Source organism: Nicotiana tabacum, chromosome 4 (assembly GCF_000715075.1).
Source record: "Nicotiana tabacum cultivar K326 chromosome 4, ASM71507v2, whole genome shotgun sequence".
In the NCBI taxonomy this organism is placed as follows: Eukaryota; Viridiplantae; Streptophyta; class Magnoliopsida; order Solanales; family Solanaceae; genus Nicotiana; species Nicotiana tabacum.
Window position 1 is genome coordinate 13,680,973 of NC_134083.1, and position 72,089 is coordinate 13,753,061.

General features: G+C 39.3%; 1 protein-coding gene across 2 annotated transcripts in view; it reads left to right on the top strand.

Annotated features, from left to right (window-relative positions):
- The first annotated feature begins 71,171 nt into the window (after window positions 1-71,171).
- The window catches only part of LOC107812067 (LEAF RUST 10 DISEASE-RESISTANCE LOCUS RECEPTOR-LIKE PROTEIN KINASE-like 2.1), an 11,089-nt gene continuing 10,171 nt past the window's right edge, over window positions 71,172-72,089 (top strand). For both annotated transcript variants that reach the window (XM_075251420.1, XM_075251421.1), the window contains exons 1-2: window positions 71,172-71,359; window positions 71,490-71,594. The gene's annotated coding sequence lies outside the window, so the exon portion shown is untranslated. The remainder of the gene's footprint in view (window positions 71,360-71,489; window positions 71,595-72,089) is intronic.

Here is a 72,089-nt window from a genome sequence, read left to right on the forward strand (position 1 = left end):
AAAATGAGCGACGAGCTGAGGAAGAAGGCGTCACAGCAGTTAGCAGTCGGGCGTCGGCATCAGCAGTCGCACAGAGGTGAGAGGACTAGAAGAGGAACCCTAATTTTTGATTTCTAAGGAAGGTAATAACTTAAGTCACTAAGTGAGTAAGTTTTAGGTTAGGCTTCAGATAGGTTTGGGTAAATTAGGTGGGCTTCAGATGGGTATTGGACTATTGGGCTTCAGATGGGTAATAAGTTTTAAACTCTCAAAAGAACCCATATGTTCAAACCTATTTTTCTCAACTAATACCCAAAATTTTGGTTTTTTGGTTTAACCGAAAATCGAAACACCAAAATCGTAAACCGCACCGAAAAACCAAAATTTAATAATTTAAAAACTGTGCACTGACCGAATAACCGATTAAACTGAAACCGAAAAAATTAAAATTCACGATTCGGCGGATTTTTTCGGTTCGGACGGTATTATGCCCAACCCTAAGTTAAAGTTCTTCCTTGGGATTGAGTTTGCAAGATCAAGTAAAGGTATTGTGATGTGTCAAAGGAAATATGCCCTAGAACTAATAGTTGAAGCTGGACTTGGAGGAGCTAAGCCAGTTAGTACACCTTTAGAACTTAACCACATGCTGACATCTGAGGAGTATGATAAGCACACACAAAGCAGCAACAAGGATGAAAATCTCAAGGATGCATGCCCTTATCAGAGGCTAGTAGGCAGCTGCTCTATCTCACCATGACCAGACCAGACCTGGCGTTTACAGTTCAAGTACTGAGTAAATACATGCACAGCCCAAAGGTTTCTCACACTACAAGAAAAATGCTAATTACATGGAAATGTTACATCGGGATTTTATTCGTAGATAATACCTGCGAATTTTTATGAGAAAAATTAAAATTCCTAAATTTAAAATATTTTACCTGTGAAAAATATTTTTCCAGAAAAATCATAGGTATATTTTCTGAGAAATTACCTGGGAAAATTAATCGGCAAGTACATATCTGTAGGAAAATTCGTAGGTAAACAAATGAAGAAAATGGAAAAAGTTTCCTATGATAATCCGTTGGAAAATCCCCAGGTTGAGCTACATGCAAATTTACTTGGGGATATTTTTTTGGAGATTTACCTGGGGATTTGCTTATTTGGGGAATTACATGGGGATGTTGTTGCTAAGGATTTAGCTAGAGATTTTTGCTGGGGAATTTACCTGGGGATTGTCTTAGCTAGGGAACTACTAAAGATGTTGTTGTTACGGATTCAGCTAAGGATAATTTTCTGGGGATTAACTTGGGGGTTTTCTTATTTGAAAAATTACATGGGCATTTTAGTAATATAATTTTTGCTACAAACTTTTTCTTGGTGATATAGTTGGGGATTTTCTTACCTTAAGATTTATCTCATATTTTGATTGGGGATTTTTGTTCTCGGGATTTAGATAGAAATTTTATTATTGTTGATTTAATTAGATATCTAACATCTGAGAGTTTACCTGAGGATTTTATGGATACATATTTAAGTTTGAATTTCTTTAAATACTTAAAAAAATATTATTTGAAATTTTAAAAAAATATAATTTGATAATTTTAAAATTATATTTTCTGAAAGCTACAAAAATTTGATATGTAAAACACATCCTTCAGTATTGATCTTATCTATTATATATTTGTCGATTATGTAGGTAAATATAGTTAAAATGACAACTTTATATAATACTAATAATATACATATTTCATATTGAACATTACAAGTCATTAAGCATAATATAGTCAGTCATTAATATTTTGAACAAATTCAATAACAAAATAATTATCATAAATTTAGTTATTTTAAGAATTAAAATTTTAATATGGTTGATATAAAAAGATATAACAAAACTAAAGATACGACTACATCTAGCATTTTCAGCTAATATCATCATAAAGTATACTGAATTGTGCATAATTGCACAATTTAAGTTTAATTTCTAAGCATAAAAATTTATGTTATATTTATAAACATTTATGTAACTTTTATTAATTTTGTATACTAAATTATGCATAAGTACATAATTTAAGTTTAATTTCTAAGCATTAAAAAATATATTACATTTAAAAAAAATAACTAACTTTTATTAACTTTTTATGTATGTATGTCAATTTTTCACGTGTATTTAAAATGATAAAAATTAATTATAGTATGTATAAAATGATATTAGTTTGTAAATGTCAGTATTGAAACTTAGCTAGTGTTTGACCATAGATTTCCAAATTTGTTTTGAAAAATCTGATTTGGGTGAAGTTTTGTTTGAAGATGAAAATGTCACGACCCAAAATCCTAACATGTCGTGATGGCGCATATCTCAATACTAGGCAAGCCGACAACCTCAATAAACCACAATATCTTTTAAGTTTGAAAACATAATATTTGAATTCCCACAGAAAATCTCACAAATACAGATATTAATACATTCCCAAAACCCGGTGTCACTGAGTACATGGGCATCTAAATGATAACAAAATCTGACTAATATCAATATTGTCTGAAAGTATAGAACAGTACAATAACTGAAAGAAAGAGAGTCAAGGTCAGCGGACGCCATGCAGCTACTTGATAGTCTCCGATTGATAGCACTCTGAAATCTAACAGCCGGTGTGTCCGAAAGCACCTGGATCTACACACGAGGTGCAAAGTGTAGTATGAGTACAACCAACTCAATAAGTAACAAGACTAACCTTTGGGCTGAAAGTAGTGACGAGCTCCACAGGTATAGTCCAGTATAGAAATAACGGTACAGAAATGTAGGCATGCTTTCAAGTTCGACCGTTAAACTGAGTACAAGTAAGATAGACCAATACTGCATGATATGAGGAATATGACATCTCAGTAGAAAATACCTCAGGTAAATACTGGTCACAAATCATTCGGTCACTCGATACTATTTACGGCCAATCCAGCCCAGGGATATTCCATCCTGTATATATACACACATTGATTGACAGTCAGTCACTCAGTACCGTATAAGGCTAAAAGTTAAAATGACCGGTTGGGTCATTACAGCGTATGTCTGAATCGGGTTTTGGATAACCCGGGAGCATTTTGACGCTTAATAGTAAAAATCAACTATTTGAAGGTTTAAAATTCTTTAAATTTGGTTTGGAGTAGGATTTTGAGTAATTGAAGTCCGTTTGGAATTTCGAGTATGGGAATAGTTCCGTATAGTGATTTAAGACTTGCACGTAAATTTGTGTGTCATTCCGAGTAGTTTAAGTTTATTTCGGTGCATTGGAAGTAAATTGAAGAACTTGAAATTTCTTAAGTTTGAATCAATTTGGTTTAGGGTATGATTCTTAGATTTGATATTGTTTTATGCGTTGCGAGAGTTCGAGCGAGTCTATTTTATGATTTCAAACCTGTTGGTATGTTCGGGCGGGCCCCCCAGGGATCCCGAGTGTTAACCGGACGAGGCTCGGACCAATTTTGGGAAATAGAGCAAGGACTGAAGCTCCCAGCTACTGTCATAATCACACCTGCGCTTGGACAGCCACATGTGCGAGCTCGCAGGTGCAAACGAGAGAAGCCTGCCCAGCCATCGTAGATGCGACACATTTGGCGCACTTGCGAACGCGCAGGTGTGATGGCCTTGTGTGCAGAAGCGAAAAAATGCGCAGGTGCGAAGGGATGGGCACACATGCGCTTGCGTAGAAGCGAGCACTTCTTCCGCAGGTGCGAAACCAGGAAAAGAAGGAAAATGCGCACCTGCGAGGAATTTTCACAGGTGCGAAAGCCGCATGTGCGGTACTCCTTCCGCAGGTGCGAAAAACCTGTCTGGGCAGAACCTTAAAACGGACAAAAACTCAGTCCATTTTTTTCTTTTTTCATCCATTGTTGGGCGATTTCAGAGCTCTTTGTGAGGAGTTTTCAACTATCAACTTGTAGGTAAGTTAATTCTACACCCTTTGAGTTAAATACATAGATTATGGGTAGATTATAACTAGTAAATCTTAGAAATCAAGGGTTTAGGTGAAAAACCTAGATTTTTATAAAAAATGAGATTTTGACCACGAATATAGTTATGGAATTGGGTAGAAATTATATATTTAAGTTCATGAGATTATGGGTAACATTTTCATCTGAAAATTTCCAGAATCCGAGCACGTGGGCCCGGGTGAATTTTAGAAATTTTACCATTTTGGATAAGGTAATTTATTTAATATGTAAATTTCGAATCATTTAGCATATATTAATTATTGTGTATAATATTGGATAGTTTTGGATCTTTCGGCGTCAAATCAAGAATTCAACACGACGTGGTAATCGGAAAGTGGACTTTGAGACGAGGTAAGTCTCTTGTCTAATCTTGTGATGGGGAAATTACCTCATAGGGATTAAATTGAATAATTGTTGCTAATTGCGGGGGCTACGTACGCACGAGGTGACTAGAGTTCGTGCGTAGCTACTATTAATGCTAAAGTCCTGGTAGTTTAGGACTCAAAGCATGAATTACTTATGTACATTGAACTATTTGTTTAATTAATATTAATGGATATATATGAATATATTGTGAGTTGTTAGATAAATATATTAAAGGATAAAAATCTCATATGCTTGATTTTCTGTTTAAATTAATTAATTGTTAAAAGAAATTATTCTTCCTCCCGAATTTATCTTACAATGAATATACTCTCCTTCCGGAGGTACATAAGAAAATGTCCTCCTTTCTTGTGGAGAGGGCCGAACGCCTCGACAGGATAGATGCATCTATGGATCGTGCCGCACGTCCCTCGACAGTGTATACGACACTCTGGATCGGGCAGTATGTCCTCGGCAGAAATCGTGCCTAATAATAATAATTACACGATACTTTAATAGTTATTTCAAGCTTGTGAAGCTAATTGATAAATTGGAGAATCCTTGAAATTTAATGAATTGTTATTCCTGCTTGATAAGGAATTAATTGATATTACTGTAAATGAGATTAATTGATAAATTGGAAATTATTTGAATTTAAGGAATTTTATTAATATATTGAAAATTGTTGCATTTGAAGGAATATGATTATTTTCGCTGGTTAAATAAATTATTGTAAATTATGTGAATCATGCTGATTTAGATATTCTAGTTGTATTTCAGTTATTATTATTGACCCATAGTGAGTGTCAAAGTCGACCATCTCGTCTCTACCACTTCGAGATTAGGCTTGATACTTACTGGGTACACGTTGTTTACGTACTCATACTACACTTGCTGCACTTTTTGTGCAGGACCTGAGGCAAGTACTAGTGGGGGACCTATCGTCTTACACCCACGTTATCCAGGGGCATAGTGGTGAGCTGCCTTTCTGAGCCGTTCTGCAGCTACTAGTATCTCTCATTGTATTTTTTTTATTATGTCTATTTTTATTTCAGACAGTATTTGAGGTTTTGTATAATCTACTAGATGCTCATACACTTGTGACACTAGGTCTTGGCACACACATTAGTAGAATTTGGTGTTTTATTATTTTCTCGATTTTAAATTTTGTCAATATATGCTTAATTTATTAAGTTGGCTTGCCTAGCTGTGGTGTTGGGCGCCATCACGACCTATAGGTGAAATTGGGCCGTGACAACATGGTATCAGAGCACTAGGTTCACGTAGGTCTCGCAAGTTATGAGCTGGCCTAATAGAGTCTTGCGGATCGGTACGGAGATATCTGTACTTATCTTCGAGAGGCTATAGAGTGTTAGGAAATTACATTTCTTCATATTCCATCGTGCAATTAATGTAGTTCTAAATATCCTTCTCTTATTCTCTCTCAGATGGTGAGAACGCACTCGAATAAGGTTCCAGGCCAGGGAAGAGCTACTCCCCCAGTTGCTAGAGGCCGAGGGAGGGCTCCAGCCCGTGGTAAAGAGAGAGGACGTCCCAGGACTATTCCAGTTATGCCGCCAGTGGGTCCAGTAGAGAACCCCATTGTTAAGGAACAGGATGAGGTGCCTGTGGCAGAGCCAGCTCCGGTAGATTTCACATTTGAACCGGGATTTCAGGATGTCATGGGTCGTATGCTGCGGTTCATGGACAATATGATTCAGGCTGGTTTATTTCCGGCAGACCCAGCACATCTTAGGCGGGCGGGGGAGCACAGACCCCTACCGCGCAGGCTCATGGACAGGCAGCTGCTGTATATCAGACCCATGGTGCACTACCCGTGGGTGGAGCCCAGCCAGTGGCAGTAGCTACACCTGAGCCCAGGCCAGCTGTAGTCGCCGATCCTCAGAAAGTATTGGACCGATGAACTAGACTACATCCTCCTGTCTTTGGGGGTGAGCGACATAAGGATCCACATGACTTTATTGATCGTTGCAGGGACAGACTGCACAACATGAGGATATTGGAATCTCATTGGGTTGACTTCGCTACTTTTCAACTATAGGGCAGGGCCCGTAGATGGTGGCAGTCTTATGTTCTTGGCAGACCAGCAAATTCTCCTCCCATGACTTGGGAAAAGTTCACCCCTATCTTCCTGGACAAATATATTCCACCCTCCCAGAGGAAAGAGTTGCAGTTTTAGTTTGAGCAGCTCCAGCGGGGTCAGATGTCAGTGACCGACTATGAGGTGAATTTTTCTGAATTATCTCGCCATGCACTTATGATACTCCCTACTGAGGCGGAGAGAGCGCGGAGGTTTATAGCCGATTTACATACTGGCATTCAGGCTAATATGGCTCGAGAGGTTGAGATGGGTACTTCTTATGAGCTAGTTATGGATATAGCCCGGAGGATTGAGGGTGCGCGTCAGCGGAGCCGAGAGCAGATTATGAGAGATAAGCGGTTCAGGTACTCTGGAGAGTTCAAAGGTGCTCCGTCTGGGGGCAGAGGTCAGTTCGTGAGGGGGCAGTCCAGTAGACCCCCATTTCCAGCACCATCACCTCCTCGGGGTACAGTAGTGCGACCTTATCTCAGTGCTATACCAGAGAGTTCTTACCGCCCACTAGCTATTCAGGGTCCTCCCAGTGGGTATTCAAGTCCCCAGGTCCAGACTCTTAGTCAGCAGCCCATCGCACCAAAGGGTTGTTACGAGTGCGGGGATCTCAGTCACATACGGAGGGTTTGCCCCAGACTTCGGGGTAGACCAGTACAGCAGGGTCAACAGCCTATGCTTACCGGACCAGTTGCTCGACCAGTAGTCCGACCACCAAGAGGTGGAGGACAGGTGGGTAGGGGTCGTCCTAGAGGTGGAAGTCAGCCAGGCGGAGGTTAGCCAATTGGCGCTCCAGCTCGGTTCTATGCTTTTTCGGCTAGACCAGATGCAGAGGCCTCAGATGCTGTGATTATAGGTATTATTTCTGTTTGCGGCAAGGATGCCTCAGTATTATTTGATCCAGGATCTACGTATTCATATGTGTCATCTCTATTTGCTCCATTCCTGGGTGTTTCTCGTGAGTCCTTGAGTACTCCTGTTTATGTGTCCACTCTTGTAGGTGATTCTGTTATTGTGAACCGGATCTACCATTCTTGTATTATTACATTCTGTGGTTATGAAACTAGAGCAGATCTCTTATTGCTCAAGATGACCGATTTTGAAATTATTTTGGGTATGGACTGGTTATCTCCATATCATGCTATTCTAGATTGTCATTCCAAAACTGTTACCTTGGCTATTGCATCTTTGCCTAGGCTGGAGTGGAAGGGTTCGTCGGTTAGTTCATTTAATCGAGTTATTTCTTTTATAAAGGCTCAACACATGGTTGAAAAGGGTTGTTTGGCTTATCTAGCCTATGTTCGGGATACTACTGCAGAGACTCCGGCTATTGATTCAGTGCCAGTAGTTCGGGAGTTCTCCGATGTATTTCCTTCAGATCTTCCAGGTATGCCACCTGATCGGGATATTGATTTCTGTATTGACTTGGCTCCAGATACTCAGCCTATATCTATTCTACTGTATCGCATGGCTCCGAAAGAATTGAAAGAGTTGAAAGAACAGCTTGAAGAGTTACTAGCTAAAGGGTTCGTCAGACCGAGTATATCGCCTTGGGGTGCACCAGTATTATTTGTGAAGAAGAAAGATAGCACAATGCGAATGTGTATTGACTATCGCCAATTGAATAAAGATACTATTAAGAACAAGTACCCGTTGCCGCGTATTGATGACCTATTTGACCAGTTGCAGGGTGTTAGGGTGTTCTCTAAGAGCGACTTGAGGTCGGGGTATCATCAGTTAAAGATTCGAGATTCAGATGTTCCGAAAACTGCTTTCCATACTAGATATGGTCATTATGAGTTTCTGGTAATGTCGTTCGGTTTAACTAATGCCCCGGAAGCATTTATGGATCTGATGAACAGGGTATTCAAGCCATATATTGATTCGTTTGTCATTGTCTTCATTGATGTCATTTTGATCTACTCGCGCAGTAAGGAGGAACATGAGTAGCATATGAGAGTAGTGCTTCAGACATTGCGGGAAAAAAAGCTATATGCTAAGTTCTCTAAATGTTAGTTTTGGCTAGAGTCTGTAGCATTTTTGGGACATATTGTATCGTGCGAAGGTATTAAAGTTGATCCCAAAAAGATTGAGGCAATTCAGAATTGGCATCGACCCACTTCGGCGACTGAGATCAGGAGTTTTCTGGGTTTAGCAGGTTATTATCGTCGGTTTGTGGAAGAGTTTTCATCTATTGCAGCACCTTTGACCAAATTAACCCAAAAGGGTGTTCAGTTCCGATGGTCCGATGATTGTGAGTCAAGCTTTCAGAAGCTCAAGACAGCTTTGACTACAGCACCAGTGTTAGTTTTACCTTCTCGTTCGGGGATGTATACAGTGTATTGCGACGCCTCACGCATTATTTTGGGTTGTGTATTAATGCAGGAATGGCGAGTTATTGCATATGCTTCACGTCAGTTGAATCCCCACGAGCAGAATTATCCGGTACATGATTTGGAGTTAGCTGCGATTGTTCACGCCCTTAAGATTTGGAGGCATTATCTTTATGGGGTGTCTTGTGAAGTTTATACTAATCATCACAGTTTGCAACATTTGTTCAAGTAGAGGGACCTAAATTTGAGGCAGCGCAGATGGCTGGAATTACTAAAAGATTATGATATTACTATCCTATATCATCCAGGTAAAGAAAATGTAGTTGCAGATGCCTTGAGTAGAAAGGCAGAGAGTATGGGTAGTTTGGCTTTTATTTCAGCAGAAGAGAGGCCATTAGCTTGGGATATCCAATCCTTGGCCAACAGACTTGTGCGGCTAGATATTTCAGAGCCCAGCCAAGTTCTTGCATGTGTCGTAGCTCAGTCTTCACTATTTGAGCATATCAAGGCTCGCCAGTATGATGACCCACACTTAATGGTTCTTCGAGAAATGGTACTACGAGGTGGTGCCAAGGAAGTTACTATTGGTGCGCATGGTGTTCTGCGACTCCAGGATCGTCTGTGTGTTCCTAATATGGATGAACTGAGGAAACAGATCCTGGAGGAGGCACACAGTTCTCGGTATTCTATTCATCCAGGTGCTACGAAGATGTATCATGACTTGAGGCAGCATTATTGGTGGCGACGAATGAAAAAGGACATAGTTTAGTATGTAGCTAGGTGTCTAAATTGCCAGCAAGTTAATATGAGCACCAGAGGCCAGGCGGCCTACTTCAGCAGATGACTATACCAGAGTGGAAATGGGAACGCATCACTATAAACTTTGTAGTTGGGTTGCTGTAGACCTTACGGAAGTTTGATGCAGTTTGGGTCATTGTAGACAAGTTGACCAAGTCGACACATTTTATTCCTTTTGTGACTACGTATACTTCAGGGAGGTTGGCCCAAATTTATATTCAGGAGATAGTTCGATTGCACGGTGTGCCAATTTCCATCATATCAGATAGAGGCCCTCAGTTTACTTCACATTTCTGGAGAGCAGTACAGAGTGAATTGGGGACCCGTGTAGAGCTCAGCACAACCTTTCATCCGCAGACTGACGGGCAGTCAGAGCGGACAGTTCAGATTTTGGAGGATATGCTCAGGGCATGTGTGATAGACTTTGGAGGTCAGTGGGATCGTTTCCTGCCTTTGGCCGAGTTTGCTTATAATAATTGTTAACGATCCATCATTGAGATGGCTCCATTTGAGACTTTATATGGCCGTCGATGCCGTTCACCTATCGGATGGTTTGAGCCCGGTGAGGCTAGGTTATATGGTACTGATTTGGTAAAGGATGCCTTGGAAAAGGTAAAGTTGATTCAGGAGTGACTTCGTACAGCATAGTCCAGACAAAAGAGTTACGCAGATCAGAAAGTGCGTGATTTATCATTTATGGTAGGTGAAAAAGTTCTCTTGAAGGTTTCGCCAATGAAGGGAATTATGAAATTCGGGAAGAAGGGCAAGTTGGGCCCAAGGTTTATAGGCCCAGTTGAGGTGTTGAGACGAGTTGGGGAGGTTGCTTATGAGCTTGCATTGCCTCCCAGTCTATCGGGAGTTCATCCGGTTTTTCATGTATCTATGCTCTGTATGTATCATGCTGACCTATCACATGTGTTGGACTTCGGCATAGTTCAGCTAGATAAGAGTTTGGGTTATGAAGAAAAGCCATTTGCCATTGTTGATAAACAAGTTTTCCAGTTGAGGTCCAAGAGGATTTCTGCAGTAAAGGTCCAGTGGAGGGGCCAACCAGTCGAGGAAGTGACTTGGGAAGCCGAGGAGGACATTTGGAGCAAATATCCACACTTATTTAGCACTCCATGTATTATTCTAAACCCGTTCGAGGAAGAACGTTTATTTAAGAGGTGGAGAATGTAATGACCCAACCGGTCATTTTAACTTTTAGAAACCCGTTCCCTAAAATAAAACTCCCCGGACATGCTTTTATTAATTTATGACTCACGGGGATGGTTGGTTCGGGATTTGGAAGTGTTTGGGTTGAAATCGAAACACTTGGTTCCTTAAGTTTGCTTTAAATGGCTAAGTTTGGCTTTGATCAACATTTTGAGAAAACGACCCCGGAATCGGGATTTGACGGTTCCAATAGGTTCGTATGATGATTTTTGGGCATATGTCCGAATCGAATTTTGGATAACCCGGGAGCGTTTTGACGCTGAATAGTAAAACTCAACTATTTGAAGGTTTAAAATTCTTTAAATTTGGTTTGGAGTAGGATTTTGAGTAATTGAAGTCTGTTTGGAATTCTGAGTTTGGGAATAGTTCCATATAGTGATTTAAGACTTGCACGCAAATTTTTGTGTCATTTCAAGTAGTTTAAGTATATTTCGGCGCATTGGAAGTAAGTTGAAGAACTTGAAATTTCTTAAGTTTGAATAATTTGGTTTAGGGTATGATTCTTAGATTTGATGTTGTTTTACGCGTTCCAAGAGTTCGAGCGATTCTATTTTATGATTTCAAACCTGTTGGTATGTTCGGCGGGCCCCCGGGGGTCGCGAGGGTTAACCGGACGAGGCTCGGACCAATTTTGGGAAATTGAGCAAGGACTGAAGCACCCAGCTACTGTCATAATCGCACCTGCGCTTGGACAGCCGTAGGTGCGAGCCACCAATCATAGGTGCGAATGAGAGAAGCCTGCCCAGCCATCGCAGATGCGAAGCATTTGGCGCACATGCGAACGCGCATGCGCGATGGCCTTGTGCGCTGAAGCGGAAAAATGCGCAGGTGCGAAGGGATGGGCGCACCTGCGCTTGCGCAGAAGCGAGCACTTCTTCCGCAGGTGCGGAACCAGGAAAAGAAGGAAAATGCGCACCTGCGAGGAATTTCTGCAGGTGCAAAAGCCGCATGTGCGGTACTCCTTCCGCAGGTGCGAAAAACCTGTCTGGGCAGAACCTTAAAACGGACGAAAACTCAGTCCATTTCTTTCTATTTTTCATTCATTGTTGGGCGATTTCAGAGCTCTTTGTGAGGAGTTTTCAACTATCAACTTGGAGGTAAGTTAATTCTACACCCGTTGAGTTAAATACATAGATTATGGGTAGATTATAACTAGTAAATCTTAGATATCAAAGGTTTAGGTGAAAACCCGAGATTTTTATAAAAATGAGATTTTGACCACGAAAATATTTATGGAATTGGGTAGAAATTATATATTTAAGTTCATGAGACTATGGGTAATGTTTTCATCCGAATATTTCCAGAATCCGAGCACGTGGGCCCGGGGTGAATTTTAGGAATTTTACTATTTTGGATAAGGTAATTTATTTAATAGATAAATTTCGAATCATTTAGCATATATTAATTATTGTGTATAACATTGGATAGTTTTGGATCTTTCGACGTCGAATCAAGAATTCAACGCGATGTGGTAATCGAAAAGTGGACTTTGAGATGAGGTAAGTCTCTTGTCTAATCTTGTGAGGGGAAAATTACCTCATAAGGATTAAATTGAATAATTATTGCTAATTGCGGGGGGCTACGTACGCACGAGGTGATGAGAGTCCGTGCGTAGCTACTATTAATGCTAAAGTCCGGGTAGTTTAGGACTCAAAGCATGAATTACTTGTGGACATTGTGCTCTTTATTTAATTAATATTAATGGATATATATGAATATATTGTGAGTTGTTAGATAAAGATATTAAAGGATGGAAATCTCATATGCTTGATTTTTTGTTTAAATTAATTAATTGTTAAAAGAAATTGTTCTTCCTCCCGAATTTATCTTATAATAAATATATTCTCCTTCCGAGGTACATAAAAAAAGTCCTCCTTTCTTGTGGAGAGGGCCGAACGCCTCGGCAGGATAGATACATCTATGGATCGTGCCGCACGTCCCTCGCCAATGTATACGACACTCTAGATCGGGCAGTACGTCCTCGGCAGAAATCGTGCTTAATAATAATAATTACACGATACTTTAATAGTTATTTCAAGCTTGCGAAGCTAATTGATAAATTGGAGAATTCTTGAAATTTAATGAATTATTATTCCTGCTTGATAAGGAATTAATTGTTATTACTGTAAATGAGATTAATTGATAAATTATTTGAATTTAAGGAATTTTATTAATATATTGAAAATTGTTGCATTTGAAGGAATATGATTATTTCCGCTGGTTAAATAAATTATTGTAAATTATGTGAATCATGCTGATTTAGATATTCTAGTTGTATTTCAGTTATTATTATTGACCCATAGTGAGTGTCAAAGTCGGCCATCTCGTCTCTACCACTTCGAGATTAGGCTTGATACTTACTGGGTACACGTTGTTTACGTACTCATACTACACTTGCTACACTTTTTGTGCAGGATCTGAGACAGGTACTAGTGGAGGACCTATCATCACATACCCACGTCATCCCGAGGCATAGTGGCGAGCTGCCTTTCTGAGCCGTTCTGCAGCTACTAGTGTCTCTCGTTGTATTTTTTTATTCTCTCTATTTTTATTTCAGACAATATTTGAGGTTTTGTATAATCTACTAGATGCTCATACACTTGTGACACCAGGTCTTGGCACACACATTGGTAGAATTTGGTTGCTCCGTCCCGATGGTCCGATGATTGTGAGGCCAGCTTTCAGAAGCTCAAGACAGCATTGACTACAACACCACTGTTAGTGTTGCCTTCTAGTTCGGGGATGTATACAATGTATTATGACACTTCACGCGTCGGCTTGGGTTGTGTATTGATGCAGGAAGGGCGAGTTATTGCATATGCTTCACGTTAGCTAAAGCCCCATGAAGAGAATTATTCGGTACATGATTTGGAGTTAGCTGCGATTGTTCACGCTCTTAAGATTTGGAGGCATTATCTTTATGGGGTGTCTTGTGAAGTTTACACTGATCATCGCAGTTTGCAATATTTGTTCAAGTAGAGGGATCTAAATTTGAGGCAGCGTAGATGGCTGGAGTTACTAAAAGATTATGATATTACTATCCTGTATCATCCGGACAAAGCAAATGTGGTTACAGATGCCTTGAGCAGAAAGACGGAGAGTATGGGTAGTTTGGCTTTCATTTCAGTAGAGGAAAGACCATTAGCCTCGGATATTCAGTCCTTGGCTAACAGACTTGTGAGGCTGGATATTTTAGAGCCTAGCCGAGTTCTTGCATGTGTTGTGGCCCAATCTTCACTATTTGAGCAGATCAAGGCTCTCTAGTATGATGACCTACACTTGATGGTTCTTCGTGAAATGGTACTACGAGGTGGTTCTAAGGAAGTTACTATTGGTGCGAATGGTGTTCTGTGACTCCAGGGTCGTCTATGTGTTCCTAATGTGGATGAACTGAGGAAAAAGATCCTAGAGGAGGCACACAGTTCTCGGTATTCTATTCATCGAGGTGCTACGAAGATGTATCGTGACCTGAGGCAGCATTATTGGTGGCGACGAATGATAAAGAACATTGTTGAGCATGTAGCTAAGTGTATAAATTGTCAGCAAGTTAAATATGAGCACCAGAGGCCAGGTGGCCTACTTCAGCAGATGACTATACCAGAGTGGAAATGGGAACGCGTCACTATGGACTTTGTAGTTGGGTTGCCGCGGACCTTGCGGAAGTTTGATGCAGTTTGGGTCATTGTCGACAGGTTGACCAAGTCAGCACATTTCATTCCGGTTGTGACTACGTATACTTCAGAGAGGTTGGCCCAGATTTATATTCAGGAGATAGTTCGGTTGCACGATGTACCAATTTCTATCATATCAGATAGAAGCCCTCAATTTACTTCACATTTCTGGAGAGCAGTAAAAAGTGAGTTGGGGACCCGTGTAGAACTCAGCACAGCCTATCATCCGCAGACCGACGGGCAGTCAGAGCGGACAATTCAAATTTTGGAGGATATGCTTAGGGCATGTGTGATTGACTTTGGAGGTCAGTGGGATCGTTTCTTGCCTTTGGCCAAGTTCGCTTATAATAACAGTTACCAATCCAGCATCGAGATGGCTCCATTTAAGGCTTTATATGGTGGGCGATGTCGTTCGCCCATCGGATGGTTTGAGCCAGGTGAGGCTAAATTATATGGTACTGATTTGGTAAAAGATGTCCTGGAAAAGGTAAAGTTGATTCAGGAGCGACTTCATATAGCACAGTCCAAACAGAAGAGTTACGCAGATTAGAAAGCACGAGATTTATCATTTATGATGGATGAAAGAGTTCTCTTGAAGGTTTCACCGATGAAGGGAATCATGAGATTTGGGAAGAAGGGAAAGTTGAGCCCAAGGTTTATAGGCCCATTTGAGGTGTTGAGACGAGTTGGGGAGGTTGCTTATGAGCTTGCATTGCCTCCCAGCCTATCGGGAGTTCATCCGGTTTTCCATGTATCTATGCTCCGGAAGTATCATGCCGACCTATCACATGTGTTAGACTTCAGCACAGTTCAACTAGATAATAACTTGGGTTATGAAGAGGAGCCAATTGCCATTGTTGATAAACAGGTTCGACAGTTGAGGTCCAAGAGGATTTCTGCAGTATAAGTCCAGTGGAGGGGCCAACCAGTCGAGGAAGTGACTTGGGAGGCCGAGGAAAACATGCAGAGCAAATATCCACACTTATTCAGCACTTCAGGTATAATTCTAAACCCATTCGAGGACGAACGTTTGTTTTAGAGGTGGAGAATGTGATGACCCAAAATATCATCTTTAAATTTAATAATTAATTTTGTGTTCTAAGACCACAAAAAGCACTATTTATCATTCCTTGACATGCGTGCGCATTCCGTAAAATTTTTCGAAAGGTTTTTATGTGAAAAATGGATTAAAATGTAAATTAGAGTTTTAAAACTCAATTGAGTTGACTTTGGTCAACATTTTGAGCAAACGGATTCGGATCAGTATTTTTACAGTTCCGGTAGGTTCGTATCATGATTTGGGACTTGGGCGTATGCCCGGAATCAAATTCCGAGGTCCCTAGCCCGAGATATGGAATTTTGATGAAAAATTAAAATTTTAAGTTCAAATAGTGACCGGATGTCAAATTATATGCAAACGACCCCGGAATGGAATTTTGATGATTCCAACAGCTCCGTATGGTGATTTTGGACTTAGGAGCATGATCGAAATTGTATTTAAAAGTCCGTAGTGAAATTAGGCTTGAAGTGGCTAAAATAAGAATTTAAGTTTAGAAGTTTGACCGGGGAGTTGACTTTTTGATACCGGAGTCAGAATCCAGTTCCGAAAGTTTTCATAGCTCCGTTATGTCATTTATGACTTGTGTGCAAAATTTGAGGTCAATCGGAGTTGATTTGATAGGTTTCGACATCTAATGTAGAAGTTGGAAATTTTATGTTTCATTAAGCTTGAATGGGAGCATGATTCGTGATTTTAGCGTCGTTTTATGTGATTTGAGGTTTCAAATAAGTTTGTATGATGTTTTAGGACTTGTTGGTATTCTTGGTTGAGGTCCCGAGGGCCTCGGGTGAGTTTCAGATGGTTAACGGATCAAAAGTTGGACTTAAAAAGCTGCTGCAATTTTTCCTCTTCTGTGGGACATTCCGGGCTGTGATCGAGCCCAGGTATCGAGCCCAGATATCGAGCCTAGGGTTGACGAGGCTCAGGCTCGAGCTTGTGTATCGAAGCCATGATCGAAGGTCCAGCTCGAGGGCCATGATCGAAGGTCCAGCTCGAGGGCCATGATCGAAGGTAATGCTCGAGGGCCATGATCGAAGGTAATGCTCGAGGGCCAGGATCGAGACCCAAGATCGAGGGTCACAATCGAATGCTCAGGCTCGATGCCATGATCAAGGCTATGATCGAAAGACCAGGCTCGATGCCATAATCGAGGCCATGACCGAGGTCCAGAATCGAGCCTGTGATCGAAGCCACGATCGAGGCCTAGGCTCGAGGGCCATGATCGAAGGCATGATCGAAGCCCAGTTCGAGACCCAGTTCCGAAGGCTGTCTTGGCAGTTTTATAAAAAGAGGGCATTTATCCCATTCGCCATTTTTAACAAATTGGAGCTTGAGCAGAGGCAATTTTGGATAGATTTTCAAGGAAAGACATTGGGGTAAGTGATTCTAACTCGGATTTGGTCTATATACACAAATATATCATTGTTTTCACCGTTTAATTAGTGCTTTGAGATTGAAATTTGAGAAATTTTTAGAAACGATTTTTTGAGATTTCAGTATCGATTCAGAGTTGGATTTGAGTGAAACTGGTATGGTTGGACTCGTAATTGAATGGGTTGTCGGATTTCGTAACTTTTGCCGGATTCCGAAATGTGGGCCCCACTGACAAAATTTTAATTATTTTCGGGATTTTTATTGAAAATGTAGTATTTCCTTATAGAATTGATTCCTATAAATTTTAGTGATTGTATCAAATTATTTTTGGTTAGATTCGAGCCAATCGAAGTTGGATAATCGAGGAAAAGGCCTACTAGTGGATTAAATTAGAACAAGACGAGGTAAGTCTCTTGTCTAATCTTGTGAGGGGGAAATTACCTCATAGGTGATTAAATTGAATAATTGTTGCTAATTGTGGGGGCTACGTATGCACGAGGTGACGAGAGTCCATGCATAGCTACTTGTAATGACCCGACTTGTCGTTTTAAGAATTTATGCTCCGTCAGGCGGCATAAGGCCTAAGCTTCTTATTATGTGTATTGACTTGCGTGCATGGTTGAATTCAGTTACCAGATGATTCAGAGTGATTTGGGACACTTAGTCTCTAAAACGGAAGCTTAAGTCTTAGGATTTTGACCGTAGTCAGAACTGTGTGAAAATAACTCCGGAATGGAGTTTCGTCGGTTCCGTTAGCTCTGTTGGGTGATTTTGGGCTTAAGAGCATGTCCGTACTGTGAATTTGAGGTCTGTAGCTGATTTAAGCTTGAAATGGCAAAAGTCGAATTTTTGGAGTTTTGGACCGGAAGTGGACTTTATGATATCGGGGTCGGAATGTAATTCCGAGAGATGGAACAACTCCGTTATGTTATTTGGGACTTATCTGCAAAATTTGACGTCATTCCGAGTTGGTTTGATAGGTTTCGGCACGAGTTTTTGAAGTTGGATGTTTTGGAAGTTCATGAGTTCGATTCATGGTGCGGTTTGTAGTTTCGACGTTGTTTGATGTGATTTGAGACCTAGAGCGAGTCCGTGTTAGGTTATTGAACTTGTTGGTATGTTTGGACGGGGTCTTGGGGGCCTCGGGTGAGTTTCGGATGGGCTACGGGTCATTTCCCTCCTATTTTGAACTGTTGTTCTGTCTTCTGGTGTTCTTCTTCGCGAACGAAAAGAGTATCTCGCGTTCGCGAAGTATTACTGCTGACCACCCCATATTTCTTCTTCACGTTCGCGAAGGTTTGCCTTTTTCCTCCATCGCGTTCGCGATTAGCCACTCGCGTTCGCGAAGCTCTTCATGGCAGCCTCATATTTCTTCTTCGTGTTCGCGTTCGCGTTCAACGTCTCGCGTTCGCGTAGGTTTCGTCCCTTGTTCTTTGCATTCGCACTCCTTCCCTCGCGTTCGCGAAGGGTTTTTCTGGACAACCTTATCTTCCTTCTTCGCGAACGCAAGCCTTTCTCCGCGTTCGCAATGCTTTCAGACCTGGGCAGATTATAAGTTTTCCAAATCGAGGGTTAGGCCATTCTTACCACATTTTGACTTGTAGAGCTCGGTTTTGAGCGATTCCTTGTGGGTTTTTCAAGCAAATTGATTAGGTAAGTGTTCTTCACCTAGAATCTATTTATTTCCATGATTCTATCTTTATGTTTATCATTTAAATTGTGTTTTGAGTTGAGGAAATGGGTGGTTTTTGAAGAAAATTTTCAAAATGAAAAATCACGATTTGAGGGACGAAATGGTATCGGAATTTGATAAAATTGATATGGTTGAACTCATATCGGAATGGGTGTTCGGATTTTATGAAAATTATGGTGAGCCCCGCATTGACTTTTGTTGACTTTATGGAATAAAATTTTAAGTCGACGTATTATTATCCAGAATTATTTTCGATGAATTTTAATGAAGTTATACAAGTAATTTGGATAGATTTGAACGGCCCAGAGGTCAATTCAAGCAAGAAGGTGATTTTGGAATATCGGCATAACTTCAAAAGGTAAGTATTTTGCCTAACCTCGAGTGGGGGAATTACCCCTTAGGCATTGAGTCTTATGTGTAAATTGTGTGGTTGGATTTGCTCCATTCCTAGGTATTTTTCATGAGTCCTTGAGTACTCTAGTTTATGTGTCCACTCATGTATGCGATTCTATTATTGTGAACCGGATCTACCGGTCTTATATTATTACATTATGTGGTTATGTAACTAGAGCAGATCTCTTATTGCTCGAGATGACCGATTTTGAAATTATTATGGGTATGGACTAGTTATCTCCATATCATGCTATTCTAGATTGTCATGCCAAAACTGTTACCTTGTCTATTCCATCTTTGCCTAGGCTGGAGTGGAAGGGTTCGTCGGTTAGTTCATTTAATCGGATTATTTCTTTTATAAAGGCTCAACACATGGTTAAGAAGGGTTGTTTAGCTTATCTAGCTTATGTTCGGGATACCACCGCAGAGACTCCGGCTATTGATTCAGTGCCTATAGTTCGGGAGTTCTCCGATGTATTTCCTTCAGATCTTCCAGGTATGCCACCTGATCGGGATATTGATTTCTGTATTGACTTGGCTCCAGATACTTAGCCTATATCTATTCCACCGTATCGCATGGCTCCGAAAGAATTGAAAGAGTTGAAAGAACAACTTGAGGAGTTACTAGCTAAAGGATTCGTCAGACCGAGTGTATCGCTTGGGGTGCACCGGTATTATTTGTGAAGAAGAAGGATGGCACAATGCGAATGTGTATTGATTATCGCCAATTGAACAAATTTACTATTAAGAACAAGTACCCGTTGCCGCGTATCGATGACTTATTTGACTAGTTGCAGGGTGCTAGGGTGTTCTCTAAGATTGACTTGAGATCAGGGTATCATCAGTTGAAGATTCGAGATTCGGATGTTCCGAAAACTGCTTTCCGTACTAGATATGGTCCTTATGAGTTTCTGGTAATGTCTTTCGGTTTAACTAATACCCCGGCAGCATTTATGGATTTGATGAACTGGGTATTCAGGACATATATTGATTCATTTGTCATTGTCTTCATTGATGACATTTTGATCTACTCGCGCAGTAAGGAGGAGCACGAGCAGCATATGAGAGTAGTGCTTCATACATTGCGAGAACAAAAGCTATATGCTAAGTTCTCCAAATATGAGTTTTGTCTAGAATCTGTAGCATTTTTGGGGCATATTGTATCGGGTGATAGTATTAAGGTTGATCCCAAAAAGATTGAGGCAGTTCAGAATTGGCATCGTCCCACTTCGGCGACTGAGATCAGGAGTTTTTTAGGTTTAGCAGGTTATTATCGTCGATTCGTGGAAGGTTTTTCATCTATTGTAGTGCCTTTGACCAAATTAAACCAGAAGGGTGCTCCGTTCCGATGGTCCAATGATTGTGAGGTGAGCTTTCAGAAGCTCAAGACAACAATGACTACAGCACCAGTGTTAGTGTTGCCTTCCGTCTCGGGGATGTATACGGTGTATTGTGATGCTTCACGTGTTGGTTTAGGTTGTGTATTAATGCAGGAAGGGCGAGTCATTGCTTATGCTTCATGTCAGCTGATGCACCACGAAAGGAATTATCCGGTACATGATTTGGAGTTAGCTGCGATTGTTCACGCTCTTAAGATTTGGAGGCATTATCTTTATGGAGTGTCCTGTGAAGTTTATACTGATCATCGCAGTTTACAGCATTTGTTCAAGCAGAGGGACCTAAATTTGAGGCAGCGTAGATGGATGGAATTACTGAAAGATTATGATATTACTATCCTATATCATCCGGGTAAAGCAAATATAGTTGCAGATGCCTTGAGTAGAAAGGCGGAGAGTATGGGTAGTTTGGCTTTCATTTCAGCAGAAGAGAGGCCATTAGCTTTAGATATCCAGTCCTTGGCCAACAGACTTGTGCGGCTGGATATTTCAGAGCCCGGCCGAGTTCTTGCATGTGTTGTAGCTCAATCTTCACTATTTGAATAGATCAAGGCTCGTTAGTATGATGATCCACACTTGATGGTTCTTCGAGAAATGGTACTACGAGGTGGTGCCAAGGAAGTTATTATTGGAGTGGATGGTGTTCTGCGACTCCATGATCGTCTATGTGTTCCTAATGTGGATGGACTGAGGAAAAAGATCCCAGAGGAGGCACACAGTTTTCGGTATTCTATTCATCCAGGTGATATGAAGATGTATCGTGATTTGAGGTAACATTACTGGTGGAGACGAATGAAAAAGAACATAGTTGAGTATGTAGCTAGGTGTCTAAATTGCCGGCAAGTTAAATACGAGCACCAGAGGCCAGGCGGCCTATTTCAGCAGATGACTATACCAGAATGGAAATGGGAACGCATCACTATGGACTTTGTAGTTGGGTTGCCGCGGACCTTGCAGAAGTTTGATGCAGTTTGAACTGAGGCATCCTTACCGCAAACAGAAATAATACCTGTAATCACAGCATCTGAGGCTTCTGCATCTGGTCTAGCCGGAAAAGCATAGAACCGAGCTGGAGCGCCAACTGGCTGGCCTCCGCCTAGCTAACCTCCACCTCTAGGAGGACCCCTACCCACCTGTCCTCCACCTCTTGGTGGTCGGACTACTAGTGGAGCAACTGGTCCGGTAAGCATAGGCTGCTGACCCTGCTGTACTGGTCTACCCCGAAGCCTGGGGAAAAACCTCCGCATGTGACTGGGATCCCCGCACTCGTAATAACTCTTCAGTGCGATGGGCTGCTGACTAAGTGTATGGCCTTGGGGAACTGAATACCCACTGGGAGGACCCTGAATAGCTGGTGGGCGGTAAGAACTCTCTGGTATAGCACTGAGATAAGGTCGCACTGGAGCACCTCGAGGAGGTGGTGGTGCTGGATATTGGGGCCAGCTGGACTGCCCTCTCACGAACTGACCTCTGCCCCCCCTCCCCCCCTCCCCCAGACGGAGCACCTCTGAACTCTCCAGAGTACCTGAACCGTTTATCTCTCATAATCTGCTTTCGGCTCCGCTGACGTACACCCTCAATCCTGCGGGCTATCTCCACAACTAGCTTAAAAGAAGTACCCATCTCAACTTCTCGAGCCATAGATGCATGAATACCAGTATGTAAACCAACTACAAACCTCCGCACTCTCTCCGCCTCAGTAGGGAGTATTATAAGTGCATGGAGAGATAATTCAGAGAACCTCGCCTCATAATCGGTCACTGACATCTGACCCTGTTGAAGCTGCTCAAACTGAAACCGCAACTCTTACCTCTGGGAGGGTGGAATATACCTGTCCAGGAAGATACGGGTGAACCTGTCCCAAGTCATAGGAGGAGAATCTGCTGGTCTGCCAAGAACATAAGACTGCCACCATCTACGGGCTCTGCCCTCTAGCTGAAAAGTAGCGAAGTCAACCCCATGAGATTTCAATATCCTCATGTTGTGCAGTCTGTCCCTGCAAGGATCAATGAAGTCATGTGTATCCTCATGTCACTCACCCCCAAAGACAGGAGGATGTAGTCTAGTCCATCAGTCCAATAGTTTCTGAGGATCGGCGGATACAGCTGGCCTGGGATCAGGTGTAGCTGCTGCCACTGACTGGGCTCCACCCACGGGTAGTGCACTCTGGGTCTGATATATAGCAGTTGTCTATCCATGAGCCTGCGCGGTAGGGGTCTGTGCTCCCCCGCCCGCCTGAGATGTTTCTGGGTCTGCCGGAAATAAATCGGCCTGAGTCATATTGTCCATGAACCGCAGCATACGACCCATGACATCCTGAAATCCCGGTGCAGATGTGAAATCCACCGGAGCTGGATCTGCCACAGGCACCTCATCATGTTCCTCAACAATGGGGTTCTCTACTGGACCCACTGGCGGCATAACTGGAATAGTCCTGGGACGTCATCGCCCTCTACCACAGGCTGGAGCCCTCCCTCGGCCTCTGCCTTGGCCTCTAGCAACTGGGGGAGTAGCTCTTCCCTGGTCTGGAACCTCATTCGAGCGCGTTCTCACCATCTGTGAGAGAATAAGAGAAGGATATTTATTACTACATTAATTTCACGATGGAATATGAAGAAAGGTAGTTTCTTAACACCCTATAGCCTTTCGAAGATAAGTACAGACGTCTCCGTACCGATCCGTAAGACTATATTAGACCTGCACATAACTTATGAGACCTACGTGAACCTAGTGCTCTAATACCATGTTGTCACGACCCAGTTTCACCCATAGGTCGTGATGACACCCAACACTATAGCTAGGCAAGCCAACTAATAAATTAAACATATATCGATAAAATTTAAATCCAAGAAAAATATAAATACCAAGACCTGGTGTCACAAGTGTATAAGCATCTAGTAGATTATACAAAACTTCTAATACTGTCTGAAATAAAAATAGACAGAATAAAAAATACAAGGAGAGACGCTAGTAGCTGCAGAACGGCTCAGAAAGGCAGCTCACCACTATACCCCTGGATAACGTGAGTGTAAGACGATAGGTCCCCCACTAGTACTTGCCTCAGGTCCTGCACAAAAAGTGCAGCAAGTGTAGTATGAGTATGTAAGCAACGTGTACCCAGTAAGTATCAAGCCTAATCTCGAAGTGGTAGAGACGAGATGGCCGACTTTGACACTCACTATGGGTCAATAATAATTATTGAAATACAACTAGAATATCTAAATCAGCATGATTCACAAAATTTACAATAATTTATTTAACCAGCAGAAATAATCAAATTCCTTCAAATGCAACAATTCTCAATATATAAATTAAATTCCTTCAATTCAAATAATTTCCAATTTATCAATTAATCTCATTTACAGGAATAACAATTAATTCCTTAACAAGCACGCATAATAATTCATTAAATTCCAAGGATTCTCCAATTTATCAATTAGCTTCGCAAGCTGAAATAAGCTATTAAGGTATTGTGTGATAATTATTATTAAGCATGATTTCTGCCGAGGACGTATGACCCAATCCAGAGTGTCGTGTACACTGTCGAGGGACGTGCGGCACGATCCATAGATGCATCTATCCTGCCGAGGCGTTCGGCCCGCTCCACAAGAAAGGAGGACATTTTCTTATGTACCTCCGGAATGAGAGTATATTTATTATAAGATAAATTCAGGAGGAAGAATAATTTCTCTTAACAATTAATTAACTTAAACAGAAAATCAAGTATATGAGATTTTCATCCTTTAATATTTTTATCTAACAATTCACAATATATATATATACATACCAAATAATATTAATTAAACAAAGAATATAATTTACACAAGTAATTCATGCTTGGAGTTCTAAACTACCCAGACTTTAGCATTAATAGTAGCTATGCACGGACTCTCGTCACCTCGTGCGTACGTAGCCCCCACAATTAGCAACAATTATTTAATTTTTAATCACCTATGAGGAAATTTTCCCCTCACATGATTAGACAAGAGACTTACCTCGTCTTGCTCCAATTTAATCCACTAGAAGGACTTTTCCACGATTATCCCACTCTGTCTGGCTCGAATCTAGCCAAAATAATTCGATACAATCACTAAAAATTATTGGAATCAATTCTATAAGAAAATACTACATTTTCAATCCGAAATTAATTAAAAATTTGTCCATGGGGACCACGTCTCGGAATCCGGCGAAAGTTACGAAATATGAACGCCCTCTAAACCACGAGTCTACCCATACCAAAATCACTAAATTCCGATAATAATTCGGCCCTCAAATCCTCAAATCAATCCATGAGGGTTTTCAAACTTTTCCAACTCAATTCACCAATTAAATGATAAAAGTAGTGATAGATTCGGGTAATTTAACCAATATTGAGTTAAGAACACTTACTCCGTTGTTTTCTCTGAAAATATCCCAAAAATCGCCTAAATCCAAGCTCCAAATCGTTAAAAATGGAAAATCCCATTTTCAGAACTTAAACTCTCTGCCAGTGATTTCTTCTACGCGATCGCGAATTTTCTCACGCGATCGCGTAGCACAATTTATTTATTCCCAAACATTAACCCTACGCGATCGCATCACCTTCCACGCGATCGCGATGCACCAGGTGGCCCAGCTTCACACGATCGCGTAGCACAACGCGTGGCTGAGCTTCCTCTCAAATTTCCCCTACGCGATCGCAAATAATTATATGCGATCGCGATACACAGCTACCCAAATTAACCCTACGCGATCGCAACCCCATTCACCCGATCGCGTAGAATAAATCCACCTCTGCCTAAATTACTCTACGCGATCGCAGACCAACTTATACGATCGCGTATAAGAAAATCAGAAGAAAATACCAGCAGTGTTCCAAAGGCCAAAAGTGATCCGTTAGTCATCCGAAACTCACCGGAGCCCCTCGGGACCTCGACCAATTATACCAACAAGTACCAAAACATCATACGAACTTAGTCGAACCCTCAAATCACACCAAACAATGCTTCCCCCAATTCAAGTTTAATGAAACTTAAGATTTCCAACTTCTACATTATATACCGAAACCTATCAATTCAAGTCCGATTGACCTCAAATATTTCACACAAGTCATAAATGACATAACGGAGCTATGTAAATTTTCGGAACTGGATTCCGAACCCGATATCAAAAAGTCAGCTCCCCGGTCAAACTTCCAAACTTAAATTCCTATTTTATCCATTTCAAGCCTAATTTAACTACGAACTTCCAAATAAAATTTCGAACACGCTCCTAAGTCCAAAATTACTATACAGAGCTGTTGGAATTGTTAAAATTCTATTCAGGGGTTGTTTTCTCAAAAATGTTGACCGAAGTCAAACTTGGCCTTTTAAAGCCAACTTAAGGAACCAAGTGTTCCGATTTCAACTCAAACACTTCCAAATCCCGAACCAACCATCCCCACAAGTCATAAATTATTAAAAGCACATACAGGAAGTTTTATTTTAGAAAACGAGGTTCTAAAAATTAAAATAACCGGTTGGGTCATTACAACATGAGAACATACCAGCTCATATGCACGAGAATGCACCCTACAACTTGAACAACCAAGTACCAAACCAAGAGGTCGAGGCAGAAGAAATAGAACCACAGCTCCTCGAGTAGAGAGTGGAATTTGCAAGCCTAAGCGAGGTAAAAGTATTACTGTTCAGGGAGATACAGGACAAGAAGTTCATCTTCAGCTATCCAACGACACTATACAAGCGTTCCCTGGACATCAAGCCTCCCCAGGACCCGACTGTAGGGAAACATGTTGTGATCCCAGTTCCTTGCCTTAGGCGAACACCACCTCTCTCACCGGAGGAGGGGAGGAATGTAACAAACCCCCAAAACATACTGATGAATAGACCTGCTAAGATTATCTCGTGGAATATTCGTGGAGCGAATAATGATAATTTTCGTAGGCACTTTCGTGACCTTGTTGACACTCACATACCCTGCATAGTCACCTTACTTGAAACAAGAATGGCATCCTACACTGCACTTCTAAATGATCATGACTTAACTGAAATGATCGAAATACCTACGGAAGGACAAGCAGGAGGGATGATCATCCTTTGGAACAACAACTTTGTTAATGTCTACAGCTTCACCCGAAGAGACCAAGCCATCCATGCAATGATTGAGGTAATTATCACTCGTAAAACTTGGCTCTTTAGTTATATATATGCTAGTACATGCACTAAAAATAGAAATAATCTATGAGATAACCTTAAGGATATACATAATAGTTACAAAGGGCCCTGGATGGTGGTTGGAGATTTTAACGATATTTTTTTTGGAAAAAGATAAGTTTGATGGTGGACCTATTAATCTAAAGAGATCTTCCTTACTTTGGAAATATATTAGTGATTGCAAATTAATAGATATTGGCTTTAAAGGATGCAAGTTTACTTGGTTCAACCATAGAAGGAGATCGAAGGGTCTTATTATGGAGCGCCTTGATTTCTTCCCTAATACTTTCGTCACTCATCTCCCAAAAGCATGCTCTGACCATAACCCTCTCCAGTAACATTATTAATTTAGGGCCCAAATCTTTTCGCCTAGAAATATTTTGGTGTAATCATCCTGGTTTTTTTAATGTCGTATACTTCAGTTGGACAAACAAGAACCTTATCACTACCACAAATGACTTCCTAGATCAAGTAATTAGGTGGAAAGACACTACCTTTGGTGATATCTTTTGGAAAAGAAGGAGAATCCTAGCTAGGTTAAATGGCCTCCAAACCTTTAATCATTATCACACGAGTGACTTCCTCAAAAACCTTGAAGATCACCTTCAAATAGAGTATAATGGTATCCTCAAAATGGAAGAAGACTACTGGAAGATAAGATTTAGATTTGCTTGGACCAATGACGGAGACGCCAATACACATTTTTTTTACATTATTGCTTCCAATCGACAAAGAAGGAATAAAATTATTTTTTCAAAGATGATAATGACAATTGGTTTGACAGTGAGGAGGCTATCATAGAGCACACCACAAATTTCTTTAAAGACCTTTTCACCACCTCCATGACAACTACTAATGGGAAATATATCATTAACAACCCAACCAGTTTTGCTACTCTGAATCTCTCATCCTTGGATAAACCTCTTTTAGATGTGGAGATCACAAATGACATCTACTCCTTTAAACCATTCAAGGCTCCTGGACCGGATGGCCTACGCCCTTTCTTCTTACAGAAATATTGGCATATTATAGGCCCCTCAGTCACCTCCTTTTGCCACAAAGTTTTCAAAGAATTCTCTATCCCCCTCTCCCCCATAAACAATATTTACATCTGTCTAATCCCTAAAGTTTCCAATGCAAATAACCTTAAAAAATTTAGACCAATAGGTCTTTGCAACACTATCTATAAAATCATCTTCAAAATTAGTGTCAATAGAATTAAACCATTCCTTGCCTCCATCATTAGCCCTTACCAAGCCAGTTTCATCAAAAATAGAAAGGCCGGTGATAATGCTATCATCATCCAAGAACTTATCAGGTCCATTAATAATTTAAAAAAAAAGGTAAGGTAGGCAACATTCTTATTAAAATAAATCTTGAAAAAGCTTTTGATAGGCTTGAATGGTCGTTCATATATCAAACTCTCCACCATTTAAAATTTTCTCCCATATTACCAAGATAATCATGTTGTGCATCACCACTAGCAACATATCCATCTTGGTTGATGGTAATAAGACTAGCTATTTCAGCCCTAGTAGAGGTATCTGTCAAGGTGATCCAATTTTCCTCTATATTTTTATTCTTTGCATGAAAATGTTATCTCGCTAGATAAATCATTTAGTGGACATCAATATCTGGGACCCTATTAATGTAACGTCTAAAGGCCCACATTTCTCACACCTATTCTTCGCAGATGACCTAACTCTAATGGGCAAGGTCAACAAAAAAAGCTGCACCACTATTCTTAGTTGCATCACCAATTACTGTGAACTTTCAAGTCAAAAAATCAACCATTTGAAATAAAAAATTTACTTCTCCTCCAACTGCTCAAAGGATGACATCTCCTACATATCTAGCCAGTTATAGATTAAAAGCAATAATTACTTTGGGAAATATTTGGGATTCCCTATCCACAATTGCTGCCCTAAAATAAAAGACTTCTATTACATCTTGGATAACATGCGCACCAGACTGACCAACTGGAAAACTAACTGCCTCAACATTGCTGAACATACCACCCCGGCAATTTCTACCGTAGCCAGTATCCCTAACTACATTATGTAATTTACTTTTTTACCTATCAAAATCCTACAAAATATTGATAGAATTATTAAGAGCTTTATTTGGGGTACCATGGATAGCAAAAAAAGAATTACATCTCCTTAGGTGGAACACTGTCACAACTGATAAATCCATAGAGGGGTTAGGAGTTAAAAAAGTTAAATCCAAAAATAAAGTACTCCTAGCAAGTCTTGCTTGACGTCTCTTAAACTACCCTCACTCCCCTTGGGCAAACCTTCTTATAACCAAATACATCAAAAACTACCCCAAGAGCAATTCCTTTATCTGGAAAAGCCTTAAGATTGGTGGAAATATTTGCTCTAAAGGCACTGCCTAGACGGTAGGTAACAATTCATCTCTTGATGTCTGGAACTCACGATGGGTCCCCAATTGCCAACCCCTGCGTGAACTCGTTGTGGGGCTCCTAAATAACTTCGATCTAAACCTTACGCTTAATGACCTCTACCAGAATAACACTTTGTCTTTAAATAAAAATTTCTTTGGCATTCCTCATATAGGAACCAATAAAATTAATTCCATTATCATACCATCTGGTAACCTACATGATAGAGTTTATTGGGGGGAGGGGGGCACAAATGGTTCCTTCTCTACCAAGTCTAGCTACAAGCTCATTAACGAGTCTCGTGGTGATCAAAAGCACAATAACAAAAACTTTGATTGGATCTGGACTTTATATTGTCCCAACAAAATAAAAAAATTCTATGGCTATGCTACCATGACAGAATTCCGTGCAGAAACTACTTACAACACATATGCATAAATATAGACCCAATTTACACCTACTGTAGGAATGGAGAAAAATATATCTATCATATTTTTCTAGAATGCAGTATGGCCAAAAGGTTTTGGAACCCAATCCTAGGCCAACCTCCAGATAAAACTAGCATCAACCACAATAATCACTGGTTTCTCTCTCTAAGAAACCTCAACCCCCATGGCTTCAACTTAACCACAATGCCCAGCATAATAAGCTCGAAGGACCTCTTCCCGTTCATTATATGAAACCTTTGGTTGAACAGGAACAAGAACAACATCAACAATACATCCCATCCTTTATCGGCTTCTTTTGTAGTAAAACAAGCCCTCGAGTATAAACCTTTCACTGACAGGGAGAACAACACTTCTAAGAGAATTCACATAAGTATCAGTTGGCATACATCGCCCAATCGATGGTACAAACTTAATGTCGATGATGCTTTTCGAAGCGGCAAAACTGTCTCAGGCATTGGTGGGTTCATCATAAATGATGACGCAAACTGGTCACTTGGATTCATAAAGTCAATTCATGCAGACTCTCCCATCCATGCAGAACTCCAAGCACTCTATCAAGGATTAACTTCACTCCATTAGAAGTAGAAATGGACTCCACACACGTAATACATTATTTCCAGAAGTGATACCAAACTTACAACAATATTATTTTTTATTACAGGTGGTTAATGGCCAAAATGGGGCAGGTGGTTCTCAGGCATAGCTGCAGGGAAGGGAACTAAGCTGCTCATCTAATGGAAAGGGACGGATCAAACCAGTCTACCATAAATAAACTTTTATGTTTTACTGTTCCACCTCTTTTTGTCGAGTCCAGGATGCTGGAGGACAAAAGAGGGGTTGTTGTAGTACGAACTATGTTATTTAATGTTTGTAAAAGTCTAGTTGAACTAGGTAATATTGATGTCGTCCATGGTATCTGTAGAACTAGCAATGCTACATGTAATAGTGCTACACTACTTTAGTCTTTATGAATAAAATGCTTGTATCCTTAAAAAAAAAATCTATTCGTATTTTTTACAGTAGATTTTTTTCCCTCTTTGAAAACCTTCTTTGCGCAGTTTTTGCATGCTAAATAAGACCATCCACGGTCTAATACTAGGTGTACAATAGTTGCCACAATCCAAAAATTTTCGGCTGCGAAAGAATTCAAAATACAACTGTTATGTAGTGAAAGATAAGATAAAAGTTGTGCTTATTAAAAATTAGGTACTCATATGCTAACAGTCAATCAAATCCTCAATAGTTTTTACTCCAATACTTTCAGATGCTAACTCATCAGCAAAAAAATGAGTCTTTTGAGACGAAATTTGAGTAATTCTTTATAAGCTTTCTCCCGCACAGAAACAATTATATTTTATTGAGATAACTTAATAAATATTAAGAATAAAATTTAATTTAATATAACCATTAATTTAGTATAACTTATAGAAACCTGGAGCAAAAGTCAACAACTTGAGGAAGGTCTGAATTGATCCAAAGCTTGGAAGCATGTCAAGTATTGCTCATCGAATATTGTTTTGCAATATTAATTGTATATGTAAAAGTTTGCTAATCGTACAGAGAGATTGAATTGCAAAGTAATTAGACGATTCAATAACCTCGATATCGATGTGCTTTATTCAACTGCATGACGACGATAACATGCTTATCATTGGGTCCATTCAAATATGGCTTGATCTGATCCACAAAGTCACCCCAAAAGTTGCAGAAATGTTATTGTTGCTATATGAATAGAAATAACAAATTATTGAAACATTTATTTCGTTTAATTAATTATGGGTAGCTTACTCTTAATCCTCTATCTCAACATTCATGAACATACAGATTCTATCATCTTGTTTGATAGAATGTACATCTCCATAACTCACAATTTCACCAATAACATCTGCAACAATATTGATCAAAACAATCAGCGTAAAAATTGATAATAATTGAAGTCAGTATAAAGCAAGAACGTATAATAATTAATAAATTTCAGAAGAATCTACCCAAGATATAGCAATTGGTATACCAAGCTAATAAGACATAAAAGAGATAAATAAAATACACAACTTTTACTAATAAGATGATAAAAAAAATTCAATCAAAAAATATACAGATCCACTCTTTTATAAGAAGCTTGCAGATATACTATTTCTTAAAGCAGCTTAAAAGTTGCTTCATTAATTAAATATCAAGAGAATGCAACAACTTACAAAAAGACAAAAAGAAAGAAGGATAAGGTTGCAGACTGCAAAACTAACATTCCACATAAATGATTAAATAACTAACAAAATAAAGTAATTCACATTTGATATGAAAATTCAACTTTTACTGTAATTGGGATTGATTTAGTTCTCAATGAGTACTGATAAGACAGAAAGAAGATAACGAATCATAGATTAATGGTTATATTTCACTTGGCATTTTTGAAGCACCCTATTTCACAAAGGATCTATTTAAGATGCTTAAGATATTTTAAGTTACTAGCTTTAGGGTACGCGTACCTATGTTAATAAAAATAATAATTAAAAATTACATAAGTATTACTAAACAATATGTTTGAGTGATCAAATAAAAAATAAATATAAGTTTCTGAAAATGATAAATGTTAACCATATTTAGCTAGCTTAATAAAAAAAAAAGATGTCTTATTGTGATTTTGGCATTGTCTTTAATTATTAAAGATAACTCTCTCTTTCTCTCTTTAGATTTTTTATTATTATTATTATATTATTATTATTATTATTTTGTTATAACTGTTGAGTATAATTTTCAAATATTATGCAAAAAACCCGAAGAAGAGGAAAGTATTAGTATTTGAGTAGAAAATTAAAATTGTTCAAATATAATATCGAACAATTTATAGTTAAACAAGATTAAATGATAATTCTATTTAACGTAAAATATATTTTAAAGAAAAAATGGATCATTATACAAATATAGATAAATCAGTACTAATCGAAATGGTTGCGACATAAATTGCATATAAATTTTGTGTCATAAGAATTATCCTTCTTAAAAGAATTATAATTGCAAAGGCATATGAGGAAGTCATGGTGATATTGTTGAGTTAAGTGTAAAATAAACGTGCTTTAAATATGTTTTTTTCCTTTTTTTATATTTATTTTCTGATTATATTTTAGAAAATCATAGCTCCACTTTCACTCTATTACATTGTGTACTATCTCCGAATGATTGAGTTGATAGTGCTTTTGAATAAAATATTTAATAGTATATTTACGTTAATTTATTTAGCAGGGATGGTGGGAACTTTGAGTACTCCCCAAAACTAAAAGATATTGATGGGAGTTAGTTTCAATATTAAAAAAAAAGTTATCAACTTTTTAAAAAGTGTGAATATATATATTTGTACGTTTCTTGTTTATGCAATGAACTAAAATTAATTTTAGCTGTTTTCAAATTAGGAAAATATTTATATAAGGTGAAACTTAATTAATTTTAAATTCCTAAATATAGGAGTTTTTACATAGTTCAAATAAGAAAAAAATTTAATAATCGAAATTTTAGATGATTTCAAATTCCTAAATATTAGGAACATAATTATTAAATTACAATTTTGTTCAATATGAAATTTAGTTTTAAGGGACAAAAAAGGCGAACGACATTTCGTTAAGGGTTTTCGTACTTTTAATATAGTACTAGTCATAGGGTACGCGCTTTGCGCTTATACCCTATATGTCACGACCCAATTTCACCTATAGATCGTGATGACGCCCATCACTACAGCTAGGCAAGCCAACTAATAAATTAAATATATATCGATAAAACTTAAATCCAAGAAAAATAATAAGACACCAAATTCTACCAATGTCTATGCCAAGACCTGGTGTCACAAGTGTATGAGCATCTAGTAGATTATACAAAACTCCAAATACTTTCTGAAATAAAAATAGACAGAATTAAGAATACAAGAAGAGGCATTGGTAGCTGCAGGACGGCTCAGAAAGACAGCTCACCACTACGTCCCTGGATAACGAGGATGTGCGATGATAGGTCCTCCACTAGTATCTGTCTTAGATCCTGCACGAAAAGTGCAGCAATTGTAGCATGAGTACGTAAATAACGTGTACCCAGTAAGTATCAAGCCTAATCTCGAAGTGGTAGAGACGAGATAGCCGACTTTGACACTCACTACGGGTCAATAATAATAATTGAAATAAAACTAGAATATATAATTCAGCATGATTCACAGAATATAACAATAATTTATTTAACTAGCAGAAATAATTAAATTCATTCAAATGCAACAATTCTCAGTATATTAACTAAATTCCTTCAATTCCAATAAATTTTCAGTTTATCAATTAATCTCATTTACAGGAATAACAATAATTCCTTAGCTAACAGGAATAATAATCCTTAAATTCCAAAGATTTTCAAATTATTCAATTAGCTTCACAAGCTACAATAAACTATCAAAGTATCGTATAATTATTATTATTAAGCACGATTTCTGCCGAGGTCGTACGACCCGATCCAGAGTTTCGTCTACACTGCCGAGGGACGTGCGACACGATCCATAGATGCATCTATCCTGCCGAGATATTCGGCCTGCTTCACAAGAAATGAGTACATTTTCTGATGTATCTCCGGAATGAGAGTATATTTATTATAAGATAAATTCAGGAGGAAGAACAATTCTCTTAACAATTAATCAATTTAAACAGAAATTCAAGCATATGAGATTTCCATCCTTTAATATTTTTATCTAACAACTCACAACATATATATAAATATATCAAATAATTTAATTAAGTAAAGACTACCATTTACACAAGTAATTCATGCTTTTGAATCCTAAACTACCTGGACTTTAGCATTAATAGTAGTGTCACGACCCAAAATCTCACCACAGGCGTCGTGATGGATGAATTAATTGGGTAATCAAAACTAACAGCGGAACAAATATGAATACACAATCTCCCAAGACTAGTAGTACTGAGTCACGAACTCTAACTGAATATATTGAATGATCACGAGGACCGAATATACAATACTGTTTGATTAAAAATTAACAGTACAATGAAATGAAAAGACTCCAAGGGACTGCGACGACTAAACAGCTCTACCTTGAATTCTTACGATCCCACTTTACTCTGCCCAAGTTCGCCATCTCCAATACCTGGCTCTGCACAAAAATGTACAAAAGTGTAGTATGAGTACACCACGGTCGGTACCTAGTAAGTATCAAGACTAACCTCAATGGAGTAGAGACGAGGTACAGTCAAGACACTCACTAGTCAAATAATCTGTACAATATAGCATACAAAAATAATAAAAAAATAAACAACAATAAGGGCAACACTAATCAACTAGTGATTTAAACAGCAAGGCAACAGAAACATCATAAATATTATTCAAACGAATAATAAACACAGGTAAAACCAATTAATCAAGTCTTTCAAAATATACATCTATTATCTATAAGTTTTTCAATGAAAGTCTCTAGAATATAATTATTTTTAATAAATATATTTCAAATATACTTTTTTCAATTAAATATCTTTCCATTATAATTCTTTCAAATAAATATCTTCTGAATAGAATTCTTTCAAATAAATCTCTTCTGAATATAATTCTTTCAAATAAATATCTTCTGAATATAATTCTTTCCAATAAATATCTTTCGAATATAATTCCTTCAAGTAAATATCTTTCAAATATAATTCTTTCAAGTAAATATCTTTTAAATATAATTCTTTCTAGTAAATATCTTTCAAATATAATTCTTTCAAGTAAATATCTTTCAAATATAATTCTTTCGAATAAAAGTCATCATGTGACGCCTCATTTAACTTTCATGGCGTGAGAAATATATTCAACACATCACATCAAATGGCACGGCAATACCTTCGTGCACTTATCTCATTCTCACTCAATATATATATATATATGTAGATCAAATCAATTGGCACGACAACACCCTTCTATATATCAAATCAATTGGCACGGCAACACCCTTCGTGCATTTATATCTTTCTCACAGTACATACATACAACAGTACCAACTAAGTGGGAGAAGTGCCAATAACAATAAAAAGAATAAAGTAGAGGCACACAGGAAGCAACAACGACTACAAGTCACATAGAAAACATAGGTGCACAATAACATCTCAAGATAAAGGCATGAATGTATACACAATAAACGATATCACAATATAATGTATGTCTCTCGTCCTCTCCTGCACGGAAACACCCTTCGTGCCATGAGTATATGATAATATAAAAATAATTGCACGGCATCACCCTTCGTGCTTTTACTCTCATCCTCACCTGATAATATAAATGAAACGGCACGGCATCACCCTTCATGCTTTTACTCTCATCCTCACCTGATAATATAAATGAAACGGCACGGCATCACCCTTCGTGCTTTACACTCTCCCTCACCTGATAATATAAATGAAACGGCACGGTATCACCATTCGTGCTTTACACTGTCAATGGCACAACATCACCCTTCATGCTTTACACTCTCCCTCACATGATAATATAATTGAAATGGCACGGCATCACCCTTCGTGCTTTACACTCTTCCTCACCAAGCATATGTATATCATTAACAAGCAAGGTAGGAAGCATAAATAATATCAAGGAGAGTGTTTAATCCACAATACAATACAACAATTCATATCACAATTTGCCACTGACCACAATCAAGTTCCAAATATGTAGCAGAACCAATAAATTTCTCAATAAATAGCCCAAGGCTCCACACAACGTATATAAAACTTCAAAACAGTCAACAGAGGTGAAAAATACTCAGTATAGGGCAACACCTTCATTAATCCACATTCTTGATAATTATATTAACTCCTCAATTTAAACTTATTTAATAAATATTTGCAGATAAGGATTCCATCATGAATTTAGTTCCAAGAAACATATCAAATCAACAAACACATGGAATTCACATAAAATCCAAATAAGAATAACACCAAATTATTATATAAAATACAAACTTGACAAATAAGGAATGCAGCATGATAATTCAAGGATTTACTAGTACCAACAATTATCCAATTTAATACATAAAGATGCCTAAAACTTTAAACTAATAAAATTTGCACATATAAGCCCGAGTACGTACTCATCACCTCGCGTACACGAATTCCAACCACACAATTTACACATAAGACTCAATGCCTAAGGGGTAATTCCCCCACTCGAGGTTAGGCAAAATACTTACCTTTTGAAGTTATGCCGATATTCCAAAATCACCTTCTTGCTTGAATTGACCTCTGGGCCGTTCAAATCTATCCAAATTACTTGTATAACTTCATTAAAATTCATCAAAAATAATTCTGGATAATAATACGTCGACTTAAAATTTTATTCCATAAAGTCAACAAAAGTCAATGTGGGGCTCACCATAATTTTCATAAAATCCGAACACCCATTCCGATATGAGTTCAACCATATCAATTTTATCAAATTCCGATACCATTTCGTCCCTCAAATCGTGATTTTTCATTTTGAAAATTTTCTTCAAAAACCACCCATTTCCTCAACTCAAAACACAATTTAAATGATAAACATAAAGATAGAATCATGGAAATAAATAGATTCTAGGTGAAGAACACTTACCTAATCAATTTGCTTGAAAAACCCACAAGGAATCGCTCAAAACCGAGCTCTACAAGTCAAAATGTGGTAAGAATGGCCTAACCCTTGATTTGGAAAACTTATAATCTGCCCAGGTCTGAAAGCATTGCGAACGCGGAGAAAGGCTTGCGTTCGCGAAGAAGGAAGATAAGGTTGTCCAGAAAAACCCTTCGCGAACGCGAGGGAAGGAGTGCGAATGCAAAGAACAAGGGACGAAACCTACGCGAACGCGAGACGTTGAACGCGAACGCGAACACGAAGAAGAAATATGAGGCTGCCATGAAGAGCTTCGCGAACGCGAGTGGCTAATCGCGAACGCGATGGAGGAAAAAGGCAAACCTTCGCGAACGTGAAGAAGAAATATGGGGTGGTCAGCAGTAATACTTCGCGAACGCGAGATACTCTTTTCGTTCGCGAAGAAGAACACCAGAAGACAGAACAACAGTTCAAAATAGGAGGGAAATGACCCGTAGCCCATCCGAAACTCACCCGAGGCCCCCAAGACCCCGTCCAAACATACCAACAAGTTCAATAACCTAACACGGACTCGCTCTAGGTCTCAAATCACATCAAACAACGTCGAAACTACAAACCGCACCATGAATCGAACTCATGAACTTCCAAAACATCCAACTTCGAAAACTCGTGCCGAAACCTATCAAACCAACTCGGAATGACGTCAAATTTTGCAGATAAGTCCCAAATAACATAACGGAGTTGTTCCATCTCTCGGAATTACATTCCGACCCCGATATCATAAAGTCCACTTCCGGTCCAAAACTCCAAAAATTCGACTTTTGCCATTTCAAGCTTAAATCAGCTACAGACCTCAAATTCACAGTACGGACATGCTCTTAAGCCCAAAATCACCCAACAGAGCTAACGGAACCGACGAAACTCCATTCCGGAGTTATTTTCACACAGTTCTGACTACGGTCAAAATCCTAAGACTTAAGCTTCCGTTTTAGAGACTAAGTGTCCCAAATCACTCTGAATCATCTGGTAACTGAATTCAACCATGCACGCAAGTCAATACACATAATAAGAAGCTTAGGCCTTATGCCGCCTGACGGAGCATAAATTCTTAAAACGACAAGTCGGGTCATTACAAGTAGCTATGCACGGACTCTCGTCACCTCGTGCATACGTAGCCCCCACAATTAGCAACAATTATTCAATTTAATCACCTATGAGGTAATTTCCCCTCACAAGATTAGACAAGAGACTTACCTCGTCTTGTTCTAATTTAATCCACTAGTAGGCCTTTTCCTTGATTATCCAACTTCGATTGGCTCGAATCTAACCAAAAATAATTTGATACAATCACTAAAATTTATAGGAATCAATTCTATAAGGAAATACTACATTTTCAATAAAAATCCCGAAAATAATTAAAATTTTGTCAGTGGGGCCCACATTTCGGAATCCGGCAAAAGTTACGAAATCCGACAACCCATTCAATTACGAGTCCAACCATACCAGTTTCACTCAAATCCAACTCTGAATCGATACTGAAATCTCAAAAAATCGTTTCTAAAAATTTCTCAAATTTCAATCTCAAAGCACTAATTAAACGGTGAAAACAATGATATATTTGTGTATATAGACCAAATCCGAGTTAGAATCACTTACCCCAATGTCTTTCCTTGAAAATCTATCCAAAATTGCCTCTGCTCAAGCTCCAATTTGTTAAAAATGGCGAATGGGATAAATGCCCTCTTTTTATAAAACTGCCAAGACAGCCTTCGGAACTGGGTCTCGAACTGGGCTTCGATCATGCCTTCGATCATGGCCCTCGAGCCTAGGCCTCGATCGTGGCTTCGATCACAGGCTCGATTCTGGACCTCGGTCATGGCCTCGATTATGGCATCGAGCCTGGTCTTTCGATCATAGCCTTGATCATGGCATCGAGCCTGAGCATTCGATTGTGACCCTCGATCTTGGGTCTCGATCCTGGCCCTCGAGCATTACCTTCGATCATGGCCCTCGAGCATTACCTTCGATCATGGCCCTCGAGCTGGACCTTCGATCATGGCCCTCGAGCTGGACCTTCGATCGTGGCTTCGATACACAAGCTCGAGCCTGAGCCTCGTCAACCCTAGGCTCGATATCTGGGCTCGATACCTGGGCTCGATCACAGCCCGGAATGTCCCACAGAAGAGGAAAAATTGCAGCAGCTTTTTAAGTCCAACTTTTGATCCGTTAACCATCTGAAACTCACCCGAGGCCCTCGGGACCTCAACCAAGAATACCAACAAGTCCTAAAATATCATACAAACTTATTTGAAATCTCAAATCACATAAAACGACGCTAAAATCACGAATCATGCTCCCATTCAAGCTTAATGAAACATAAAATTTCCAACTTCTACATTAGATGTCGAAACCTATCAAATCAACTCCGATTGACCTCAAATTTTGCACACAAGTCATAAATGACATAACGGAGCTATGAAAATTTTCGGAACTGGATTCTGACTCCGGTATCAAAAAGTCAACTCCCCGGTCAAACTTCTAAACTTAAATTCTTGTTTTAGCCACTTCAAGCCTAATTTCACTACGGACTTTTAAATACAATTTCGATCATGCTCCTAAGTCCAAAATCACCATACGGAGCTGTTGGAATCATCAAAATTCTATTCCGGGGTCATTTGCATATAATTTGACATCCGGTCACTATTTGAACTTAAAATTTTAATTTTTCATCAAAATTCCATATCTCGGGCTAGGGACCTCGGAATTTGATTCCGGGCATACGCCCAAGTCCCAAATCACGATACGAACCTACCGGAACTGTAAAAATACTGATCCGAATCCGTTTGCTCAAAATGTTGACCAAAGTCAACTCAGTTGAGTTTTAAAACTCTAATTTACATTTTAATCCATTTTTCACATAAAAACCTTTCGAAAAATTTTACGGAATGCGCACGCATGTCAAGGAATGATAAATAGTGCTTTTTGTGGTCTTAGAACACAAAATTAATTATTAAATTTAAAGATGATATTTTGGGTCATCACATTCTCCACCTCTAAAACAAACGTTCGTCCTCGAATGGGTTTAGAATTATACCTGAAGTGCTGAATAAGTGTGGATATTTGCTCTGCATGTTTTCCTCGGCCTCCCAAGTCGCTTCCTCGACTGGTTGGCCCCTCCACTGGACTTATACTGCAGAAATCCTCTTGGACCTCAACTGTCGAACCTGTTTATCAACAATGGCAATTGGCTCCTCTTCATAACCCAAGTTATTATCTAGCTGAACTGTGCTGAAGTCTAACACATGTGATAGGTCGGCATGATACTTCCGGAGCATAGATACATGGAAAACCGGATGAACTCCCGATAGGCTGGGAGGCAATGCAAGCTCATAAGCAACCTCCCCAACTCGTCTCAACACCTCAAATGGGCCTATAAACCTTGGGCTCAACTTTCCCTTCTTCCCAAATCTCATGATTCCCTTCATCGGTGAAACCTTCAAGAGAACTCTTTCATCCATCATAAATGATAAATCTCGTGCTTTCTAATCTGCGTAACTCTTCTGTCTGGACTGTGCTATATGAAGTCGCTCCTGAATCAACTTTACCTTTTCCAGGACATCTTTTACCAAATCAGTACCTTATAATTTAGCCTCACCTGGCTCAAACCATCCGATGGGCGAACGACATCGCCCACCATATAAAGCCTTAAATGGAGCCATCTCGATGCTGGATTGGTAACTGTTATTATAAGCGAACTTGGCCAAAGGCAAGAAACGATCCCACTGACCTCCAAAGTCAATCACACATGCCCTAAGCATATCCTCCAAAATTTGAATTGTCCGCTCTGACTGCCCGTCGGTCTGCGGATGATAGGCTGTGCTGAGTTCTACACGGGTCCCCAACTCACTTTTTACTGCTCTCCAGAATTGTGAAGTAAATTGAGGGCTTCTATCTGATATGATAGAAATTGGTACATCGTGCAACCGAACTATCTCCTGAATATAAATCTGGGCCAACCTCTCTGAAGTATACGTAGTCACAACCGGAATGAAATGTGCTGACTTGGTCAACCTGTCGACAATGACCCAAACTGCATCAAACTTTCGCAAGGTCCGCGGCAACCCAACTACAAAGTCCATAGTGATGCGTTCCCATTTCCACTCTGGTATAGTCATCTGCTGAAGTAGGCCACCTGGCCTCTGGTGCTCATATTTAACTTGCTGACAATTTATACACTTAGCTACATGCTCAACAATGTTCTTTATCATTCGTCACCACCAATAATGCTGCCTCAGGTCACGATACATCTTCGTAGCACCTCGATGAATAGAATACCGAGAACTGTGTGCCTCCTCTAGGATCTTTTTCCTCAGTTCATCCACATTAGGAACACATAGACGACCCTGGAATCACAGAACACCATTCGCACCAATAGTAACTTCCTTAGAACCACCTCGTAGTACCGTTTCACGAAGAACCATCAAGTGTGGGTCATCATACTGGAGAGCCTTGATCTGCTCAAATAGTGAAGATTGGGCCACAACACATGCAAGAACTCGGCTAGGCTCTAAAATATCCAGCCTCACAAGTCTGTTAGCCAAGGACTGAATATCCGAGGCTAATGGTCTTTCCTCTACTGAAATGAAAGCCAAACTACCCATACTCTCCGTCTTTCTGCTCAAGGCATCTGTAACCACATTTGCTTTGTCCGGATGATACAGGATAGTAATATCATAATCTTTTAGTAACTCCAGCCATCTACGCTGCCTCAAATTTAGGTCCCTCTACTTGAACAAATATTGCAAACTGCGATGATCAGTGTAAACTTCACAAGACACCCCATAAAGATAATGCCTCCAAATCTTAAGAGCGTGAACAATCACAGCTAACTCCAAATCATGTACCGAATAATTCTCTTCATGGGGCTTTAGCTAACGTGAAGCATATGCAATAACTCGCCCTTCCTGCATCAATACACAACCCAAGCCGACGCGTGAAGTGTCATAATACATTGTATACATCCCCGAACTAGAAGGCAACACTAACAGTGGTGTTGTAGTCAATGCTGTCTTGAGCTTCTGAAAGCTGGCCTCACAATCATCGGACCATCGGGACGGAGCAACCAAATTCTACCAATGTGTGTGCCAAGACCTGGTGTCACAAGTGTATGAGCATCTAGTAGATTATACAAAACCTCAAATATTGTCTGAAATAAAAATAGAGAGAATAAAAAAATACAACGAGAGACACTAGTAGCTGCAGAACGGCTCAGAAAGGCAGCTCACCACTATGCCTCGGGATGACGTGGGTATGTGATGATAGGTCCTCCACTAGTACCTGTCTCAGATCCTGCACAAAAAGTGTAGCAAGTGTAGTATGAGTACGTAAACAACGTGTACCCAGTAAGTATCAAGCCTAATCTCGAAGTGGTAGAGACGAGATGGCCGACTTTGACACTCACTATGGGTCAATAATAATAACTGAAATACAACTAGAATATCTAAATCAGCATGATTCACATAATTTACAATAATTTATTTAACCAGCGGAAATAATCATATTCCTTCAAATGCAACAATTTTCAATATATTAATAAAATTCCTTAAATTCAAATAATTTATCAATTAATCTCATTTACAGTAATAACAATTAATTCCTTATCAAGCAGGAATAATAATTCATTAAATTTCAAGAATTCTCCAATTTATCAATTAGCTTCGTAAGCTTGAAATAACTATTAAAGTATCGTGTAATTATTATTATTAAGCACGATTTCTGCCGAGGACGTACTGCCCGATCTAGAGTGTCGTATACACTGGCGAGGGACGTGCGGCACGATCCATAGATGTATCTATCCTGCCGAGGCGTTCGGCCCTCTCCACAAGAAAGGAGGACTTTTTTTATGTACCTCGGAAGGAGAATATATTTATTATAAGATAAATTCGGGAGGAAGAACAATTTCTTTTAACAATTAATTAATTTAAACAAAAAATCAAGCATATGAGATTTCCATCCTTTAATATCTTTATCTAACAACTCACAATATATTCATATATATCCATTAATATTAATTAAATAAAGAGCACAATGTACACAAGTAATTCATGCTTTGAGTCCTAAACTACCCGGACTTTAGCATTAATAGTAGCTACGCACGGACTCTCATCACCTCGTGCGTACGTAGCCCCCCACAATTAGCAACAATTATTCAATTTAATCCTTATGAGGTAATTTTCCCCTCACAAGATTAGACAAGAGACTTACCTCGTCTCAAAGTCCACTTTTCGATTACCACATCGCGTTGAATTCTTGATTCGACGTCGAAAGATCCAAAACTATCCAATATTATACACAATAATTAATATATGCTAAATGATTCGAAATTTATCTATTAAATAAATTACCTTATCCAAAATAGTAAAATTCCTAAAATTCACCCCGGGCCCACGTGCTCAGATTCTGGAAATATTCGGATGAAAACATTACCCATAGTCTCATGAACTTAAATATATAATTTCTACCCAATTCCATAAATATTTTCGTGGTCAAAATCTCATTTTTATAAAAATCTAGGGTTTTCACCTAAACCTTTGATATCTAAGATTTACTAGTTATAATCTACCCATAATCTATGTATTTAACTCAACGGGTGTAGAATTAACTTACCTCCAAGTTGATAGTTGAAAACTCCTCACAAAGAGCTTTGAAATCGCCCAACAATGAATGAAAAATAGAAAGAAATGGACTGAGTTTTCGTCCGTTTTAAGGTTCTGCCCAGACAGGTTTTTCGCACCTGCGGAAGGAGTACCGTACATGCGGCTTTTGCACCTGCAGAAATTCCTCGCAGGTGCGCATTTTCCTTCTTTTCCTGGTTCCGCACCTGCGGAAGAAGTGCTCGCTTCTGCGCAAGCGCAGGTGCGCCCATCCCTTCGCACCTGCGCATTTTTCCGCTTCAGCGCACAAGGCCATCGCGCATGCGCGTTCGCATGTGCGCCAAATGCTTCGCATCTGCGATGGCTGGGCAGGCTTCTCTCATTCGCACCTATGATTGGTGGCTCGCACCTACGGCTGTCCAAGCGCAGGTGCGATTATGACAGTAGCTGGGTGCTTCAGTCCTTGCTCAATTTCCCAAAATTGGTCCGAGCCTCGTCCGGTTAACCCTCGCGACCCCCGGGGGCCCGCCGAACATACCAACAGGTTTGAAATCATAAAATAGACTCGCTCGAACTCTTGGAACGCGTAAAACAACATCAAATCTAAGAATCATACCCTAAACCAAATTATTCAAACTTAAGAAATTTCAAGTTCTTCAACTTACTTCCAATGCGCCGAAATATACTTAAACTACTTGAAATGACAAAAAAATTTGCGTGCAAGTCTTAAATCACTATATGGAACTATTCCCAAACTCAGAATTCCAAACAGACTTCAATTACTCAAAATCCTACTCCAAACCAAATTTAAAGAATTTTAAACCTTCAAATAGTTGAGTTTTACTATTCAGCGTCAAAACGCTCCCGGGTTATCCAAAATTCGATTCGGACATATGCCCAAAAATCATCATACGAACCTATTGGAACCGTCAAATCCCAATTCCGGGGTCGTTTTCTCAAAATGTTGATCAAAGCCAAACTTAGCCCTTTAAAGCAAACTTAAGGAACCAAGTGTTTCGATTTCAACCCAAACACTTCCAAATCCCGAACCAACCATCCCCGTGAGTCATAAATTAATAAAAGCATGTCCGGGGAGTTTTATTTTAGGGAACGGGTTTCTAAAAGTTAAAATGACCGGTTGGGTCATTACATTCTCCACCTCTTAAATAAACGTTCTTCCTCGAACGGGTTTAGAATAATACATGGAGTGCTAAATAAGCGTGGATATTTGCTCCGCATGTCCTCCTCGGCTTCCCAAGTCACTTCCTCGACTGGTTGGCCCCTCCACTGGACCTTTACTGCAGAAATCCTCTTGGACCTCAACTGGAAAACTTGTTTATCAACAATGGCAAATGGCTTTTCTTCATAACCCAAACTCTTATCTAACTGAACTATGCCGAAGTCCAACACATGTGATAGGTCAGCATGATACATACAGAGCATAGATACATGAAAAACCGGATGAACTCCCGATAGACTGGGAGGCAATGCAAGCTCATAAGCAACCTCCCCAACTCGTCTCAACACCTCAACTGGGCCTATAAACCTTGGGCCCAACTTGCCCTTCTTCCCGAATTTCATAATTCCCTTCATTGGCGAAACCTTCAAGAGAACTTTTTCACCTACCATAAATGATAAATCACGCACTTTCTGATCTGCGTAACTCTTTTGTCTGGACTATGCTGTACGAAGTCACTCCTGAATCAACTTTACCTTTTCCAAGGCATCCTTTACCAAATCAGTACCATATAACCTAGCCTCACCGGGCTCAAACTATCCGATAGGTGAACGGCATCGACGGCCATATAAAGTCTCAAATGGAGCCATCTCAATGATGGATCGTTAACAATTATTATAAGCAAACTCGGCCAAAGGCAGGAAACGATCCCACTGACCTCCAAAGTCTATCACACATGCCCTGAGCATATCCTCCAAAATCTAAACTGTCCGCTCTGACTGCCCGTCAGTCTGCGGATGAAAGGTTGTGCTGAGCTCTACACGGGTCCCCAATTCACTCTGTACTGCTCTCCAGAAATGTGAAGTAAACTGAGGGCCTCTATCTGATATGATGGAAATTGGCACACCGTGCAATCGAACTATCTCCTGAATATAAATTTGGGCCAACCTCCCTGAAGTATACGTAGTCACAAAAGGAATAAAATGTGTCGACTTGGTCAACTTGTCTACAATGACCCAAACTGCATCAAACTTCCGTAAGGTCTGCAGCAACCCAACTACAAAGTTTATAGTGATGCGTTCCCATTTCCACTCTTGTATAGTCATCTGCTGAAGTAGGCCGCCTGGCCTCTGGTGCTCATATTAACTTGCTGGCAATTTAGACACCTAGCTACATACTAAACTATGTCCTTTTTCATTCGTCGCCACCAATAATGCTGCCTCAAGTCATGATACATCTTCGTAGCACCTGGATGAATAGAATACCGAGAACTGTGTGCCTCCTCCAGGATCTGTTTCCTCAGTTCATCCATATTAGGAACACACAGACGATCCTGGAGTCGCAGAACACCATGCGCACCAATAGTAACTTCCTTGGCACCACCTCATAGTACCATTTCTCGAAGAACCATTAAGTGTGGGTCATCATACTGGCGAGCCTTGATATGCTCAAATAGTGAAGACTGAGCTACGACACATGCAAGAACTTGGCTGGGCTCTGAAATATCTAGCCGCACAAGTCTGTTGGCCAAGGATTGGATATCCCAAGCTAATGGCCTCTCTTCTGCTGAAATAAAAGCCAAACTACCCATACTCTCTGCCTTTCTACTCAAGGCATCTGCAACTACATTTTCTTTACCTGGATGATATAGGATAGTAATATCATAATCTTTTAGTAATTCCAGCCATCTGCGCTGCCTCAAATTTAGGTCCCTCTACTTGAACAAATGTTGCAAACTGTGATGATTAGTATAAACTTCACAAGACACCCCATAAAGATAATGCCTCCAAATCTTAAGGGCGTGAACAATCGCAGCTAACTCCAAATCATGTACCGGATAATTCTGCTCGTGGGGATTCAACTGACGTGAAGCATATGCAATAACTCGCCATTCCTGCATTAATACACAACCCAAAATAATGCGTGAGGCGTCGCAATACACTGTATACATCCCCGAACGAGAAGGTAAAACTAACACTGGTGTTGTAGTCAAAGCTGTCTTGAGCTTCTGAAAGCTTGACTCACAATCATCGGACCATCGGAACTGAACACCCTTTTGGGTTAATTTGGTCAAAGGTGCTGCAATAGATGAAAACTCTTCCACAAACCGACGATAATAACCTGCTAAACCCAGAAAACTCCTGATCTCAGTCGCCGAAGTGGGTCGATGCCAATTCTGAATTGCCTCAATCTTTTTGGGATCAACTTTAATACCTTCGCACGATACAATATGTCCCAAAAATGCTACAGACTCTAGCCAAAACTAACATTTAGAGAACTTAGCATATAGCTTTTGTTCCCGCAATGTCTGAAGCACTACTCTCATATGCTACTCATGTTCCTCCTTACTGCGCGAGTAGATCAAAATGACATCAATGAAGACAATGACAAACGAATCAATATATGGCTTGAATACCCTGTTCATCAGATCCATAAATGCTTCCGGGGCATTAGTTAAACCGAACGACATTACCAGAAACTCATAATGACCATATCTAGTATGGAAAGCAGTTTTCGGAACATCTGAATCTCGAATCTTTAACTGATGATACCCCGACCTCAAGTCGCTCTTAGAGAACACCCTAACACCCTGCAACTGGTCAAATAGGTCATCAATACGCGGCAACGGGTACTTGTTCTTAATAGTATCTTTATTCAATTGGCGATAGTCAATACACATTCGCATTGTGCTATCTTTCTTCTTCACAAATAATACTGGTGCACCCCAAGGCGATATACTCGGTCTGACGAACCCTTTAGCTAGTAACTCTTCAAGCTGTTCTTTCAACTCTTTCAATTCTTTCGGAGCCATGCGATACAGTGGAATAGATATAGGCTGAGTATCTGGAGCCAAGTCAATACAGAAATCAATATCCTGATCAGGTGGCATACCTGGAAGATCTGAAGGAAATACATCGGAGAACTCCCGAACTACTGGCACTGAATCAATAGCCGGAGTCTCTGCAGTAGTATCCCGAACATAGGCTAGATAAGCCAAACAACCCTTTTCAACCAAGTGTTGAGCCTTTATAAAAGAAATAACTCGATTAAATGAACTAACCGACGAACCCTTCCACTCCAGCCTAGGCAAAGATGCAATAGCCAAGGTAACAGTTTTGGAATGACAATCTAGAATAGCATGATATGGAGATAACCAGTCCATACCCAAAATAATTTCAAAATCGGTCATCTTGAGCAATAAGAGATCTGCTCTAGTTTCATAACCACAGAATGTAATAATACAAGAATGGTAGATCCGGTTCACAATAACAGAATCACCTACAAGAGTGGACACATAAACAGGAGTACTCAAGGACTCACGAGAAACACCCAGGAATGGAGCAAATAGAGATGACACATATGAATACGTAGATCCTGGATCAAATAATACTGAGGCATCCTTGCCGCAAACAGAAATAATACCTATAATCACAGCATCTGAGGCCTCTGCATCTGGTCTAGCCGAAAAAGCATAGAACCGAGCTGGAGCGCCAATTGGCTAACCTCCGCCTGGCTGACTTCCACCTCTAGGACGACCCCTACCCACCTGTCCTCCACCTCTTGGTGGTCGGACTACTGGTCGAGCAACTGGTCCGGTAAGCATAGGCTGTTGACCCTGCTGTACTAGTCTACCCCGAAGTCTAGGGCAAACCCTCCGTATGTGACTGAGATCCCCGCACTCGTAACAACCCTTTGGTGCGATGGGCTGCTGACTAAGAGTCTAGACCTGGGGACTTGAATACCCACTGGGAGGACCCTGAATAGCTAGTGGGCGGTTAGAACTCTCTGGTATAGCACTGAGATAAGGTCGCACTACTGTACCCCGAGGAGGTGATGGTGCTGGAAATGGGGGTCTACTGGACTGCCCCCTCACGAACTGACCTCTGCCCCCAGACGGAGCACCTTTGAACTCTCCAGAGTACCTGAACCGCTTATCTCTCATAATCTGCTCTCGGCTCCGCTGACGCGCACCCTCAATCCTCCGGGCTATATCCACAACTAGCTTATAAGAAGTACCCATCTCAACCTCTCGAGCCATATTAGCCTGAATGCCAGTATGTAAATCGGCTATAAACCTCCGCGCTCTCTCCGCCTCAGTAGGGAGTATCATAAGTGCATGGCGAGATAATTCAGAAAACCTCACCTCATAGTCGGTCACTAACATCTGACCCCGCTGGAGCTGCTCAAACTAAAACTGCAACTCTTTCCTCTGGGAGGGTGGAATATATTTGTCAAGGAAGATACGGGTGAACTTTTCCCAAGTCATGGGAGGAGAATTTGCTGGTCTGCCAAGAACATAAGACTGCCACCATCTACGGGCCCTGCCCTATAGTTGAAAAGTAGCGAAGTCAACCCAATGAGATTCCAATATCCTCATGTTGTGCAGTCTGTCCCTGCAACGATCAATAAAGTCCTGTGGATCCTCATGTCGCTCACCCCCAAAGACGAGAGGATGTAGTCTAGTTCATCGGTCCAATACTTTCGGAGGATCGGCGGCTACAGCTGGCCTGGGCTCAGGTGTAGCTACTGCCACTGGCTGGGCTCCACCCACGGGTAGTGCACCATGGGTCTGATATACAGCAGCTGCCTGTCCATGAGCCTGCGCGGTAGGGGTCTGTGCTCCCCCGCCCGCCTAAGATGTGCTGGGTCTGCCGGAAATAAACCAGCCTGAATCATATTGTCCATGAACCGCAGCATACGACCCATGACATCCTGAAATCCCGGTTCAAATGTGAAATCTACCGGAGCTGGCTCTGCCACAGGCACCTCATCCTGTTCCTTAACAATGGGGTTCTCTACTGGACCCACTGGCGGCATAACTGGAATAGTCCTGGGACGTCCTCTCTCTTTACCACGGGCTGGAGCCCTCCCTCGGCCTCTAGCAACTGGGGGAGTAGCTCTTCCCTGGCCTGGAACCTTATTCGAGTGCGTTCTCACCATCTGAGAGAGAATAAGAGAAGGATATTTAGAACTACATTAATTGCACGATGGAATATGAAGAAATGTAATTTCCTAACACTCTATAGCCTCTCGAAGATAAGTACAGATATCTCCGTACCGATCCGCAAGACTCTATTAGGCCAGCTCATAACTTGCGAGACCTACGTGAACCTAGTGCTCTGATACCATGTTGTCACGGCCCAATTTCACCTATAGGTCGTGATGGCGCCCAACACCACAGCTAGGCAAGCCAACTTAATAAATTAAGCATATATTGACAAAATTTAAAATCGAGAAAATAATAAAACACCAAATTCTACTAATGTGTGTGCCAAGACCTAGTGTCACAAGTGTATGAGCATCTAGTAGATTATACAAAACCTCAAATACTGTCTGAAATAAAAATAGACATAATAAAAAAAATACAATGAGAGATACTAGTAGCTGCAGAACGGCTCAGAAAGGCAGCTCACCACTATGCCCCTGGATAACGTGGGTGTAAGACGATAGGTCCCCCACTAGTACTTGCCTCAGGTCCTGCACAAAAAGTGCAGCAAGTGTAGTATGAGTACGTAAACAACGTGTACCCAGTAAGTATCAAGCCTAATCTCGAAGTGGTAGAGACGAGATGGTCGACTTTGACACTCACTATGGGTCAATAATAATAACTGAAATACAACTAGAATATCTAAATCAGCATGATTCACATAATTTACAATAATTTACTTAACCAGCGGAAATAATCATATTCCTTCAAATGCAACAATTTTTAATATATTAATAAAATTTCTTAAATTCAAATAATTTCCAATTTATCAATTAATCTCATTTACAGTAATATCAATTAATTCCTTATCAAGCAGGAATAACAATTCATTAAATTTCAAGGATTCTCCAATTTATCAATTAGCTTCACAAGCTTGAAATAACTATTAAAGTATCGTGTAATTATTATTATTAGGCACGATTTCTGCCGAGGACATACTGCCCGATCCAGAGTGTCGTATACACTGTCGAGGGACGTGCGGCACGATCCATAGATGCATCTATCCTGTCGAGGCGTTCGGCCCTCTCCACAAGAAAGGAGGACATTTTCTTATGTACCTCCGGAAGGAGAGTATATTTATTGTAAGATAAATTCGGGAGGAAGAACAATTTCTTTTAATAATTAATTAATTTAAACAGAAAATCAAGCATATGAGATTTTTATCCTTTAATATATTTATCTAACAACTCACAATATATTCATATATATCCATTAATATTAATTAAACAAATAGTACAATGTACACAAGTAATTCATGCTTTGAGTCCTAAACTACCAGGACTTTAGCATTAATAGTAGCTACGCACGAACTCTAGTCACCTCGTGCGTACGTAGCCCCCGCAATTAGCAACAATTATTCAATTTAATCCCTATGAGGTAATTTCCCCATCACAAGATTAGACAAGAGACTTACCTCGTCTCAAAGTCCACTTTCCGATTACCACGTCGTGTTGAATTCTTGATTTGACGCCGAAAGATCCAAAACTATCCAATATTATACACAATAATTAATATATGCTAAATGATTCGAAATTTACATATTAAATAAATTATCTTATCCAAAATGGTAAAATTTCTAAAATTCACCCGGGCCCACGTGCTCGGATTCTGGAAATTTTCAGATGAAAATGTTACCCATAATCTCATGAACTTAAATATATAATTTCTACCCAATTCCATAACTATATTCGTGGTCAAAATCTCATTTTTTATAAAAATCTAGGTTTTTCACCTAAACCCTTGATTTCTAAGATTTACTAGTTATAATCTACCCATAATCTATGTATTTAACTCAAAGGGTGTAGAATTAACTTACCTACAAGTTGATAGTTGAAAACTCCTCACAAAGAGCTCTGAAATCGCCCAACAATGGATGAAAAAAGAAAAAAAATGGACTGAGTTTTTGTCCGTTTTAAGGTTCTGCCCAGACAGGTTTTCGCACCTGCGGAAGGAGTACCGCACATGCGGCTTTCGCACCTGTGAAAATTCCTCGCAGGTGCGCATTTTCCTTCTTTTCCTGGTTTCGCACCTGCGGAAGAAGTGCTCGCTTCTACGCAAGCGCATGTGTGCCCATCCCTTCGCACCTGCGCATTTTTTCGCTTCTGCACACAAGGCCATCACACCTGCGCGTTCGCAAGTGCGCCAAATGTGTCGCATCTACGATGGCTGGGCAGGCTTCTCTCGTTTGCACCTGCGAGCTCGCACATGTGGCTGTCCAAGCGCAGGTGTGATTATGACAGTAGCTGGGAGCTTCAGTCCTTGCTCTATTTCCCAAAATTGGTCCGAGCCTCGTCCGGTTAACATTCGGGATCCCTGGGGGGCCCGCCCGAACATACCAACAGGTTTGAAATCATAAAATAGACTCGCTCGAACTCTCGCAACGCATAAAACAATATCAAATCTAAGAATCATACCCTAAACCAAATTGATTCAAACTTAAGAAATTTCAAGTTCTTCAATTTACTTCCAATGCACCGAAATAAACTTAAACTACTCGGAATGACACACAAATTTACGTGCAAGTCTTAAATTACTATACGGAACTATTCCCATACTCGAAATTCCAAACGGACTTCAATTACTCAAAATCCTACTCCAAACCAAATTTAAAGAATTTTAAACCTTCAAATAGTTGATTTTTACTATTAAGCGTCAAAATGCTCCCGGGTTATCCAAAACCCGATTCAGACATACGCTGTAATGACCCAACCGGTCATTTTAACTTTTAAAACCCTGTTCCCTAAAATAAAACTTTTCATAGGTGCTTGTAATGATTTATGACTTGCGGGGATAGTTGGTTCGGTATTTGGAAGTGTTTGGGGTGAAACCGGAACACTTGGTTCCTTAAGTTGGCCTTAAAGTGCTAAGTTTGACTTCGGTCAATATTTTGAGAAAACAACCCGGAAATAGAATTTTGATGATTCCAACAGCTCCGTATAGTGATTTTGGACTTAGGAGCGTGTTCGGAATTTTATTTGGAAGTCCGTAGTTAAATTAGGGTTGAAATGGCTAAAAACAAGAATTTAAGTTTGGAAGTTTGACCGATGAGTTGACTTTTTGATACCGGAGTCGGAATCCAGTTCCAAAAATTTTCATAGTTCTGTTATGTAATTTATGACTTGTGTGTAAAATTTGAGGTCAATCGGAGTTGATTTGATAGGTTCCGACATCGAATGTAGAAGTTGAAAACTCTTAGTTTCATTAAGCTTGAATTGGGGTATGATTCATGGTTTTAGCGTTGTTTGATGTGATTTAGAGGTTCGACTAAGTTCGTATGATGTTTTAGGACTTGTTGGTATATTTGGTTGAGGTCCCGAGGGCCTCGGGTGAGTTTCGAATGGTTAACGGATCAAAAGTTGGACTTAAAAAGCTGCTGCAATTTTCCCTTCTGCTGTATATTCTGGGCTATGATCGAACCCAGATATCGAGGCCTGAGTCGAAGTCAGGGACGAGGCTCAGTATCGAAGCCACGATCGAAGGCAAGGCTCGAGGGCCATGATCGAAGGCAAGGCTCGAGGGTCAGGATCAAGACCCAAGATCGAACTTGATCGAGGCCATGACCATGTCCCAGGCTCGAGGCCTGATCGAGGCCATGACCAGCTCCCAAGATCGAGCTCCTTGATCGAACTCGACAGAGTTGTAAGTTATAAAAACAGAGGAAATTCGTCCCATTTGCCATTTTTGACGAACTTGAGCTTGAGCAGAGGCGACTTTTGTTAGATTTTCAAGGGAAAAACATTGGGGTAAGTGATTCTAAATCGGATTTGGTCTACATATACAAGTATATCATTGTTTTCACCATAAATTAGTGTTTTGAGATTTAAATTTGGAAAATTTTTAGAAATCTCATAGAAACGAACTTTTGAGATTTCGGTATCGATTCGGAGTCGGATTTGAGTGAAACTAGTATGGTTGGACTCGTAATTGAATGGGTTATCGGATTTCGTAACTTTTGCCGGATTCCGATACGTGGGACCCACGGACGAATTTTTAATTAATTTCGAGATTTTTATTAAAAATATAGTATTTTCTTATAGAATTGATTCCTATAATTTTTAGCGATTGTATCGAATTATTTTGAATAGATTCGAGCCAGACAGAGTTGGATAATCGTGAAAAAGGCCTTATAGTGGATTAATTGGAGCAAGACGAGGTAAGTCTCTTGTCTAATCTTGTGAGGGGAAAATTACCCCATAGGGATTAAATTGAATAATTGTTGCTAATTGCGGGGGCTACGTACGCACGAGGTAACGAGAGTCCGTGCGTAGCTACTATTAATGCTAAAGTCCGGGTAGTTTAAGACTCAAAGCATGAATTACTTGTGTGAATTGTATTCTTTATTAATTAAAATAATTTATGTATATATTGTGAATTGTTATGAAAAGTAAAAAAATATGAAATTTTCATATGCTTAATTTTTGTTTAAATCAATTAATTGTTAAAAGAAATTGTTCTCCTCCCAAATTCATCTTATAATAAATATACTCTCCTTCCGGAGGCAAATAAGAAAATGTCCTCTTTTCTTGTGGAGCAGGCCGAATGCCTCGGCAAGATAGATGCATCTATGGATCGCGCCGCAAGTCCCTCGGCAATGTACACGACACTCTGGATCGGGCCGTACGTCCTCGGCAGAAATCGTGCTTAATAATAATAATTACACTATACTTTAATAAATTGAAAAATCCTTGGAATTTAATGAATTATTATTCTTGCCTGTTAAGGAATTAATTGTTACTCATGTAAATGAGGTTTAATTGATAAATTGGAAATTATTTGAATTGAAGGAATTTAATTAATATATTGAGAATTGTTACATTTGAAGGAATTTGATTATTTCTGCTCATTAAATAAATTATTATAAATTCTGTAAATTATGTTGATTTAAATATCTTAGTTTTATTTCAGTTATTATTATTGACCCATAGTGAGTGTCAAAGTCGGTCATCTCGTCTCTACCACTTCGAGATTAGGCTTGATACTTACTGGGTACACGTTGTTTACGTACTCATACTACACTTGCTACACTTTTTGTGCAGGATCTGAGACAGGTACTAGTGGAGGACCTATCATCACATACCCACGTCATCCCGAGGCATAGTGGTGAGCTGCCTTTCTGAGCCGTTATGCAGCTACCAGCGTCTCTTCTTATATTTATATTCTGTCTATTTCATTTCAGACAGTATTTGGAGTTTTGTATAATCTACTCGATGCTCATGCACTTGTGACACCGGGTCTTGGCACACACACATTGATAGAAGTTGGTATTTTATTATTTTCTTGGAATAAAAGTTTAACCAATGTACGTTTGACTTATTAGTTGGCTTGCCTACCTGTAGTGTTGGGCGCCATCACGACCTATAGGTGAAATTGGGTCGTGACAATATGGTATCAGAGCACTTGGTTCACGTAGGTCTCACAAGTTATGAGCAGACCTAATAGAGGTTTGCGGATCGGTACGGAGACGTCTGTACTTATCTTCGAGAGGCTATATGGTGTTAGGAAACTACCTTTCTTCGTATTCCATCGTGCAATTGATGTAGTACTAAATATCCTTCTATTATTCACTCACATATGGTGAGAACACGCTCTAATGAGATTCCATACCAGGGAAGAGCTGCTCCCCTAGTTGCTAGAGGCCGAGGCAGAGGCCGAGGGATGGCTCCAGGCCATGGTAGAGGGCGAGGACATCCCAAGACTGTTCCAGTTATGCCGCCAGTGAATCCAGCAGAGAATCCCATTATTAAGGAGCAGGGTGAGGTGCCTGTGGCAGAGCCAGCTCCGGTGGACTTCACATCTGCACCGGGATTTCAGGATGTCATGGGTCATATGCTGCGATTCATGGACAATATAACTCTGGCCAGTTTATTTCCGGCAGACCCAGCCACATCTCAGGCGGGCGGGGGAGCACATACCCCTACCGCGCAGGCTCATGGACAGGCAGCTTCTGTATATCAGACCTAGGGTTCACTACCCGTGGGTGGAGTCCAGCCAGTGGCAGCAGCTACACCTGAGCCAAGTCCAGCTGTAGCCCCCGATCTTCAGAAACTATTGGACAGATGGACTAGACTACATCCTTCTGTCTTCGGGGGTGAGCGACATGAGGATCCACAGGATTTCATTGATCGTTGCAAGGATAGACTGTACAACATGAGGATATTGGAATCCCATGGGGTTGATTTCGCTACTTTTCAGCTAGAGGGTAGAGCCCGTAGATGGTGGCAGTCTTATGCTCTTGGCAGACCAGCAGATTCTCCTTCCATGACTTGGGACAGGTTCACCCGTATCTTCTTGGACAGGTATATTCCACCCTCCAAGAGGGAAGAGTTGCGGTTTCAGTTTGAGCAGCTCCAGCAAGGTCAGATGTCAGTGACTGATTATAAGGCAAGGTTTTCTGAATTATCTCGCCATGCACTTATGATACTCCCTACTGAGGTAGAGAGAGTGCGAAGGTTTGTAGCCGGTTTACATACTAGTATTCAGGCCACTATGGCTCGAGCGGTTGAGATGGGCACTTCTTATGAGCGAGTTATGGAGATAGCCCGGAGGATTGAGGGTGTACGTCAGCGGAGCCGAGAGCAGATTATGAAAGATAAGCAGTTCAGGTAATCTGGAGAGTTCAGAGGTGCTCCGTCCGGGGGCAGAGGTCAGTTCGTGAGGGGGCAGTCCAGCAGAGCCCCATATCCACCGCCACCACCTTCTCGAGGTGCTCCAGTACGAGCTTATTTCAGTGCTATACCAGAGAGTTCTTATCACCCACCAGTTATTTAGGGTTCTTTCTGTGGGTATTCAGGTCCCCAGGGCTAGACACTTAGTCAGTAGCCCATCGCACCGAAGAGTTGTTACAAGTGCGGGGATCCCAATCACATGCGGAGGTTTTGCCCCAGGCTTCGAGGTAGACCAGTACAGCATGGTCAGCAGCATGTGCTTACCAGACCAGTTGCTCCACCAGTAGTCCGACCACCGAGAGGCGGAGGACAGGTGGGTAGGGGCCGTCCTAGAGGTGGAGGTCAGCCAGGCGGAGGCCAGACAGTTGGCGCTCCAGCTTGGTTCTATGCTTTTGCGGCTAGACCAGATGCATAGGCCTCAGATGCCGTGATTACAGGTATTATTTATGTTTGTGGCAAAGATGCCTCAGTATTATTTGATCCAGGATCTATGTATTCATATGTGTTATCTCTATTTGCTCCATTCCTGGGTGTTTCTCGTGAGTCCTTGAGTACTCATGTTTATGTGTCCACTCATGTGGGCAATTCTGTTGTTGTGAACCGGATCTACCGGTCCTGTATTATTACATTATGTGGTTATGAAACTAGAGCAGGTCTCCTATTGCTTGAGATGACTGATTTTGAAATTATTCTGGGCATGGACTGGTTATCTCCATATCATGCTATTCTAGATTGTCATGCCAAGACTGTTACCTTGGCTATTCCAGCATTGCCTAAGCTGGAGTGGAAGGGTTCGCCTGTTAGTTCATTTAATCGAGTTATTTCTTTTATAAAGGCTCAACACATGGTTGAGAAGGGTTGTTTGGCTTATCTAGCCTATGTTCAGGATACTACTGCAGAGACTCCAGCTATTGATTCAGTGCCTGTAGTTCGGGAGTTCCCTGATGTATTTCCGTCAGATCTTCCAGGTATGCCACCTGATCATGATATTGATTTCTGTATTGACTTGGCTTCAGATACCCAGCCTATATCTATCCCACCGTATCGCATGGCTCCGAAAGAATTGAAAGAATTGAAAGAACAACTTGAAGAGTTACTAGCCAAAGGGTTTGTCAGACCGAGTGTATCGCCTTAGGGTGCACCAGTATTATTTGTGAAAAAGAAGGATGGAACAATGCGGATGTGTATTGATTATCGCCAATTGAACAAAGTCACTATTAAGAACAAGTACCCGTTGCCGTGTATTGATGATCTATTTGACCAGTTGCAGGGTGTTAGGGTATTCTCTAAGATCGACTTGAGGTTGGGGTACCATCAGTTGAAGATTCGGGATTCGGATGTTCCGAAGACTGCTTTTCGGACTAGATATGGTCATTATGAGTTTCTGGTGATGTCCTTCGGTTTAACTAATGCCCCGGCAGCATTTATGGATCTGATGAACAAGGGTATTCATGCCATATATTGATTCGTTTGTCATTGTCTTCATTGATGACATATTAATCTATTCGCGCAGTAAGGAGGAACATGAGCAGCATATAAGAGTAGTGCTTCAGACATTGCGGGAACAAAAGCTATATGCTAAGTTCTTTAAATGTGAGTTTTAGCTAGAGTCTGTTGCATTTTTGGGACATATTGTATCGGGCGAAGGTATTAAAGTTGATCCCAAAAAGATTGAGGCAGTTCAGAATTGGCACCGTCCCACTTCGGCGACTGAGATCAGGAGTTTTCTGGGTTTAACAGGTTATTATCGTCGGTTCGTGGAAGGTTTTTCATCTATTGCAGCACCTTTGACCAAATTAACCTAGAATGGTGTTCAGTTCCGATGGTCCGATGATTGTGAGTCAAGCTTTCAGAAGCTCAAGACAGCACTGACTACAGCACCCGTGTTAGTGTTACCATCTGGTTCGGGAATATATACAGTGTATTGCGATGCGTCACGCGTTGGCTTGGGTTGTGTATTGATGCAGGAAAGGCGAATTATTACATATGCTTCACGTCAGCTGAAGCCCCACGAGAAGAATTATCCAGTACATGATTTGGAGTTAGCTGCGATTGTTCACGCTCTAAAGATTTGGAGGCATTATCTTTATGGGGTGTCTTGTGAAATTTATAATGATCATCGCAGTTTGCAGCATTTGTTCAAGCAGAGGGATCTAAATTTGAGGCAGCGCAGATGGCTGGAGTTACTAAAAGATTATGATATTACTATCTTGTATCATCCGGGTAAAGCAAATGTGGTTGCAGATGCCTTGAGCAGGAAGGCGGAGAGTATGGGTAGTTTGGCTTTCATTTCAGCAGAAGAAAGTCCATTAGCCTCAGATATTCAATCCTTGGCTAACAAACTTGTGAGGCTGGATATTTCAGAGCCCAGCCGAGTTCTTGCATGTGTGGTGGCCCAATCTTCACTATTTGAGCAGATCAAGGCTCGCCAGTATGATGACCCATACTTGATGGTTCTTCATGAAACGGTACTACGAGGTGGTGCCAAGGAAGTTACTATTAGAGCGGATGGTGTTCTGCGACTCCAGGATCATCTATGTGTTCCTAATGTGGATGGACTAAGGAAAAGGATCCTGGAAGAGGCACACAGTTCTCGGTATTCTATTCATCCAGGTGCTACTAAGTTGTATCGTGACTTGAGGCAACATTATTGGTGGCGACGAATGAAAAAGTACATAGTTGAGTATGTATCTAGGTGTCTAAATTTCCAGCAAGTTAAATATGAGCATCAGAGGCCACGTGGCCTACTTCAGCAGATGACTATACCAGAGTGGAAATGGGAACGAATTACTATGGACTTTGTAGTTGGGTTGCCGCGGACCTTGAGGAAGTTTGATGCAGATTGGGTGATTGTTGACAGGTTGACTAAGTCGGCACATTTTATTCATGTTGTGACTACGTATACTTCAGAGAGGTTGGCCCAGATTTATATTCAGGAGATAGTTCGGTTGCACGGTGTGCCAATTTCCATCATATCAGATAGAGGCCCTCAGTTTACTTCACATTTCTGGAGAGCAGTACAGAGTGAGTTGGGGACTCGTGTAGAGCTCAGCACAGCCTTTCATCCGCAGACCGATGGACAGTCAAAGAGGACAATTCAAATTTTGGAGGATATGCTTAGGGCATGTGTGATCGACTTTGGAGGTCAGTGGGATCGTTTCCTGCCTTTGGCTGAGTTTGCTTATAATAACAGTTACTAATCCAGCATCGAGATGGCTCCATTTGAGGCTTTATATGGTCGGCGATGTCGTTCACCTATCGGATGGTTTGAGCCAGGTGAGGCTAAGTTATATGGTACTGATTTGGTAAGTGATGCCTTGGAAAAGGTAAAGTTGATTTAGGAGCGACTTCATACAGCACAGTCCAGACAAAAGAGTTACGCGGATCAGAAAGCGCGTGATATATCATTTATGGTAGGTGAAAAAGTTCTCTTGAAGGTTTCGCCGATGAAGGGAATTTTGAGATTCGGGAAGAAAGGAAAGTTGAGCCCAAGGTATATAGGCCCATTTGAGGTGTTGAAACGAGTTAGGGAGGTTGCTTATGAACTTGCATTGCCTCCCAGCCTATCGGGGGTTCATCAGGTTTTTCACGTATCTATGCTCCGGAAGTATCATGCCGACCTATCACATGTGTTAGACTTCAGCACAATTCAACTAGATAATAGCTTGGGTTATGAAGAGGAGCCAATTGCCATTGTTGATAAACAGGTTCGCTAGTTGAGGTCCAAGAGGATTTCTGCAGTAAAAGTCCAGTGGAGGGGCCAACCAGTCGAGGAAGCGACTTGGGAGGCCGAGGAAGACATGTGGAGCAGATATCCACACTTATTCAGCACTCCAGGTACAATTCTAAACCCGTTCGAGGACGAACGTTTGTTTAAGAAGTGGAGAATGTAATGACCCAACCAGTCATTTTAACTTTTAGAACCCTGTTCCCTAAAATAAAACTTCCCGTAGGTGCTTGTAATGATTTATGACTTGCGGGGATGGTTGGTTCGGTATTTGGAAGTGTTTGGGGTGAAACCGGAACACATGGTTCCTTAAGTTGGCCTTAAAGTGCTAAGTTTGACTTCGGTCAACATTTTGAGAAAACGACCCCGGAATAGAATTTTGATGATTCTAACAGCTCAGTATGGTAATTTTGGACTTAGGAGCGTGTTCGGAATTTTATTTGGAAGTCCGTAGTTAAATTAGGCTTGAAATGGCTAAAAATAAGAATTTAAGTTTGGAAGTTTGACCGATGAGTTGACTTTTTGATACCGGAGTCGGAATCTAGTTTCAAAAATTTTCATAGCTCCGTTATGTAATTTATGACTTGTGTGTAAAATTTGAGGTCAATCGGAGTTGATTTGATAGGTTCCGACATCAAATGTAGAAGTTGAAAACTCTTAGTTTTATTAAGCTTGAATTGGGGTATGATTCATGGTTTTAGCATTGTTTGATGTGATTTAGAGGTTCGACTAAGTTCGTATGATATTTTAGGACTTGTTGGTATATTTGGTTGAGGTCCCGAGGGCCTCGGGTGAGTTTCGGATGGTTAACGGATCAAAAGTTGGACTTAAAAAGCTGCTGCAATTTTTCCTTCTGCTGTATATTCTGGGCTATGATCGAGCCCCAGATCGAACCCAGATATCGAGTCCTGAGTCGAAGTCAGGGACGAGGCTCAGTATCGAAGCCACGATCGAAGGCAAGGCTCGAGGGCCATGATCGAAGGCAAGGCTCGAGGGTCAGGATCAAGACCCAAGATCGAACTTGATCGAGGCCATGACCATGTCCCAGGCTCGAGGCCTGATCGAGGCCATGACCAGCTCCCAAGATCGAGCTCCCAAGATCGAGCTCCTTGATCGAACTCGACAGAGCTGTAAGTTATAAAAACAGAGGACATTCGTCCTATTTTCCATTTTTGAGGAACTTGAACTTGAGCAGAGGCGACTTTTGTCAGATTTTCAAGGGAAAAATATTGGGGTAAGTGATTCTAACTCGGATTTGGTCTATATATACAAGTATATCATTATTTTCACCATAAATTAGTGTTTTGAGATTTAAATTTGGGAAATTTTTAGAAATCTCATAGAAACGAACTTTTGAGATTTCGGTATCGATTCGGAGTCGGATTTGAGTGAAACTGGTATGGTTGGACTCGTAATTGAATGGGTTGTCGGATTTTATAACTTTTGCCGGATTCCGATACGTGGGCCCCATGGACGAATTTTTAATTAATTTCGAGATTTTTATTAAAAATATAGTATTTTCTTATAGAATTGATTCCTATAATTTTTAGTGATTGTATCGAATTATTTTGGATAGATTCGAGCCAGACAGAGTTGGAAAATCGTGGAAAAGGCCTTATAGTGGATTAATTGGAGCAAGACGAGCTAAGTCTCTTGTATAATCTTGTGAGGGAAAAATTACCCCATAGGGATTAAATTGAATAATTATTGCTAATTGAGGGGGCTACGTACGCATGAGGTGACGAGAGTCCGTGCATAGCTACTATTAATGCTAAAGTTCGGGTAGTTTAAGACTCAAAGCATGAATTACTTGTGTGAATTGTATTCTTTATTAATTAAAATAATTTATGTATATATTGTGAATTGTTATGAAAAGTAGAAAAATATGAAATTTTCATATGCTTAATTTTTGTTTAAATCAATTAATTGTTAAAAGAAATTGTTCTCCTCCCAAATTCATCTTATAATAAATATACTCTCCTTCCGGTGGCACATAAGAAAATGTCCTCCTTTCTTGTGGAGCGGGCCGAACGCCTCGGCAGGATAGATGCATCTATGGATCATGCCGCACGTCTCTCGGCAGTGTACACGACACTCTGGATCGGGCCGTACGTCCTCGGCAGAAATCGTGCTTAGTAGTAATAATTACATAATACTTTAATAATTTATTTCAGCTTGTGAAGCTAATTAATAAATTAAAAAATCCTTGAAATTTAATGAATTATTATTCTTGCTTGTTAAGGAATTAATTGTTACTCCTGTAAATGAGGTTTAATTGATAAATTAGAAATTATTTGAATTGAAGGAATTTAATTAATATATTGAGAATTGTTACATTTGAAGAAATTTGATTATTTCTGCTCATTAAATAAATTATTGTAAATTCTATAAATCATGTTGATTTAAATATCCTAGTTTTATTTCAGTTATTATTATTGACCCATAGTGGGTGTCAAAGTCGGTCATCTCGTCTCTACCACTTCGAGATTAGGCTTGATACTTACTGGGTACACGTTGTTTACGTACTCATACTACACTTGCTGCACTTTTTGTACAGGATCTGAGACAGGTACTAGTGGAGGACCTGTCATCACATACCCACGTCATTCCGAGACATAGTGGTGAGCTGCCTTTCTGAGCCGTTCTGCAGCTACCAGCGTCTCTTCTTATATTTATATTCTGTCTATTTCATTTCAGACAGTATTTGGAGTTTTGTATAATCTACTAGATGCTCATGCACTTGTGACACTGGGTCTTGGCACACACACATTGGTAGAAGTTGGTATTTTATTATTTTCTTGGAATAAAAGTTTAACCAATGTACGTTTAACTTATTAGTTGGCTTGCCTAGCTGTAGTATTGGGCGCCATAACGACCTATAGGTGAAATCGATTCGGACATACGCCCCAATCCAAGATCATCATACGAACCTATTGGAACCGTCAAATCCTGATTCCGGGGTCGTTTTCTCAAAATGTTGACCGAAGTCAAACTTGTCCATTTAAAGCCAACTTAAGGAACCAAGTGTTCCGATTTCAACCCAAACACTTCCAAATCCCGAACCAACCATCCCCGCGAGTCATAAATTAATAAAAGTATGTTCGGGGAGTTTTATTTTAGGGAACGGGTTTTTAAAAGTTAAAATGACCGATTCGGTCATTACATCTCGATCCTGGCCCTCTAGCATTGCCTTCGATCATGGCCCTCGAGCATTATCTTCGATCATGGCCCTCGAGCTGGACCTTCGATCATGGCTTCGATACACAAGCTCGAGCCTGAGCCTCGTCAACCCTGGGCTCGATTCCTGGGCTCGATATCTGGGCTCGATCACAGCCCAGAATGTCCAACATAAGAGAAAAAATTGCAGCAACTTTTTAAGTCCAACTTTTGATCCGTTAACCATCTGAAACTCACCCAAGGCCCTCGAGACCTCAACCAAAAATACCAACAAGTCCTAAAACATCATACAAACTTATTTGAAACCTCAAATCACATAAAACGATGCTAAAATCACAAATCATGCTCCCATTCAAGATTAATGAAACTTAAAATTTCCAACTTCTATATTCGATGTCGAAACCTATCAAATCAACTCTCAAATTTTGCACACAAGTCATAAATGACATAACGGAGCTATAAAAATTTTTGAAACTGGATTCCGACTCCGGTATCAAAAAGTCAACTCCCCGGTCAAACTTCCAAACTTAAATTCTTGTTTTAGCCATTTCAAGCCTAATTTCACTACAGACTTCTAAATAAAATTCCGATCACGCTCCTAAGTCCAAAATCACCATACGGAGCTGTTGGAATTATTAAAATTCTATTCCAGGGTCGTTTGCACATAATTTGACATCCGGTCACTATTTGAACTTAAACTTTTAATTTTTCATCAAAATTCCATATCTCGGGCTAGGGACCTCGGAATTTGATTTCGGGCATACGCCCAAGTCCTAAATTACGATACGGACCTACCGGAACTGTAAAAATATTGATCCGAGTCCTTTTGCTCAAAATGTTGACCAAGGTCAACTCAGTTGAGTTTTAAAGCTCTAATTCACATTTTAATCTATTTTTTACATAAAAACTTTTCGAAAAATTTTACGGACTGCGCACGCAAGTCAAGGAATGATAAATAGTACTTTTCGAGGTCTTAGAACATATAATTAATTATTAAATTTAAAGATGACATTTTGGGTCATCACATTATATTAACAAATATACTGTTTTAAAAAAATTACATAAATATTGTTAAATAATATATTAACTTATAAAATAAAAATTAATAAAAAATATATAAGTTCCTGAAAATGACGAATATTAATCTCATTTAGCTAGCTCAATGAAAAAAGAGTCTTGCTCATAAAAGTTCTCAATTGCGTTATTATAAGTTCTGAGCTCTTCTACAAATATGTCTTATGAAAATATTTATATTCCTATGATCAAATATGAAAATAAACAAAACAAAACAAAAACATTTATCAACAATAATTTGTCATATAAAACAAATTTAAAATTTAAATTTCTCTGTTTAGGAATGAAGAGGTTGTCATTACTGATAATGGACAATGTAAAATCCGAAATGACAAATTTTAACTTAATATTCTACAACGACTAACTTAATATAAAATATATATGGAGTTATCATTTGGAATAAATATAAAATAATAATAATAATAATAATAATAATAATAATAATAATAATAATAATAATAATAATAATAATAATGACAACTCGTTTATTATATAGTTTGTATTCTACAATTTCATCCTTATTGCTTCAAGTTTTAATTTTTACCAGTTTGGCTCTCAATACGTACTATTATTATCAATTTTTCTAGATTTTTTGATTTATTTTACCGCTAATGCTCTTCTTATCAAAACAAATCGATGTATCCTAAGAGATTTATCAACTTCAAAATAATTTTACTTATATAAAAAAATAATTAAATTACATTATTTTGCTAATTAGTTAATTCTAAAACTTAGTTATTTATTCTCAATATTAAAAAAAATAGTTTAATTTTGGTTGATGCAAGTTCGTCACATTTGCTTATCTGTAATTTTAGATACTGAACTGTAATTATAATTTTATTCAATAAGATTTATATTATCAAAGCTTAAGAATTTAATTTGATTTTCACTTTTGAGATTTGTGTTTGGAGAATCATTAGTATCATTGATTTTTGTCAACCACTCCCCCCCCCCCCCCCAATTCATTTGATTCTTAAATATTTTGTTAGTAATTTATTTTAATTATTGATCAGTATACTTTTCAAATATTAGAGTAATAGTAATTATTACTACTATTTTTATTATCAAAAGAAGAATTAGGAAGAAAGAATAAAAATGCATGCATAAACCTAACGTCTACTCTTGGATAATCTATTTAATTAGGATAAATTTTAACAATATAAAATTCTTTGGTAAATTAAGTTCCTAAATATTAAAATTTTATATAACTCAAATAAAGAAAGATTTATTAATCAATATTTTAGTAGATTTAAGATTCATAACATAATTAAATTATAATAATAATAACAATAATTTTATCCAATGTGAAATCTATTTTTAAAGGCTAAAAGAATTGAATTATATCTTGATAGGGGCTTAGTACTTTTAATATAGTATAAATAGATATAAATAATTATATAATACAATAAAGCCAAGATATGATAGTAGCTCGTTTTAAAGATCGAAATGTTCAATTTAAAATGGAAAGAGTTATATATTTAACCTTCAAAATATTTATATTTTTGCATTCTCTTTCCATTTTCCCCTTTTTCCTTTGCATTCCATTTTCTTTAGATAATATTTTGTGATGCATGTAATGGACAAATAAAAACATGTCATCTTGGAATCATTTTACTTTGTAACCAATCCTAATAATGTTTCGCATTTTACCTTCCGTTACTTTCGATTTGGAACAAACAATAAAATATGAAATATTCTAAATTCATTCAAAATAAGATAATGTATTGCTATCTTCCTTTCCTTTTCTCTAAATTAACACTTTAGAGTATATATCATGATTACAAAGATAATAATATAAATCTAACAATTTGTAGGAAAGATATTGTTGTATTGCTAATACAGAGTTAAAACGTCTATCATTTTATTGATTCTCAACCCTAATATATACATATATTAAAATGTTTTCAGATAATTAAATCTAATAAATTTCCTTTTATATAATTTTAATAAGTTTTTAGATGTTTTTTTCCTTATGGATGAACTAATATAGATTGTTAGATAACAGTTTAATTTCCACACCTATTTAGACAGCACCACTCAAAGTTTGGACGGAGACGTGAAGAGCCTATTCCCTGTTCGTTCATATTCTTAGTTTTACTATGAAAGTTAAATTAAATCTGTTGTAACTAAAAGTTTAGGAAGATTAACTTTCAAAACCACATACAGATATTCAATTTGTTATGTATGAAGTATTTATATTGATCTTTCAATTTATTGGGGCAGTGTTATTAGAGGTGAGTGGTGACAAATATATAATTTTTTATGATTCTTATGAAATATTATTATGTTTTTTTTCCTACATTTATATTGAAGGAATAATCTAGTTTTCATAGGGTTAAATACCGACAAAGTTACATTTATACGTAATATTTGAAATACGAACAGATATAATAAGTAAACAAATTTGATAATATTTATGTCATATTATATTATGGCCCATCATATGTTTTCAAAGTATTAAATTTAAAAGTTGGAAAACTGAAACCCCCTAACCTTGGCAACTATGTGTTAGAAACTAATCTTGTCTATCACTTCGCCACTTAGGTAATTGTATCTGTAAGCTAGGATATCACACCAAGATGGATCATTCACCCATAAATCACGAGAATACATACTCATTACCAGAAAAACAACAATTTAGACCAAAAAGAAAACTTATGATTACAATGAAATTTAACTCTAGGAAATCCAAAAACTAAAAGAGAAACTCAATTTAAAATCGAAAACCAACCATATAAGAAGATGGCCAACTGAAACTCATTTTATAATCGAAAAGTCAAACCTAATGAGAAGTTGTCAGCGATTGAGAAACTCGTGCAATAGTGATCTCTTAAATAAGTTATTCAAGATTGTTATCATTGCTGTAGTTCTTTAATAGATGCGCTATATTAACCCTAATTAAATATTAGGATTTCCTACATATTCAAATAAGAAAAAAAAATTTAACTAAAATTTTAGTTGATTTCAAAATTCTAAATAGTTGGAAAATAACTTAAATTACTATTTCGTCCAATTTAAAATCTATTTTTAAGGGTAAAAAAGACGAACGACATTTCACTAAGGGTAAAAAAGACGAACAATATTTAAATATTAAATTTATTATTTAATATTTAAGTTCCTGGAACTCATGTTCAGGAGCTTAAGCTTCAACTACTCCTAATTATAAGAGAGAGCTTGGAATTCAAACTATAACCTGTCCATTGAAAATGTTGTCAGCTACTCATAAATATGAAAGTGGTGGAATCTTGTAAAGTTTCGATCGGTCGTTTTGAGAATTAGTATTCTGTTCGGTGGTTTAAGATCTCGAGCAACTTTGTATTAGGTGTTATGGCTTGCGTGTGTGGTCAAGTTTGATTTTTGGATGATTCGGAATCAATTTGGAAGAAGGATTCTTGTTTTAGAAGTTTAAGTGGTAAGAGTTGACCAGAGTTTTTTACTTTTGTGTAGACGACTCCGTAATGGGATTTTGATGATTCAAATAGTTTCATATGGTAATTTTGGACTTAGGCGTGCATCTGAATTTGGATTTGGAGGTCTGTAGGGTAATTTGAAATATTTCGGCGAAAATTGGAAAGTTGAAGTTTCGGAAGGTTGAAAGGTTGGACCGGGAGTTGACTTTGGTGGTATCAGGGTCGGAATGCGATTTTGAGAGTTGGATTAGCTCCGTTATGTCATTTGGAACTTGCATGCAAAGTTTGACGTCATTCCGGGTTGATTTGATATGTTTCGCCGCGTGTTTTGGAAGTTAAAAGATTTGGAATTCATAAGTTCGATTTGTGGTGCAATTCATAGTTTCGACGTTGTTTGATATGATTTGATACCTCGAGCGGCTCCGTGTTATGTTATGGAACTTGTTGGTATGTTTCGACGGGGTCCCGGGTGCCTCAGGTGTGTTTCGGATGGGCTACGGACCATTTTCTCATGTTTTGGATAGCTGATCTAATATCTAGTGTTCCCTTATACGCGATGTCGAAGTTCATTCCGTGTTCGCCTAGGTTATTTTGGTGACTGGACCTTTTCCTCTTCGCGTTCGCATTATTCTGCTCGTGATCACGTACGTGTGTATGCCCCTTCATCGTGTTCGCCTTCGCAGCTCTGCGTTCGCATAGCACAACGTTAGCAGCTGGTATATTTTCTTCTTCACGATCGCATGGTATTGTTTGCGATCGCGTATTACATTTCTTGGGGGCATAAGTTGTTCCCTTCTTCGCGATCGCGTAGTACAGTTTCTGGGCAGTAGTCATTTCCTTCTTCGCGATCGCAATTGCATTTCCTTGATCGCGACTTGTAAATCACTGGGCAATAGAATATATTTTCCAAAATCGTGGGTTTTGTATATTTTTTCATCTTTTGAGCTAGAGACCTCACATTTGAGCAATTTTTGAGGGGTTCTTCACGTGGTTGTTTGGGGTAAGTGATCTTTACCCGGTTTTGATTTTATTTCATGATTTTATCTTTATTTTCATCATTAAATTAGAAAATTAAGTTGGAAGTTTGGGAAAATTTGTAAAATCTTTCAAAAGTGTAAAATGATGATTTGAAGGACGAATTGATATCAAAATTTGATAATTTTGGTATGGTTGAACTCGTAACGGAATGAGTGTTCGGGTTTTGTAAATTTTATCGGGTTCCGAGATACGGGCCCGGGGGTTGACTTTTGAGTTGACTTTTTAGTTTTTGTTAAAGATTGAACCTTTATTATCTGAAATTATTTCCTATGAGTTTTATTTATGATTTGAAGTTATTTTGGCTAGATTTGAGCCGCCCGAAGATTGTTTCACTCGAGAAGCTTATTTTAGATTATCGGTCTAGCTTCTTTGAGGTAAGTATCTTACCTAACTTTGTGTGGGGGATCTACCCCTTCAGATTTGAGTCACTTATGCTGATGTGTCATGTGAAGGCCGTGTACGCGAGGTGACGAGTACGTACCCAGACTTATCTTTGGAAATTTGACCGTCTAGGGCTCTTAGGTTCTTATGTCCATTAAATATGAAGTTGTTTTGCCATGTTAAATTCTCCATTTACTAAATTCACCCGTACGTATCTTATTTGGAATTAATTACTTCATGTTTTACCCTTATTACCGATTAAACTCTTATGTGCCTTAACTGAAGTTATTGGCTCTTTTATTGCTATGTTATCCTTTCCGTAATTCTTTATCCTTGATTGAAGTTATTATTATCTTTTCCATAATCTATTTATCCTTAATTGAATTTGTTGTATCTCTTCTGTAATTGCTCAACCCTAAATGAAGTTTTGTTATCCCTTATCATTGTTGACTTATCCTTATTTGGAATCATTGATTCATGTTATCGCTCTTATCGTTGAATTGTACTTTTGTGGAATCATTGCTATGTCAAGACCCAAAACCCACTATAGGTCGTGAAGGCGCCCAACGTCACCGTTAAGCAAGCCAACAATGAACTAACAACTTACAACAACAACAACAATAACAACAACAACAACATACCCAGTATTATCACACTATGGGGTTTAGGGAGGGTAGTGTATATGCAGACCTTACCCCTACATTGTGAGGATAGAGAGACTGCTTCCAATAGACCCTCGGCTCAGGAAAGCATAAGTACCAAAACAACCATTTAATTACTCATTTTATTATTTTTGAAATCATGAATCTTGTTAGATGAAGACATAAATGGGTTTAGAAATCATGAATACCTAAAATGTTAGAAAGATATAAAATAAAAGATGACAATATCAAGTCGAACCATAAACAACCACTAGAGTATTCCAAAACCGTATCACAAGTGCATGAGCATTTACTAACGAGTACAATAATAATACAATATATGTTTGGAGTGAAAATAAGACATGATAAGATAAATAGTACGATGGAGGCTCTATGGGGTGCGATACGTAACCTGAAATGCAACTCACCATGAAGTCTCCTCAGCGGTTGCGCCTACATACCAAGATGACCACCAAATGAACCTCTCAGATTCTGCACATTTAGTGCAGAAGTGCAACATGAATACGTAAATCAACATGTACCCAGTAAGCATCTAGCCTAACTCTGGAGAAGTAATGACGAGGGGGTCGACATCGACACTTAGTAGAGGTCCAGTAAAGCAATATGATAAATCGTAAACAGATATGAAGCATAACCGACATAATCTTTCAAAATTTCTTTTAACGATATAAATTTCTCAATCTCGTATCCTATCTCAACAGCTCGAAAACATATCAAGTGCCAATATCAAATGAATAAAGAATACCATATAAAATGCCAGGCATCAGTGGAAGGATAATCTCGTGAATATTCGGACTGCTAGCGATATAACGCACGATTATGCCGAGGTCGTACGACCCCATCCAGAATAATGTGTACACTACCAGAAAAATGCTATTTTCTGACTACAGATTCCGACTACAAAATAGTAATCGTAATTTTTCGACTACAGTGATCGAAAAATTATAATTAATTTTTATATATATTTTTTAATTTGTAGGCGACTGCCATTTCGACAGTAGTAGTCATAAAATTTGGCGCAAAATACAGCGAATTAATTTTTCCGATCACTATAGTCGGGATAAAGTCAATAAAAAAGTTTGACCAATCTTCCGACTACAGTAGTCGTAACTTTTAAAAATTTTAATTTTTAATTTTTTGACTACAGTAGTCGGACAGTGCACAAATTTCATGGTCACAATTTTAATTAAAAAGTCGACTAAAGTTGTCGGCCACTGTAATCGAAAAATAAGTCAACAAAATTTTGACCAAAATGAAAAAGAAATTTCCGACTACAGTAGTCGGAAAAAATCAAATAATTGCACAGCTAGGCTTTATTTCGCTCATCTCCTCTCTTTTTCAGTCTCCTCTCTCTCTCTCACACCGCCTAACGCTGCTCTCCCCCACTCCGCTGCCAGTCACTCCACTTCGGTAAGTTGACCGTTCTTCCGCCGGATTAGGCGGAGCTTCTTTCTCTTTCTTTAATTAGCAAAACCCTTCTCTAAACATTATTATAAACTGTCATACTGAAGTAATCCGATCTCTTTTTCTTCAATTAAAGTTCAAAGACTACCTCTAAACTTGAGGAATCCAAGTGAAGGAGATGGATTCTCGCTCCTCCAAGGAAGCTACTGCCAATTTTCGCCCCTTGAAGAGCTTGATCTAGGTAAGGAATTTTCTCTTAATTTGTCTACATTGTATCTGTTACTGTCAACTTAATTTGAAGATCCAATGCTTATCTTTGGTTGGTTTGAATAGAGGTTTGGTTTAAGAAACTTGAACAATTTTACTGTCGGATTTTGTTAAGGTTGATTATTGAAGAAGAAGCAGTAGGTTTATTGATTATTGAATATTTTAGTTGAATCTAACCATTGGAAATTATTGGAGTTAATTAGAATCAATTTTCAAAGCATATTTTTTCTTCTCATAGCTAAGATCATTGACACGGGAAACATAAAATCTCTTATAGAAAAAGATTTTTGTAGTTACTTCCATGGTACCAAGTTTGTTTAGAGACCTTCATCTGCTTTTCCAGATTTGGAATATTAACAAGGACTCATATTGTTCCAAATTGATGCCTCTTGTGTTGTGCTTGATGAGTTTCTTATATTTAGAACCCATGAGTGCTTTAATAATCAAACTTGGAGTCCTGCAAATATGT